We start from the raw sequence: 72,089 nt of genomic DNA on the forward strand, positions 1-72,089 counted from the left end.
GATGCCATGACGGACTCTCTCCTTGAAGGTGGAAACTACTAACAAGGGTTTATCCATCTGCATCTCCAATCTCAACTATGACTGGCTGGCTGGCTATCTCTCCATCAACGGTGCCAGGCTGGCTGTTCGTAAACAGCTGTGATACAGGTAAGTAATCATTCAGTTTCTATACATGTATTGACTTTCTTTTTTGTCATACAAATTCCCAGGATTCCATGACGGACTCTCTCTGTGAAGGTTGAAACGACTAACAAGGGTCATTCCATCTGCTCTCACTTCAGAACTATGGCTGTGTGGCTGGCTTTCTGTCCAACTTCAACTGTGCAAGGCTGACTGTTCGTAAACAGCTGTGATACAGGTAAGTGATCATTCAGTTTCTATACATGTATTGACGTTTTTTCTTTTTTGTCATACACTTTCCCAGGATCCCATGACGGACTCCGTTTCTGAAGGTGGAAATGACTAACAAGGGTTTATCCATCTACATCTCCAATCTCAACTATGACTGGATGGCTGGCTATCTGTCCATCAGCGGTGCCAGGCTGACTGTTAGTAAACAGCTGTGATAAAGGTAAGTGATCATTCAGTTTCTATACATGTATTGACTTTCTTTTTTTTGTCATACAGTTTCCCAGGATTCCATGACCGACTCCCTTTTTGAAGGTGGAAAATACTAACAAGGGTCATTCCATCTGCTTCCCTCTTCACAACTGTGGCTGTGTGGCTGGTATTCTGTCCATCTTCAACTGTGCAAGGCTGACTGTTCGTAAACAGCTGTGATACAGGTAAGTGATCATTCAGTTTCTATACATGTATTGACGTTTTTTCTTTTTTGTCATACACTTTCCCAGGATGCCATGACGGACTCTCTCCTTGAAGGTGGAAACTACTAACAAGGGTTTATCCATCTGCATCTCCAATCTCAACTATGACTGGCTGGCTGGCTATCTCTCCATCAACGGTGCCAGGCTTACTGTTCGTAAACAGCTGTGATACAGGTAAGTAATCATTCAGTTTCTATACATGTATTGACTTTCTTTTTTGTCATACAAATTCCCAGGATCCCATGACGGACTCTCTCTGTGAAGGTTGAAACGACTAACAAGGGTCATTCCATCTGCTCTCACTTCAGAACTATGGCTGTGTGGCTGGCTTTCTGTCCAACTTCAACTGTGCAAGGCTGACTGTTCGTAAACAGATGTGATACAGGTAAGTGATCATTCAGTTTCTATACATGTATTGACGTTTTTTCTTTTTTGTCATACACTTTCCCAGGATCCCATGACGGACTCCCTTTCTGAAGGTGGAAATGACTAACAAGGGTTTATCCATCTACATCTCCAATCTCAACTATGACTGGATGGCTGGCTATCTGTCCATCAACGGTGCCAGGCTGACTGTTCGTAAACAGCTGTGATACAGGTAAGTGATCATTCAGTTTCTATACATGTATTGACTTTCTTTTTTTATCATACAGTTTCCCAGGATCCCATGATGGACTCTCTCTGAAGGTGGAAACTACTAACAGGGGTCATTCCATCTGCTTCTCACTTCACAACTGTGGCTGGCTTTCTGTCCATCTTCAACTGTGCCAGGCTGACTATTCGTAAACAGCTGTGATACAGGTAAGTGATCATTCAGTTTCTATACATGTATTTACTTTCTTTTTTTTGTCATACAGTTTTTCAGGATGCCATGGTGGACTCCCTCTCTGAACGTGGAAAATACTAACAGGGGTCATTCCATTTGCTTCTCACTTCAGAACTGTGGCTGTGTGGCTGGTATTCTGTCCATCTTCAACTGTGTGAGGCTGACTGTTCGTAAACAGCTGTGATACAGGTAAGTGATCATTCGGTTTCTTTACATGTATTGACTTTTTCTTTTTTGTCATAGTTTCCCAGGATGCCATGACGGACTCCCTCCTTGAAGGTGGAAACGACTAACAAGGGTCATTCCATCTGCTTCTCTCTTCACAGCTGTGGCTGGCTTTCTGTCCATCTTCAACTGTGCCAGGCTGACTGTTCGTAAACAGCTGTGATACAGGTAAGTGATCATTCAGTTTCTATACATGTATTGACTTTTTCTTTTTTGTCATACAGTTTTTCAGGATGCCATGACTGTCTCCCTCTCTGAAGGTGGAAACGACTAACAAGGGTCATTCCATCTGCTTCTCACTTCACAACTGTGGCTGGCTTTCTTTCCATCTTCAACTGTGCCAGGCTGACTATTCGTAAACAGCTGTGATACAGGTAAGTGATCATTCAGTTTCTATACATGTATTGACTTTCTTTTTTATGTCATACAGTTTCCCAGGATGCCATGACGGACTCCCTCCTTGAAGGTGAAAACGACTAACAAGGGTTTATCCATCTGCATCTTCAATCCTAAATATGACTGGCTGGCTGGCTTTCTGTCCATCTTCAACTGTGCAAGGCTGACTATTTGTAAACAGCTGTGATACAGGTAAGTGATCATTCAGTTTCTATACATGTATTGACTTTCTTTTTTATGTCATACAGTTTCCCAGGATGCCATGACGGACTCCCTCTCCGAACGTGGAAAATACTAACAGGGGTCATTCCATTTGCTTCTCACTTCAGAACTGTGGCTGTGTGGCTGACTTTCTGTCCATCATCAACGGTGCCAGGCTGACAGTTCGTTAACAGCTGGGATACAGATAAGTGATCATTCAGTTTCCATATGTGTATTGACTTTCTTTTTTGTCATACAGTTTCCCAGGATGCCATGACGGACTCCCTCCTTGAAGGTGGAAACTACTAACAAGGGTTTATCCATCTGCATCTCCAATCTCAACTATGACTGGCTGGCTGGTATTCTGTCCAACTTCAACTGTGTGAGGCTGACTGTTCGTAAACAGCTGTGATAGAGGTAAGTGATCATTCCGTTTCTATACATGTACTGACTTTCTTTTTTTTGTCATACAATTTCCCAGGATGCCATGACGGACTCCCTTTCTGAAGGTGGAAATGACTAACAAGGGTTTATCCATCTACATCTCCAATCTCAACTATGAATTGATGGCTGGCTATCTGTCCATCAACGGTTCCAGGCTGAATATTCGTAAACAGCTGTGATACAGGGAAGTGATACTTCAGTTTCTATACATGTATTGACTTTTTCTTTTTTGTCATACAGTTTCCAAGAATCGCATGGCCGGCTTCCTCTCTGAAGGTGGAAACTACTAACAGGGGTCATTCCATCTGCTTCCCACTTTACAACTGTGGCTGTGTTGCTGGTATTCTGTCCAACTTTAACTGTGCCAGACTGACTGTTTGTAAACAGCTGTGATACAGGTAAGTGATCATTCAGTTTCCATACATGTATTGACTTTCCTTTTTTTGTCATACAATTTCCCAGGTTGCCATGACGGACTCCCTCTCTGAAGGTGGAAACTACTAACAAGGGTTTATCCATCTATATCTCCAATCTCAAATATGACTGGCTGGCTGGCTTTCTGTCCATCTTCAACTGTGTGAGGCTGACTGTTCGTAAACAGCTGTGATACAGGCAAGTGATCATTCAGTTTCTATACATGTATTGACTTTTTCTTTTTTGTCATAGTTTCCCAGGATGCCATGACGGACTCCCTCCTTGAAGGTGGAAACGACTAACAAGGGTTTATCCATCTACATCTCCAATCTCAACTATGAATTGATGGCTGGCTATCTGTCCAGCTTTAACTGTGTGAGGCTGACTGTTTGTAAACAGCTGTGATACAGGCAAGTGATCATTCAGTTTCTATACATGTACTGACTTTCTTTTTTTTTGTCATTCAGTTTCCCAGGATGCCATGACGGACTCCGTTTCTGAAGGTGGAAATGACTAACAAGGGTTTATCCATCTACATCTCCAATCTCAACTATGACTGGATGGCTGGCTATCTGTCCATCAACGGTTCCAGACTGACTGTTCGTAAACAGCTGTGATACAGGCAACTGATCCTTCAGTTTCTATACATGTATTGACTTTTTCTTTTTTGTCATACAGTTTCCCAGGATCGCATGGCCGGCTTCCTCTCTGAAGGTGGAAACTACTAACAGGGGTCATTCCATCTGCTTCCCACTTCACAACTGTGGCTGTGTGGCTGGTATTCTGTCCATCTTCAACTGTGCAAGGCTGACTGTTCGTAAACAGCTGTGATACAGGTAAGTGATCATTTAGTTTCTATACATGTATTGACTTTCTTTTTTGTCATACAAATTCCCTGGATCCCATGACGGACTCTCTCTGTGAAGGTTGAAACGACTAACAAGGGTCATTCCATCTGCTTCTCTCTTTAGACTGTGGCTGTGTGGCTGGCTTTCTGTCCAACTTTAACTGTGCCAGGCTGACTGTTCGTAAACAGCTGTGATACAGGTAAGTGATCATTCAGTTTCTATACATGTATTGACTTTTTCTTTTTTGTCATACAGTTTCCCAGGATGCCATGACGGACTCCCTCCTTGAAGGTGGAAACGACTAAGAAGGGTCATTCTATCTGCTTCTCTCTTCACAACTGTGGCTGTGTGGCTGGCTTTCTGTCCAACTTTAACTGTACCAGGCTGACTGACCGTAAACAGCTGTGATACAGGTAAGTGATCATTCAGTTTCTATACATGTATTGACTTTTTCTTTTTTGTCATACAGTTTCCCAGGATGCCATGACGGACTCCCTCCTTGAAGGTGGAAACTACTAACAAGGGTTTATCCATCTGCATCTCCAATCTCAACTATGACTGGCTGGCTGGTATTCTGTCCAACTTCAACTGTGTGAGGCTGACTGTTCGTAAACAGCTGTGATACAGGTAAGTGATCATTCAGTTTCTATATATGTATTGACTTTTTTTCTTTTTTGTCATAGTTTCCCAGGATCCCATGACGGACTCCGTTTCTGAAGGTGGAAATGACTAACAAGAGTTTATCCATCTACATCTCCAATCTCAACTATTACTGGATGGCTGGCTATCTGTCCATCAACGGTTCCAGGCTAACTGTTCGTAAACAGCTGTGATACAGGTAAGTGATCATTCAGTTTCTATATATGTATTGACTTTCTTTTTTGTCATACAAATTCCCTGGATCCCATGACGGACTCTCTGTGTAAAGGATTGAAACGACTAACAAGGGTCATTCCATCTGCTTCTCTCTTCACGACTGTGGCTGGCTTTCTGTCCATCTTCAACTGTGCCAGGCTGACTGTTCGTAAACAGCTGTGATACAGGTAAGTGATCATTCAGTTTCTATACATGTATTGACTTTCTTTTTTGTCATACAGTTTCCCAGGATGCCATGACGGACTCCCTTTCTGAAGGTGGAAATGACTAACAAGGGTTTATCCATCTACATCTCCAATCTCAACTATGACTGGATGGCTGGCTATTTGTCCATCAATGGTGCCAGGCTGACTGTTTGTAAACAGCTCTGATACAGGTAAGTGATCATTCAGTTTCTATACATGTATTGACTTTTTCTTTTTTGTCATAGAGTTTCCCAGGATGCCATGACGGACTCCCTCCTTGAAGGTGGAAACTACTAACAAGGGTTTATCCATCTGCATCTCCAATCTCAACTATGACTGGCTGGCTGGTATTCTGTTCAACTTCAACTGTGTGAGGCTGACTGTTCGTAAACAGCTGTGATACAGGTAAGTGATCATTCAGTTTCTATATATGTATTGAATTTTTTTCTTTTTTGTCATAGTTTCCCAGGATCCCATGACGGACTCCCTTTCTGAAGGTGGAAATGACTAACAAGGGTTTATCCATCTGCATCTCCAATCTCAACTATGACTGGCTGGCTGGTATTCTGTCCATCTTCAACTGTGCCAGGCTGACTGACCGTAAACAGCTGTGATGCAGGTAAGTGATCATTCAGTTTCTATACATGTATTGACTTTTTCTTTTTTGTCATACAGTTTCCCAGGATGCCAAGACGGACTCCCTCCTTTAAGGTGGAAACGACTAAGAAGGGTCATTCTATCTGCTTCTCTCTTCACAACTGTGGCTGTGTGGCCGGCTTTCTGTCCAACTTTAACTGTGCCAGGCTGACTGACCGTAAACAGCTGTGATGCAGGTAAGTGATCATTCAGTTTCTATACATGTATTGACTTTTTCTTTTTTGTCATACAAATTCCCTGGATCCCATGACGGACTCTCTCTGTGAAGGTTGAAACGACTAACAAGGGTCATTCCATCTGCTTCTCTCTTTAGACTGTGGCTGTGTGGCTGGCTTTCTGTCCAACTTTAACTGTGCCAGGCTGACTGTTCGTAAACAGCTGTGATACAGGTAAGTGATCATTCAGTTTCTATACATGTATTGACTTTTTCTTTTTTGTCATACAGTTTCCCAGGATGCCATGACGGACACCCTCCTTGAAGGTGGAAACTACTAACAAGGGTTTATCCATCTGCATCTCCAATCTCAACTATGACTGGCTGGCTGGTATTCTGTTCAACTTCAACTGTGTGAGGCTGACTGTTCGTAAACAGCTGTGATACAGGTAAGTGATCATTCAGTTTCTATATATGTATTGACTTTTTTTCTTTTTTGTCATAGTTTCCCAGGATGCCATGACGGACTCCCTCCTTGAAGGTGGAAACTACTAACAAGGGTTTATCCATCTGCATCTCCAATCTCAACTATGACTGGCTGGCTGGTATTCTGTTCAACTTCAACTGTGTGAGGCTGACTGTTCGTAAACAGCTGTGATACAGGTAAGTGATCATTCAGTTTCTATATATGTATTGACTTTTTTTCTTTTTTGTCATAGTTTCCCAGGATCCCATGACGGACTCCCTTTCTGAAGGTGGAAATGACTAACAAGGGTTTATCCATCTGTATCTCCAATCTCAAATATGACTGGCTGGCTGGTATTCTGTCCATCTTCAACTGTGCAAGGCTGACTGTTCTTAAACAGCTGTGATACAGGTAAGTGATCATTCCGTTTCTATACATGTACTGACTTTCTTTTTTGTCATACAGTTTCCCAGGATGCCATGACGGACTCCCTTTTAGAAGGTGGAAACGACTAAAAAGGGTTTATCCATCTGCATCTCCAATCTCAAATGTGACTGGCTGGCTGGCTTTCTGTCCATCCTCAACTGTGTGAGGCTGACTGTTCGTAAACAGCTGTGATACAGGTAAGTGATCATTCAGTTTCTATACATGTATTGACTTTTTCTTTTTTGTCATACAGTTTCCCAGGATGCCAAGACGGACTCCCTCCTTTAAGGTGGAAACGACTAAGAAGGGTCATTCTATCTGCTTCTCTCTTCACAACTGTGGCTGTGTGGCCGGCTTTCTGTCCAACTTTAACTGTGCCAGGCTGACTGACCGTAAACAGCTGTGATGCAGGTAAGTGATCATTCAGTTTCTATATATGTATTGCATTTTTTTCTTTTTTGTCATAGTTTCCCAGGATCCCATGACGGACTCCCTTTCTGAAGGTGGAAATGACTAACAAGGGTTTATCCATCTACATCTCCAATCTCAACTATGACTGGATGACTGGCTATTTGTCCATCAACGGTGTCAGGCTGACTGTTCGTAAACAGCTGTGATACAGGTAAGTGATCATTCAGTTTCTATACATGTATTGACTTTTTCTTTTTTGTAATACAGTTTCTCAGGATACCATGACCGACTCCCTTTTTGAAGGTGGAAAATACTAACAAGGGTCATTCCATCTGCTTCCCACTTCACAACTGTGGCTGTGTGGCTGGTATTCTGTCCATCTTCAACTGTGCAAGGCTGACTGTTCGTAAACAGCTGTGATACAGGTAAGTGATCATTCAGTTTCTATACATGTATTGACTTTCTTTTTTGTCATACAGTTTCCCAGGATGCCATGACTGACTCCCTCTCTGAAGGTGGAAACAACTAACAAGAGTTTATCCATCTGCATCTCCAATCTCAACTATGACTGGCTGGCTGGCTTTCTGTCCATCTTCAACTGTGTGAGGCTGACTGTTCGTAAACAGCTGTGATACAGGTAAGTGATCATTTTGTTTCTATACATGTATTGACTTTCTTTTTTGTCATACAGTTTCCCAGGATGCCATGACTGACTCCCTCTCTGAAGGTGGAAACGACTAACAAGGGTCATTCCATCTGCTGTCACTTCAGAACTATGGTTGTGTGGATGGCTTTCTGTCCAACTTCAACTATGTGAGGCTAACTGTCCGAAAACAGCTGTGATACAGGTAAGTGATCATTCAGTTTCTATACATGTATTGACTTTTTCTTTTTTGTCATACAGTTTCCCAGGATCGCATGGCCGGCTTCCTCTCTGAAGGTGACAATGACTAACAAGGGTCTATCCATCTGCATCTCAAATCTCAACTATGACTGGCTGGCTGATATTCTGTCCATCTTCAACTGTGCAAGGCTGACTGTTCGTAAACAGCTGTGATACAGGTAAGTGATCATTCGTTTTCTATACATGTATTGCCTTTTTTTTTTATCATACAGTTTCCCAGGATCCCATGACGGACTCTCTCTGAAGGTGGAAACTACTAACAGGGGTCATTCCATCTGCTTCTCACTTCACAACTGTGGCTGTGTGGCTGGCTTTCTGTCCATCTTCAACTGTGCAAGGCTGACTGTTCGTAAACAGCTGTGATACAGGTAAGTGATAATTCGTTTTCTATACATGTATTGACTTTCTTTTTTTATCATACAGTTTCCCAGGATCCCATGACGGACTCTCTCTGAAGGTGGAAACTACTAACAGGGGTCTTTCCATCTGCTTCTCACTTCACAACTGTGGCTGTGTGGCTGGCTTTCTGTCCATCTTCAACTGTGCAAGGCTGACTGTTCGTAAACAGCTTTGATACAGGTAAGTGATCATTCAGTTTCTATACATGTATTGACTTTTTTTTTTTTATCATACAGTTTCCCAGGATCCCATGACGGACTCCCTCTCTGAAGGTGGAAACGACTAACAAGGGTTTATCCATCTGCATCTCCATCACTGCTCCACCCTTTCCCTAGGGGCATACAAAGCCCTCCCACGACCTTCATTTGATCACTCCTCAATCCTGCTCCTGCCCACCTATAAGCAGAAGCTCAAACAGGAGCTGCCCACCATCAGGGTGGTTCATTGCTGGTCTGACCAATCAGACTCTATGCTTCAGGAGTGTTTTAATGACATGGACTGGAAGATGTTTCGTGATTCGTCAAACAACATTGACAGGTAACTGCTTTTATGTTCGTTTTGAGGCAAACCACCATTTTGAGGTGAAAGCACTATCCACTGCTGAGTCCTACCCACCCTCTGTCTCCAAAGCTGATGTGCACAGATCCTTTAAGTGTGTCAAGTAAATCTTCTGGCCCAAATGGCCTACCCAGCAGATCTCTTAAAGCATGCACCAGTAAGCTTGCTGGAGTCTTTGCTGACATTTTTAACACCTCTCTTGCTCTCTCAGATGTGCCAGCATGCTTCAAACTGAGAGAGCCTACAGAGAGGAAGTTAGCTTCCTGTCACAATGGTGCCAGCAAAACAACCTTTCTCTTAACATCAGCAAGACCAAGGAGCTGGTAGTGGACTTCAGGAAACAGGAGAGTGCACACCCTTATCTCCATTAATGGGACCACTGTCGAGAAGGGTCAGCAGCTTCAAGTTTCTTGGTGTTCACAGTACTGAGGAACTTACATGGGCAGAACACACCACACTGGTGGCAAAGAAAGCACATCAGCACCTCTTCTACCTCAGATGGCTAAGGAGGTTTGGTATGAACCCCTGCATACTCGGGACATTCCACCTGCACTGTGTATTCTGATGGGCTGTATCACCACCTGGTACGGAAACTACACGGCTCAAGAGCGGAAAGCTCTAAACCTTCTGGATTTATACACCTGGCACTGTCTGAGGTCAGCGCCTGGTGAAGGAGGATTATCAAGGACTCCACCCACCCAAGCCATTACATGTTCTCATGGTCAGTTCAGAGACAGCTTCTATCCTCAAGCAATTAGGCTGCTGAATAAACAATAGCTTCTGGACTATGGACTTCATCTGTACCATTACACCTCCTCCCCATACAAACACACTCTGCACTTACTATTGGACCCCTATGCAGTCACACAGCACCCACACTACACCGGAATTCACACCCATTTAGTGTCTTTTGTAAATAATGTAAACATTTAGATTATATCAACCTGTACGTTTAACTGTGTTTACCAGTGCAATATTGTAAATTGAGTATATGTATGTGTGTGAATGTAAATTATAAGTTAATGTGTAAATATTCAGAATTTCTATTTGTAAATTTGTATTCTTTTTTTTTTTTCTACTGTGAGGAACGAAGTTTTTCACTCACCTTTACACCTGTGTAATGTGACAATAAAAGTGATTTGATTTGATTTGTCTGCATCTCCATCTGGCTTTCTATCAATCTGAAGCTCTGTCTGTCCATCAGCAACTGTAAGACTGACTATTCGTATGCAACTGTGTAACAGGTAGGTGTATGATCATTTATTGAACATGTATTGATGATCATTTTTGTCAGACAGATTCTCATGACTCAATTACCTCCTTGCTCCCTGAAAATGGATTTGGTAAACAAGGGTCTATCCATCTGCAACTGTGTGTGGTTGCCTGCATCTCAATCTGCAACTCTGTGAGGCTATTTGTATGCATGCATGTACAAATTCTCTTCATCATTTCAAGTACCAAAGTATTGATGGTTGTTTAAGTCTGTGCCCTTGCACTCTTTTTCAGAATCTGCATCATTCCCATTGTGCTCATTGTAAGTGCATTGAACAAAGACTTCAAAGAATCATTTTTAATCTTGAATGATGAATAAGCCTTGCTTAGCCTTCATATCTACCTGTAGTTTTTATCGAAGGTAATTTCTGCACGAATACAATATAAAATATCCATTGTCTTTGTTCTTTTGACATGCTAAATTTGTGGTTCTGGCTGTCATTCTTTTGAGTGTAGCTTGTATAAATGTCCCATGATCATTATTTTTCTTATCCTCCTGAGACCCAGAGTTTTGCTTGGTGTGTGTTATTTATTTATTTATTTATTTATTTTTATTTTATTTTTATTTTATACTTTTACAAGTATAAAAACTAAGTTTGGTCTTTGTAGAGAAACTTGCAGGAAGAAACAATTGGCTAACAATGTACAAAACTGTCTATTTTAAACTTTAAGCATGAGGAGACAAAAACAAAAGTACAATGTAAACTTTATTTTAAGCCCTAAACATGGCTATATCATAGTGCAAATATAATTGCAACATTATGAGTAAGTAGCTGACAGATACATGGTTTCAGAGTGAAAAAGAATACAATATGTGCCCCTGAAATGCAGCAAAGTAAGTCAAATGAAAGCACAAGTAAATATAAAAATGTTCTGTAGTACAGTACGTCACCAGATGTACCAAAACCAACACCCTTCATTACATATGAAACTAAGAATATCTATAATTACATTGAGTGATTGTTCTGCTTTTAACATTGAAACTCTTCCTGTAATTATAAAATAAAAGCACAACCTGTGACCTAATATAGCCCCAATGTCCTCAAACAAGTACTTCATCATTACAGATGTTGTAGCATCTTATTATAGCTAAAACTTCATCAGTGCATGTCATATAAAGCTAGAGATGTTATTGTACATAAATTAACTAGTTCACACATTAAATGCAATGAGAATCATGGTGCAGATAAGCAGACATGTAATGTCCCCATATGAGGATGCAGGGTTTCAAGAGGTTAAGGAGAATTGTGATATTTCTATTGTTTCCTATTTCTTTTTTTCAATGATACAATGATGCACTTTAAAAGTCATGTGAACTCTAGTGCCTAAATGTTTGGCAGGCTAAATGTTTATTGCATTGCATGGGACAACAAAGGACTCTTATGCATAAACGTTCGCGTAAATAAAGACATGAACTGATGTTCAATACAAAGATTAGCAGTAACATGCATACATAACATACAGTTCTGTATTCTAGAGAAATTTACAGGCAGAATTGTTCAAAATGGTGACAACATAATTCATGCCTATGAAACCTTATCTTACAATCCTTAACATTCCATATATACAATAAGTCAGTAGATTTGAGTAGGTTCTGTGATATGATATATTAATACTGTGGTCACAAGTTATGTTCATCTTGTAGTAATGAGACCCCCCAAGTTCTTATTAAAACCACTATAACGAAAGCTGTAAAGTTTCAAATAGAATTTCACAACAGGCCACTCTGAATGAATTGTTTAAAAAAAAAAAAGTGGAAATGTTCAACAAAGAATTTTATCTTGAGTAATTTACAAATCCAAATGAAGCAATGAGAGCGGTCAGTGACCCTACATTACGGGTACGTTCTCTCTGCACAGCTATGGAATTAAACACCTGTCTTCAATTTGATGAGAATGTTACCCACTGTCTAACTTACTGTGGCTATAGGTTTTGATGTCAACAATGTAAGACCAGTCAGAAATGTTTGAAAACTGATTCTGCCTGGTTAAAGTGGAGTCAAGTGTGCTTTTTTTGGGAATAATAACCTTCTTTACAGATGAGACTGGATATCTCTGATCTGACCATTGCTAACAATAAGAAGACTGACAATTTTTTTTTAATTACATTGTATAATCTGTTTTAAATAAAAATTAATTGCTGGATCTACAAAACATATGATTTTCCCACCTCAAGACCAGGTGATGTACCTAGGACAGTATGTTTGCTTAAGTGGCTTTCTTTAATCTTTACAATAAAGTACATCAAATGTTTGTTATTTGTCATTGTCACAGAAAATGTTTGACTAGCCACTTTTTCTATTACATGTTTGTGATAGAAATTATAAAATGTGAAGTACCTTCAAAATGGTTCAGGTAAATGCATCAGGTAAAAGGTTCTTCACTCACATCTCTATTAAAAACATGGTTCTTCATGGAACTAAAAGTGTCTATTTCAAAATATTCTGTCAACGCCAAAAAAAAACATTTGCACAAAACACCTTTGTATGTGGACATAAAGGTAACCTAAACCCAATTGAGATGGTTAGGGATGAGGTGGAGCACAGAGTGAAGGGGAAGCAGCCAACAAGAGCGTAGTTCATGAAGCTGCCTGAGAGAATGCTCAGCTATAGGCAAAGTTGTCATCAAAGCAAAATATGGCTACTTTGAAGAATATAAAAATTAGAAAACATTCTGATTATGTTTATTCTCATATAGAAATGTAGAAAACAAGGAAACAGGAGTGTGTCCAAACTTCTGACTGGTACTGTATATGATGTCCTTGTGTAAACATTAAACATGGTTTTCCTGGAACAAAATATTTGTTAGGCTACCTAGGCAAATGGTAAGTAAGTAAAAAATCTTTTTTACTAAGATCATTGTTTTATCACTATGTAAATAATCCCTGAGTCAACAATGGTGTATGATGTCCTTAGGTTAAGACTAGATAATATTCCTAGGACTATATAATATGCTAGTTAACTAGCTTACTGTGGTCACAGCGCTAACATCACTTTACTTATTCTGTTATTATTAAAGACCCTGTTCTTGAGTCAACATTATAATGATAAAATATCTATCTAACAGTGATTTCCTGTAAAATATGCTAGCAAACTAGCTTACTGGTGTAGCTAAGAGATCAGACTTAGAACTGAACCACTGATGTAATTATACTGTTCCTGGGTTAATGTAATGGGTGTGCATAATGTCCTTGTAAAAAAAGTTGACATAATATTCCTGGAACAACATACGTTTAAATCTGCTAGGCACTATCTCAGTTTTTATTTTATTATTAGTTGTAGTAGTACTATTATTAAATGTGTTTATAATTCAACATTAATTGTGTAGCTAAAACTAGTACTGAGTTGTACATTCAGTTTTAAAATAATGCAAGCCCTGGGTCAGCAAAAGTTTAGGATGTGCCCAGACCCAGAGCAGATAATGTTCCTGGGACTATATAATATGCTTACACACAGATAACAGGTCTGTTTTAAGACTTAACTGATATTAGTTCTTTGTATAACCCATATTAAAACAATAAAATCCCAGAGTCAACAATAGTGTATGGTGTTCATAGGTTAAGATTTGTTGATGTTCCTAGGACTATATAATATGGGTAGCTAAGCTAATAGAAATGTGCTACTGCTATAACAGAGATGTGGGATGCAGTACAGTGTACAACGCTTACTCAAAGACTTAAAAATACATATAAAACAAAAATGACTTTTTTTTAACTTAAAATCTTAAAAAGATAAAACCCAAGTGGACTGTGTCCCACCAAATACTTTTAAAGAATGAAGAAAAACAATCAGCTTTACTGGCCGTGCAGGTTTCTTAATATGGTATAATCATTTGTCTATCAATAAAAAAAACTGGCTTCAGGCACTCTTATACTTTACACACTGGAAACTGCACAAACCACAATCACACATCCACATAGATTCCAAGATCAGAAAGGTTGTGATTTCAAACACAGCAAACCAAGTGCAAAGAGACTGAACAGGAGAAACCTCTCAGGAGGGTAATCAGTCAGCCCGAGGAACACCACATGGACCAAGTTGCCTGGAGAGGACAGAATAAAGACAAATGATTAATGAACAGTAATTATATGCCAACCTAAAACTTGCATGTAATCAACTAACTATGCCACAGCCAGTACCCATAATCATAAAAAGACAATTCTTAAAAAAAAATAATAATAATAATCAGAACAAACAAAAGTCAAACAAAAACAATGGTAGGTCCAATAAGGACACCTAGCAGCCTTCCTCAAAAGACAAAACAAAACACCAGACAAATCAATTTTACAGACAGTAAGAATATTCACAATAACCAAATGACAAATAACCAAACAAAGAAAACAAAAATAAAAAATAAAGACAACTTGAACACAAAATATCAGTATAGGCAAAACAGCAGTGACTTTATGGAAGGCTCTGCTTGGCAACAATCCAAAAAAGCACCTTTAAGCTTTAATCACCAGTAATGGAAAGGACCAACTTGCTCGGGTTATGACGTTCTCCTAGCCTGGCTTAGTAGGCATCAAAGTTTCATGCCCAGAGTCACTGAAAGAGTCTAATAATGTCATTGATCATCAGAACAGAGAGCAGAGATTAACATTACTTCACCTCATCCAGTTGATGGCTCAGAGAAGGCAAAGATAAAAGAAGACAAAAACAAAGAAAGGACAAAGATAAAAGTAGACAAAGATAAAATGCAAAGAAAAAGAAGAAAAGTAAACGAAGTCAAAGAAGAAAAAGAAAAACAAAGAAGACAAGAATAAAAAACAAAAGACAAAGAAGAAAAAGACAAAGAAGAAAAAGACAAAGAAGCCAAGAAAAAGAAGAAAGACAAAGATAAAATAAAAATATATAAATAAAGATGACAAAAATAAAATAAAAAAAATGACAAAAGAAAGATCAAAAAGAAAAGGAGGAAAAAGCAGAAAAAGAAAAACAGGTGATTGGGGGAAAAAGGGAAAAGGTGGGAGTGTAGTTTTTTAGTAACTGACTACTGTGAGTAAGGATGGTGAATGATTGAACTACAGACTAGTAAAGAACTCGCTAGACATCCGTTCTTCCTGTTTGTTTTTTTACTCCTTTATTTTCCTTTTGGACAGTTTTTCTTCTTTACTTTTTCTAAGGGGAATGCTTTAATAAAATCACCACTCTGTTGGAACTTACCTGGAGGTGTCGTGTCCTTCTTCATGTACATTACCTTCAGCCACACTAACCAGAAGAAAAGGACAGATCTCACAATGTGTTCATACATGTGGTCCATAAGGTCTCCAGTACTGATTTCAGGGACTGAAAAGCTTGAAGGAAAGAGCTTTATGTTGTAAATAGCAGAATGGCTGAAAAAACCCATTGAAGGAGCTAAGGCTGCTGATCTTCATCTATTAACTAGGAGAAGAGAACAGGGAGTCAGACAGCTTTGTTTGGTGGGACGTAGTTTTGAACTACATGCTGAATTTAAATGACATTGTCTGTTAATGTGTTTAAAGCATCATATGTTCATTATTTAAGTGTTTTACTGGAAGACGGATGGAAAAACACGCTAAGCTTGATGCTGTACTGAAATCAGCTTCTCTTCCAAATTGATCTGTTCCACCTTAAGTAATGCAACTATTTCATGCTGGTGCTGTACATTTGCAAAATTTGCAAGATAATCACCCCCCAATGCAGTTTAGCATTATTGAATTAGGAGAAAGCACTTATGTTGGCTAATAAAGCTAATTAGCTTTAATTGGGGTGGGGGGTGAATACTGGACTGTAACTGCTGCACCATTTAAGGTGGAACGAACAAATTAGACTGAGAAGTCAGATTAAGCCTTGTCTTTCACAAATACACCCTCAATGACATCTTTTTAGCCCCATCTGCCTCTCTGAACTGCTTCACCATTCTGACAGCTTTTTAGACTCTAATTCAGAACCGTAACCCCAATCTGGACTATGCATGCACAGTAAAGGAATGTCATTTCTGACTTTCGTAACGTGCTAATTCATGATGCCGTAAACAAACACTGCTGCACCAACGAGGCTGGAGTTATCCTCCAGCTTCTTACTGGAATCTTCTAATCCACCTTAAATGTTGCAGAACCTACAGGAGGCCGAGTGGAGCTGCAGTGCTATTTTAAGTGACACTTTAGCGAGTCCACAGGCTTGCAGCAATCTTCCTTGAATAGAACTAATGTTATCCAGCACATTGGTGTTCAACAAGAATAGGATGTCCTCATTCCATCCTTAATCCCCCTAAAGACAGTAGGTAGGAAGCACTGATTTAAGAGTTTGGTGAAAACATCTTAGAGCACCCTGAGATTTGGGGTGGTATGCACTGGACATGTGATGGTTAATCCCCAACAATTTCAGAACTTTGTTTCCAGATCTGTCTGGGTGTATTTTGGTAACCCAAAAGTAGAAGGATTTGATCAGTGGCCAGGCAGCAGCCCTACACAATCAACTATAAGACGTTCAAATGGCGTTCCTAATGCTGGGATTGGATAAAGTGGTGCGGATGGAATAACCTGATTGGGTTTTCCCATAAAAAATTGGGAGTCCATGTTTTCATTAATACACCATCTTGGCAAAATTACATAAATGCATGCTGGGGCATTAGTTAGTCTACAGTTATCAAGAGATGGATCCCTACTTTGTTCCTCCATCAAAGCCTCTTTATTAAATTTCAGTTATGATGTGGAATCATTTTCTGCATCTTCTGACTAACTTTAAACCAAATAGTGTTTACCTTAGACGCAGGCTTAAAAGAACTCAGAAACGTCTCAGATAGATCTACTTCAGCAAATAAGTCACAGAGGATACAGGGAACAGAGGAACCTCTTCCCTGGTATAAGAACATTCAGGCACATCTACCACATCAGGTAAGGGGTTTACCACCACCAAGATCATTAACCAATATAAAAATCAACACCCTTTATGGGAAATTGAGGACAAACTCCTACCCTTACAGTGGCAGTCACCAGTCACTACACTGGACCTAAGACATACAGTGCGCCATGGAACTTTACATATGCTCAAATCCATCCCCTGAACTAAACACATCTGACCCACAGGCAGCCAAGTCTGAAAAGGGTCAAACAGAATGGAGAATAAAGTTCTGTGCAGCCCCAGTGTCCCTCAGTATTTTAACTGGTTTTGAATCTTCTCCCTCACCAGTGACAGAAACAAAACCTTCTAAAATAAAAGGCTCATAAACCTGATCAGGAACACTCTCCTCAAACAACGCTTTTGGAGAGCTAATGAGTGCATTTACAGAAGAGTGTGGAGGCCTTACTTGTAATGCAGGCCGAGAGGCACTGAAATGATCAGTCTCCTGACAGAAGAAACAAGTACGAGAAACCGCTAGATGAAGATGAAACATGAGCCGAACTGGAGGTTCTGTTTAAATGCTGGTAGTTTCTAGAGCAAGTCCACCTCTGCGGACTGTTGCTTTAACCTTAGCAGAGTCTAAACTGAAGCCCAGATACCTCATCTCCTCCTCCAGTTCCTCTCCTATGCCATTTCTTTCCACTCTCTCCATCTTCATCCTTTGGAGGGTCTTTTTCCATCACATCCATTTCAGCTAAAGAACAAAATGAACAGAAATCAGCTACCAAACATCCATTCGTTTAAAAGATTGCAATTGTAAATAGAGAGTATGTATAATGTGTGTATAGTGTGTGTACATGTGTAGTATAAGTTAATGTGTGAATATTCAGTATTTCTATTTTTTTATACGTGTTCTTTTTTTGTACTACTGTGAAGGACAATGCACCTAGTTCTCACTCACCTTTACACCTGTGGAAGTGTGGAAGTGAAGGCTTTAAGGCTCGGGTTAATGGTTAATGGTTGATTATTAACACTCTGGTTCTCAGTCTTTAAGCTACTGTTATTCAATGCTTATTCTTCCAGTAGTTTGGTGCTGGCTTTTCTAAAAACCTGTTGTTTGTCCTGGAAGTGGAAGATCTTCAGATCGTAGCAGAAGGTCCACTTTGAGATCATGTTTTCCTGATTTAATGAGTTATGTATGAAGAGCAGAACCTCTGTTCTATAACATGACTCAAACACATGAAGGTGCATTGGAGCTCATCTTTTACTGAGTTGTTCACATAAACTACAACTGCACTAGTGCCACCTGCAGGAATACTGAGTAACAGCAGTTATACATTTAACCACTACATAACATTTCCAGAAAATGCTCACTCCTATAACTACATACAGTCATAGATGTTTATTCAGTTTTTATTTTTGCAGCACATGCTTGCATTACAATTCTACAGCGTCAGACGGTCCAGAGGTTTAACAACTCTAATAACAGGATAGAGTCTGGTGTTATTTTACAGAAGAGACATCTTGTGAGTTGTGACTAGTAGGTGGAGTCTCACTCTGCATTTCTCCAGGCATACATTGTATGTTTTCAGCTTCCGTTGATGAACACGTCTCAGCAGACATTTAGACAGCCGAATGCATGGTGGATATGCTAGATAATATTGCTGTCTCTGATTCTGCACACTTTCCTGGAATAGTCTCTTTCTGGTGAGGCAGAAGTTGATCAACATGACGTTGTCAGGATTCAGTCGCACCGCTGTCCACCGTGTAAGAAGCTGGTCCTCTTTGGGAGATAACGACTCATACTCTATAATCACGAGCCAACACCACATCACCAACTACACCAGCGTGTGGCCCTGCTGAAGACTTGCAACTGCATGTGCCTCACAGCTGCCAGCACCACAGCAGGCACTGGACGTCACTTTGATGTCAGAAAGACGGACAGATGTTAAATTTTAGTTGGAAATGAAAATCGGGTTGACGTCAAGATCCAACTTTGGGTAGATATTGAATTATGGTTGGTTATCAGTCAGGTACCACTCAAATTTATGTCAGGTTGATGTCAAGCTCCAACGATATATATTTTAGTTGGAAATTAAAATTGCGTCGACATCAAATCCTGACATTGCCTTGACATCAAGCTCCAACCATAGACAGACATTGAATTTAGGTTGGAAATCAAAGTCAGATATCTGTCAAGAAATATCTGATAAAAATTATTTTAAAAAAGATGAACAGGGCGAAAAGGGTACCTCACCTCAGACTGAGAAAAGTGAATACAGAGAGTGAGGATCCATGTGACATAAAGGATCATTCAGAAAATGACAACACAATGAGAACACAAGAGCTGCTGACAGCAACGTGCTATAAAATGGAGTGTGGTGAAGTGGACTCACCATGAACAGTGGAAGAGGTTGGTGAAAGCCTCATTAAAGAAGTTTGTAGACACTTCCAAATCAAAGAGGGCTGTGGCCAGACAAAATTTGGGCAGTCAATTGTAATGGGCACTTTAAGAGGTACAACAAGGAGTGTGATGAAGAGGACTCATCAAGAACTGTGTATGAGGTTGGCGAAAGCCTTATTAAGGAAATTCGTGGCCACTCATGAATCACAGAGGTCTGTGGACAGAAGAGAATCTGGGCAGGTGATTGTAATGGGGACCATTAAGTGCAATAAAATGGAGTGTGATGAAGAACAAGAACTGTGAATAAGATTGGTGAAAGCCTCATTAATAAAGTTTGTAGCCACTTCTGAATCATACTGGGCTGTAAAAAAGAGAATATTGGCAGGTGATTGTAATGGGCACTGTAAGCAGCAGAACAGGCAGTGTGAGAGAACTGTGGATGAATTGCTTTAGCAACTCCCGAATTATCTAAGGCTGTGCAAAAAAGAGAATCTGGACAGGCGATTGTAATGGGCACTGTAAGCGCTATAAAATGCAGTGTGGTGAAGTGGACTCACCATGAACAGTGGATGAGGGTGGTGAAAGCCTCATTATTAAAGTTTGTAGCCACTCCCGAATCATAAAGAGCTGTGGACAGAAGAGAATCTAGGCAGGAGATTGTAATGGGCAGTTTATAAGGTACATCAAGGAGTATAATGAAGTGGACTCACCAAGAACAAGTGGATGAGGATTGTGAAAGCCTCATTAATGAAGTTCGTAGCCACTGCCTATCATAGAGGACTGTGGACAGAAGAGAATCTGGGCAGGAGATTGTAATGGGCACTGTGAGTGGTATAACAGGGAGTGTGCTAAAGCTGACTCACCAAGCTCTTTGGATAAGGTTGCTGATCACCCCATTAAAGAGGTTTGTAGCCACTTCATAATCATCGAGGGCTGTGGACAGAAGAACATCTGGGCAGGCGATTGTAATGGGGGACTGTAAGTGCTATAAAATGGAGTGTGGTGAAGTGGACTCACCATGAACAGTGGATGAGGTTGGTGAAAACCTCATTAATGAAGTTCGTAGCCACTTCATAATCATAGAGGACTGTGGACAGAAAAGAATCTGGGCAGGAGATTGTAATGGGGACCATTAAGTGCTATAAAATGTGTGATGAAGAACAAGAACTGTGGATAAGATAAAAGGTAAAAGCCTCATTAATAAAGTTGGTAGCCACTTCTGAATCATACTGGGCTGTACAAAAACAGAGAATCTTGGCAGGTGATTGTAATGGGCACTGTGAGCAGCAGAACAGGCAGTGTGACAGAACTGTGGATGAATTGCTTTAGCAACTCCCGAATTATCTAAGGCTGTGCAAACAAGAGAATCTGGACAGGTGATTGTAATGGGCACTTTAAGTGCTATAAAATGGAGTGTGGTGAAGTGGACTCACCATGAACAGTGGATGAGGGTGGTGAAAGCCGCATTATTGAAGTTTGTAGACACTCCCGAATCATAAAGGGCTGTGGACAGACAAAATCTGGGCAGTCAATTGTAATGGGCACTTTAAGAGGTACAACAAGGAGTGTGATGAAGAGGACTCACCAAGAACTGTGTAGGAGGTTGGCGAAAGCCTTATTAAGGAAGTTTGTAGCCACTCCTGAATCACAGAGGGCTGTGGACAGAGGAGAATCTGGGCAGTCTATTGTAATGGGCACTGCAAGCAGCAGAACAGGCAGTGTGATGAAGAGAACTCACCAAGAACTGTGGATGAGGTTGGTGAAAGCATAATTTATTAAGTTTGTACCCACTTCTGAAGGGTTGTGGACAGAAGAGAATCTGGGTAGGCAATTGTAATGGGCATTGTAAGTGCTATAAAATGGAGTGTGGTGAAGTATACTCACTAAGAACAGTGGATGAGGTTGGTGAAAGCCTCATTAAAGAATTTTGTAGCCACTTACAAATCAAAAAGGGCTGTGGACAAACGAGAAACTGGGCAGTCGATTGTAATGGGCACTGTGAGGGGTATAACAGGGAGTGTGCTAAAGCTGACTCACCAAGCTCTGTGGATAAGGTTGCTGATCACCCCATTAAAGAGGGTTTTAGCCACTTCATAATCATCGAGGGCTGTGGACAGAAGAGAATCTGGGCAGTTGATTGTAATGGGCAGTGTAAGCGGTATAACAAATAATGTGGTGAAGTGGACTCACCAAGAACAAGTGGATGAGGGTGGTGAAAGCCTCATTAATGAAGTTCGTAGCCACTTCCATATCATAGAGGACTGTGGAAAGAAGAGAATCTGGGCAGGAGATTGTAATGGGGACCATTGAGTGCTATAAAATGGAGTGTGATGAAAAACAAGAATTGTGGATAAGATGGTGAAAGCCTTATTAGTGAACTTTGTAGCCACTCCTGAATCATACAGGGCTGTAAAAAAAAAAAAAAGAGAATCTTGGCAGGTGATTGTAATGGGTACTGTAAGCAGCAGAACAGGCAGTGTGACAGAACTGTGGATGAAGTGGTTTAGCAACTCCCGAATTATCTAAGACTGTGGACACAAGAGAATCTGGGCAGGTGATTGTTTTGGGCACTGTAAGCTGTATAACAGGGAGTGTTATGAAGTAGACTCACCAAGAACAGTGGATGAGGTTGGTGAAATCATAGAGGGCTGTGGGCAGAAGAGAATCTGGGCAGGTGATTGTATTGGGCACAATGAGTGGTATAACAGGGAGTGTGCTAGCATAGACTCACCAAGATCTGTAGATGAGGATGGTGATCATTACATTAGTGAAGTTTGTATCCACTTCCGAATCACTGAGGGCTGTGGACAGAGGAAAATCTGGGCAGGTGATTGTAATAGGCACTGTAAATGCTATTAAATGGAGTGTGATGAAGTGGACTCACCAAGAACTGTGGATGAAGCGGTTTAGCATTCCCGAATTATCTAAGCGTGTGGACATAAGAGAATCTTGGCACCTTAAGAGGTACAACAAAGAGTGTGATGAAGTGGACTCACCAAAGAACTGTAAATGAGGTTGGTGAAAGCTTCATTAATAAATTTTGTAGCCACTCAAAGTCAAAGTCAAAGTCGGCTTTATTGTCAAAACTGCAATATGTACAGGACATACACAGGATTGAAACTGTATTACTCTCAGACCCATGGTGCAACAATAAACATATAAATAAACAGTAAATATGAAATAACACAAAGCATAGAAATTTTAGTTCACTAATTTGTAGGAATGTAAGAGTATAGGTGTTTGTATAAATAAGTAGAGGTCCCTGACATTGACGTCAGGGGTAAAGTGGCATATGCAGCCATGCACTTAAAGTGTATGAATAAAGTATGTTTAAAGACATACAAAGTAAAGTGAAATATGCAGCAGATTAAAAACAATCTGGGTATGGTTAGTGCAAATATAAACAGCATTTATCCACAGTTTTCATCCACAGTTTATATTCTGAATCATCAAATTATAAAATGGAGTGTGGTGAAGTGGACTCACCAAGAACTGTGGATGAAGTTGGAAAAAGCCTCATTAAAGAAGTTTGTAGCCACTTTCGAATCAAAGAGGGCTGTGGACAAAAGAGAATTTGGGCAGCCAATTGTAAAGGGCACTTTATAAGGAAGATCAAGGAGTATGATGAAGTGGACTCACCAAGAACAAGTGAATGAGGATTGTGAAAGCCTCATTAATGAAGTTCGTAGCCACTGCCTATCATAGAGGACTGTGGACAGAAGAGAATCTGGGCAGGTGATTGTAATGGGCACTGTGAGTGGTATAAAATGGAGTGTGGTGAAGTGGACTCACCATGAACAGTGGAAGAGGTTGGTGAAAGCTGCATTATTGAAGTTTGTAGACACTTCCGAATCAAAGAGGGCTGTGGCCAGACAAAATCTGGGCAGTCAATTGTAATGGGCACTTTAAGAGGTACAACAAGGAGTGTGATGAAGAGAACTCACCAAGAACTGTGGATGAGGTTGGTGAAAGCATCATTTATTAAGTTTGTACCCACTTCTGAAGGGCTGTGGACAGAAGAGAATCTGGGTAGGCAATTGTAATGGGCATTGTAAGTGCTATAAAATGGAGTGTGGTGAAGTATACTCACTAAGAACAGTGGATGAGGTTGGTGAAAGCCTCATTAAAGAATTTTGTAGCCACTTACAAATCAAAAAGGGCTGTGGACAAAAGAGAATCTTGGCAATCAATTGTAATGGGCACTTTAAGAGGTACAACAAGGAGTGTGATGAAGAGGACTCACCAAGAACTGTGTAGGAGGTTGGCGAAAGCCTTATAAATGAACTTTGTAGCCACTCCTGAATCATTGAGGGCTGTGGACAGAAGAATATCTGGGCAGGCGATTGTATTGGGCACAATGAGTGGTATAACAGGGAGTGTGCTAGCATAGACTCACCAAGATCTGTAGATGAGGTTGGAGATCATCACATTAATGAAGGTGGTATCCACTTCCGAATCACTGAGGGCTGTGAACAAAAGAGAATCTGGGCAGGAGATTGTAATGGGCACTGTAAATGCTATAAAATGGAGCATGGTGAAATGGACTCACCATGAACAGTGGATGAGGGTGGTGAAAGCCGCATTCTTAAAGTTTGTAGCCACTCCCGAATCACAAAGGGCTGTGGACAGAAGAGAATCTGGGCAGTCGATTGTAATGGGCAGTTTATAAGGTACATCAAGGAGTATGATTAAGTGGACTCACCAAGAACAAGTGGATGTGGGTGGTGAAAGCCTCATTATTAAAGTTTGTAGCCACTCCTGAATCATAAAGAGCTGTGGACAGAAGAGAATCTGGGCAGGAGATTGTAATGGGCAGTTTAAGCGGTATAACAAATAATGTGATGAAGTGGACTCACCAAGAACTGTGGATGAAGTTGGAAAAAGCCTCATAAAAGAAGTTTGTAGCCACTTTCGAATCAAAGAGGGCTGTGGACAAAAGAGAATTTGGGCAGTCGATTGTAAAAGGCACTTTATAAGGTTCATCAAGGAGTATGATGAAGTGGACTCACCAAGAACAAGTGAATGAGGACTGTGAAAGCCTCATTAATGAAGATCGTAGCCACTGCCTATTATAGAGGACTGTGGACAGAAGAGAATCTGGGCAGGTGATTGTAATGGGCACTGTGAGTGGTATAACAGGGAGTGTGCTAAAGCTGACTCACCAAGCTCTGTGGATAAGGTTGCTGATCACCCCATTAAAGAGGTTTGTAGCCACTTCATAATCATAGAGGGCTGTGGACAAAAGAGAATCTGGGCAATCAATTGTAATGGGCACTTTAAGAGGTACAACAAGGAGTGTGATGAAGAGGACTCACCAAGAACTGTGTAGGAGGTTGGTGAAAGCCTTATTAATGAACTTTGTAGCCACTCCTGAAACATCGAGGGCTGTGGACAGAAGAACATCTGGGCAGGCGATTGTAATGGGGGACTGTAAGTGCTATGAAATGGAGTGTGGTGAAGTGGACTCACCATGAACAGTGGATGAGGGTGGTGAAAGCCTCATTAATGAAGTTCGTAGCCACTTCCATATCATAGAGGACAGTGGACAGAAGAAGTGCTATAAAATGGAGTGTGATGAAGAACAAGAACTGTGGATAAGATGGTAAAAGCCTCATTAATAAAGTTGGTAGCCAATTCCGAATCATACAGGGCTGTAAAAAAAGAGAGAATCTTGGCAGGTGATTGTAATGGGCACTGTAAGCAGCAGAACAGGCAGTGTGACAGAACTGTGGATGAAGTGGTTTAGCAACTCCCAAATTATCTAAGGCTGTGCAAACAAGAGAATCTGGACAGGTGATTGTTTTGGGCACTGTAAGCTGTAAAACAGGGAGTGTTATGAAGTGGACTCACCAAGAACAGTGGATGAGGTTGGTGAAATCATAGAGGACTGTGGACAGAAGAGAATCAGGGAAGGTGATTGTATTGGGCACAATGAGCAGTATAACAGGGAGTGTGCTAGCATAGACTCACCAAGATCTGTAGATGAGCTTGGAGATCATCACATTAATGAAGTTTGTATCCACTTCCGAATCACTGAGGGCTGTGGACAGAGGAGAATCTGAGCAGGCGATTGTAATGGGCACTGTCATCCGTATAAAAGGGAGTGTAATAAACTGGACTCCCCAAGAACTGTGGATAAAGTGGTTCAGCAACTCCCGAATGATTAGATGCAGTGGACAAACGAGAATCTGGGCAGCCGATTGTAATGGGCACTGTAAGTGCTATAAAATGGAGTGTGGTGAAGTGGACTCACCATGAACAGTGGATGAGGTTGGTGAAAGCCGCATTATTGAAGTTTGTAGACATTTCCGAATTAAAGAGGGCTGTGGCCAGACAAAATCTGGGCAGTCAATTGTAATGGGCACTTTAAGAAGTACAACAAGGAGTGTGATGAAGAGGACTCACCAAGAACTGTGTAGGAGGTTGGCGAAAGCCTTATTAAGGAACTTTGTAGCCACTCCTGAATCACAGAGGGCTGTGGACAGAAGAGAATCTGGGCAGGTGATTGTGTTGGGCACAATGAGCGGTATAACAGGGAGTGAGCTAGCATAGACTCACCAAGATCTGTAGATGAGGTTGGAGATCATCACATTAATGAAGGTGGTATCCACTTCCGAATCACTGAGGGCTGTGAACAAAAGAGAATCTGGGCAGGAGATTGTAATGGGCACTGTAAATGCTATAAAATGGAGCGTGGTGAAGTGGACTCACCATGAACAGTGGATGAGGGTGGAGAAAGCCGCATTATTAAAGTTTGTAGCCACTCCCGAATCATAAAGGGCTGTGGACAGCAGAGAATCTGGGCAGGTGATTGTAATGGGCACTGTAAGCGGTTTAACAGGGAGTGTGATAAACTGGACTCACCAAGAACTGTGGATGAACTGTGGCATAAAGCAACATTATGTGAAGTTTTGAACTTAAAATAACACTTTAAATGGTGTTAAAATGGGGATGAAGGTCAGTCTGGAGCAGTATGTGGACGCATATAAGATGTTTAGAGCTAATGGACAGTTCAATGACTTTAAAGGAATTAGGTTATTACTTTTTAACTTTACATAAAATAATACTAATAATACTTCTTACATGAAAGAGTTCTGGTTATTAAGGTAAGTTTTAGAAGCTGACTATTTCACTTGTCTTATTCTTTAGTCTTTATATAGGTCATATAAGCAGAGAACCTGTAGAGAGGAGAATTATCACTTCAGAATGTCTTCCAGGTTTGTCAGACACTTCAAGTCTGATTTTCACACCAAAAAATGCAGTGATTTCCTCAACACAGAACAGCAGCAGATGTTTCAGCACGGCAGACATATTTTAAACAGCTCCTTTTATAAGACGCCTCCAGCATCAGAGCGCCAACCAGTCAGCACTCACTCCCAGTAATGCTAGCCTCTACTGCCCAAAACCTGCTTTCTGTAGAAAATGTTCTCTTTGCTTTTTTAGTGAAACACATCATTCTACTTTCCAGAATTAAAGGAAGATCCTGGTGGTCAGACACCCCCGGACATTGAGGATCTGCTTGCAGGCTCACTCTGGCACTTTGCAGTCATTTTTTGGGACAACAGGGTAAACAGGAAGTGGCTAGACTCTCCATAAACCGGCTCTGATATAAGCCTCTTTTCTACAACACATCTTCACACCTGACAAAGTATTATCTGCTAAATCTGTCTTCTCTATAAAGAGCTATTCAAATATCCAGAATTACAAAGGGGGATAATACTGGACAGTGTAAAAAACATACAAATACCTGCATGTTTATTAGAGCAACACAACAGAAATGGTTCAGAAGATAAGTGGAAGAAGTCAATTCAGTCTTATGTTCCAGATCACACAGATTAATGATGAAAATCAGCTCATCAGCGCCACCTACAGGCGAAACAGCAGCACTTAAGGTGGACTGGATCATTCAAATAAGAAGCTGAGGAAAGTAAGGCTAATTTGAACAGTGCTAAGAATAAATGAGCTCATTTTTCTTCTTCTAATGGATTATTGTTGTTGTTTATTATTATTCACAGACCTGCTGTTTTACTTTCAGCTCAACAATCTGTTTTCCGGTGGGTTTAATCAGCCTGCATCCATATCCCACCTTTCCAGAGTTTCCGAAAAGGAAAACAGAGAACTTCCAGAAACATGTTAGTCTATGTTGGGATGAAGGTTTGGTGCTGTAGGAGCAGCTCACCTTAAATGTAGTGTGTAGAGAAATGGCTGAAGCAGCAGCAGTGTGTGTAGAGGTGTTGGAGGAGCTTTAGTGAGTCGTGGCTGTTTAGTAAAGCTGGTCGCGCGCTGTGCTGCTGGAAAGCAGGTGACGTCACAATCTGAGCAGAATGATGAGGAGGTTCTAGAGCGCGAGCTCTCACAGCCTCACTTTATGATCACGTGGAAGTTCATGAGGACAGTAAACCACCAGCAAACACCTTCAATAATAGACTAATAAAGTAGATTACAATTATTATCACCAATAATCTTTCATCATATTTAAACACAGATTTAAAAACATCATTTCACTTTATGAAAACACTGATTTATTCAACTGTGTTTCAGCTGCTTGTTTAACTGCTTCTGGTCTTCACTATAAATACAGAACAACATAGAAGAAGCATCTTTTCCCAGGATCAAAGCGGAGGAACAAAAGCAATGAAAAACTGTGTAATATGTTTACATCAACTTTTATTTCTTTTTAAATACATTTTTATTTTTCTGATCTTGAACAATATTTTATTGTAAATATTAGATAAATGTTCTACATACTACATTATATTTAGTAAGCACTACATAATTAAATTATGTTCCACCAAATGAACCACAACACAAAATATGATGGTACACAACTTAAAATCCTAAAAATACTAAAAAGATTAGTGTATCAAACTCCTAGTCAGGATCATTTCAGCCAATAAATGAAAAACGTAACCCTCAATTTAAACAAGCAATTCACAAAACATGAAAAAACACCAAATGTCTTTATTAAACTTATTAAACACAACAGGCTGCCATTTCAAAGGTATTAACAATTGTTTTCAGAGCTAGAAATATCTTTTATAATTAAATATTTCAGAGCACAACAGACATGAAAACATGAAAACTATTATCTGCAGAGAAACACAAAAGAGCACTTGCCTTCCCCAGAAAATCATTTATACCTACACAGCTGCCTTGAAACAAAATCAATATATAATATAACACAACCTCCTCGTTTCTACTCTCACTGTCCACTAGATCAGCTCCACTGACCATATAGGAGCACTTTGTAGTTCTAGAATTCCAGACTGTATCCAGCTACTTCTCTGCATACTCTGTAATGAGACAGCTATCCACCTGGGGGAGCCAGAGGGAAGATCCAGATAGCAACTAGGGTGGAGTCAAAAGCAGATATGGGGTTTTGCAGGGAGCTGGGTTCGAACCTATGTTGCTGGTGTGAAAGGGCAGAAAGAAATCCACTGGACCAAAAATAAAACAAATGAAAGGACTTAGAATGATAAGGGTTGTTGTGAAATGAGAGAAATAACTAAACTAAAAAACAACAGTAAGACGTCCTTAAAATAAAATAAAAGGACTGTAAAAAGACTCTTTGTTTACAAAGGGAGAGAGAAAGAGGGGGATGCCTCATGGCAACCGAGACCAGCATGAGAAATCTGAGAGCCACTAGCGGCTCTAAAAGACGTAAAGAGATAGAGCCTCTTGTGTGCAAAGAGGAACTGCAGAGTGACTTAGACAACTCTGGGAGAACACCAATACCGGCATGGTCTAGCTTTCACATGGAAAAACTCAAGGATTTGATGAAGGATTGCCACCAGCTGCCGTCAATCAGGCTGATCACTAGGAGGCACGGCGCACGATCTCCCTCTGGGGTGAAGCAAAACTTGTTCTTGCACTGTTCCCATTTTCTATGAAGTCAAACTGAAAAGTCTGCACACCCCTTTCACCTTCTCCATATTTCATTATGTTAAAGACTTATTCTACAATAGACTGAGTTCATTTTTGGCCTCATTTTTATTTTCTTGGACCCCAATGGCCCCATGGGACCTTTTGTATGGAGGTGTTGGCAACAAAATGCACATTCATCTCACTTTTGGGTGTCATATCAAAGGGTGTGCACACTTGTGTACATATAAACTGTTCACAACTGCCGTCGTCACAAAGCAGCTTCACAGGAACCAGTAATAAAACCAACTGCATTTTAAATGATTGCAAACTGTTTCTATTAGGACACTGTTATCAAGGTGTGCTAATGTGTCTAATAGAGTGAACAGTGAGTGAACACCTCTGCAGCACTTCTGTGTCTAAACCAATTGTACCAGCAGAACACACACCACCACTGTGCTGGGGACACTCTGTGCCTTGAGGTGGTGTTAGTGTGTGTTCTGTTGGTACAATTGGATCAGACACAATGGTGAAAAAATGGCTGGTCAGTGTACATGTATAGAACATTTATGCACATGTGCTTTCAAGCTGGTTGCTTGGTTCAGTATTTCAACTCATCATTTTTCTAACTCAGCAGACATAGTTTCACTCACAACAATATCCCCCTCAACTTAAAGATGCTGCTGGGGCTAAAGGAGACTCCACCAGTAGTGAGAAGAGCAGCAGGAGTGTCGGTGATGCTGGCTCCTCTTCCTGCTGCAAAATACACTGTAATTATGAGGAGAGTTACAAAAGAAAGGTTACAAGTCACAAGTTTTCATATGTTCATCACACTTATAGATTGTTCAGACTTTCCAACCAATTACAAGAAGTTGAGACATATCACCCATTAAACAATAGAAGAATAAAAAGAACCAGTGCATATTACAGTTTGAGTAGCACAGCTTATTTATTACATAATAACCCAAAGCAAAAGGCATTTCACTCCTTTTAAAGTCCTGAGATAAATGTGAAGCCACCAAAGGTCAGACTATTCTTGCATTCTTTCTTAACCTATGATAACTATTGTGATGAATATTTTCTTCATTACTTACTGTTCTTTCTGTTGGGTTTCTACATTATCTCTTCTGTGTTAAAGCATACAGAAGTTACAGAGCTGTACATCTATTTTATTTCCAGAACAAAGTTTGTGTACTGGAACAGACTTTGTACTGTACGGCGGCAGCGTCTGCATCTTTGTAAACAACAGACATTAAGACTGTAGAAAAACACTGTTCAACTGACTCAGCACTGCTGATGGTGAAGTGCAGAACCTTTTATCTGCAGAGAGAGTTCAGCGCTGCGTTTATCCTGGATTAAGGAAATGATATTGATCTGAGGAGGAGGCAGGAGCTACACACACACACCTCTACATATGTTAGACAGAGGTGGAGAGGGTAAAAACCTTCAAATTCCTCTGCGTTCACATCAGTGACAGGAAGGCTCTCCAGAGTGTGATCAAGACTGCACAGTCCATTTCCGGAGCAGCCGTCCCCTCACTGCAGGACATCTACAGGTCCAGGGTCATCATGACATGCACCTGACATGCATCCATTAATACAAGCCCACTACATATAATCACTGCTACTGTTCTACAAATACTGTTTACTTTTGTACTTGCACAATGCACTTCCCACATGCACAACTTACATATGCATCTATACTCTACACTGTACTGTACGCTTTAACTTTCTTTACTTAGTGTTTTTCTTTTACTTAGCAATACTTTTTTACTTATTTACTGTATATATTTTTATTATACTTCTTCTGTTTCTCTCTTTATTTTGATATTTATGAGATTATGTCGGTAAATGGAGAAACTGCAAAGTAAGAATTTCATGGGACAGTTTATTGCTTGTTTCTGCTGTGCACATGATGATAAACTCTTGAATCTTGAATTGTGATTGTGTTTGCACAGGTACTTGCCAAAGGAAAGCATGAGCTCCACTCAAATATTAGCTGTGGCTTTATTGTTGTGGGGGTAACTTCCTTTAGCCCGGTTCCACACTTCAGCACATCCTGTGGAGAAGGGCCTGAACCTGTTTCTAAAAAAACAAATAATATATATATATATATATATATATATATATATATATATATATATATATATATATATATATATATAATAAACAGTTTGAACCATGTGTATTTATCCACATTTTCCATTAAGAAACCCCACACATATTGAACTACATCCCTACTACATTTGTGAAAGTGTTACATCATATACAGACAGTATCTTTGAATTCACTTTTTAAGATGTGTCATGCCGACTGTGTCCTCACTGATAGTAAATGAGGCACATCTGATACGTTTCCAGCTAAGACAATAGGTGGCTATTCACTGCTTATTCAAGGAAAGAACAAAAACCTGTCAAACACAGTCCTTCAAAGACTAGAATTAAGAACCCCTGGCACAGTCTATTTCAACTATAGATCAAGGTCAGATACATGCACATTAAACAAACTGGTATAAGAATAATTTAATCAACTTTAGATGTACAAATTAAGAGATCAACTCAAATATACTCTAAATAAATGTAATACCTCTGAATGGAGAAATGGTTGCAGTAGATGAAATACCACTGAACGTTCTCCTGTAAGACTTTCTTCTAGTCATCCAGTGTCTTAATGAAGTGTAAGCATCCCGCTGTCTGGAGCATGCTGGAGTGTTTATCTGTGCATCTCTGTAGTTCACTCACAGATGTTTCATTGAATAACTAGATCATAAAGATTATGTACTAATGTAAAAGACACGTATTGCCCCATTTCTATATTTGCCTGAACAGAACTGATAAGGTAATATTGCTCCTACAATTATCCTTAATATTATCTTAAAGATTTTAATCAGACCCTGTATTCATAAAGCTTCTCCAAGTAGGAGAGGTTACCGTCACTAAGATCACTGCAAATGAGACAGAAATCTGATCTTAGATAATCACATATACTCTGAAGCTTTATGAATATGGGTCTAGATTTAATAAATCTTAAACATCAGTCAAACTGATTTTACTGGATGACAAATGTTGTCTCATCATATGAAATGTTACATTACCTCAAGGAGAGAATTCCTCACTTCTTCATCTGGTATATCTTCGATAGGAGCCTCGATGGACTTCACTTTACCTACAAGGTACTGGAAGAGATTTGAGAAAGACAGAGATGCCCTGAACCGCAGAGGATTTTACCAGCATGTCATAGGATGGGTTGTATGTAGATCTCTTAAATCCTCGTATGGCTCCATCCCACACATTTGCTCTGTTAATGTTGAATCTGCTGCAGGACTCTTTATCTATCTTCAGAGACAGATTGGACACTACATCTGAAGCGGTCAGCCCTTACTGTAAATTAACCAGACATACAGAAAATAAGGTTTATGCATGTTTTCACCATGGTCAAAAAATAAAAGTAGAGATTTGACACTTACTAAGTGGACAAACCAGGAAAACCCAACATTAAATTGTTAGTTATAGACAGCAATTCCAATTCATTTTGTATATTGGCCTGATACTCACAATAACTCTGATCTGAATAAACATGGCAACACAGTATTGTTTGTATGTAGGTATGTATGTATGTGTGTGTTTTCAGTACATGTTCACTGTCCAAAGAATGCAATTAATTGATTTAGCATTTGGAGCAAGAACTGACTTTCTGCATCATTACATTTTCACCCAGTGTAAAGACTGATTAAGCTGCATAACCTTTAGAACTGACCCACTGTGTGTGTGTGTGTGTGTGTGTGTGTGTGTGCGTGTGTGAGTCATCATTTAACAACAATTACCTGTCTCCCACTTCTGATTCCACACTGGCCTCAGACTCTGAACTACATTGGTGTATTCACTGTGAAGAGAGTGAACAATATCCTTATGTCAGACGTCTTGGGCTCTAGCAGTGCTCTGTTGCATAGAAAGCAAAGAGCATTACAACATAAACTACATCAATAATAAAGAGGAAATGATCTGTGATGTAGTATTGCTGAAATAATAATGCATTCTTCTTGGCTTGTGGATCGGGATGTTGGAGCTGATCTGAAATATAAAAATGGTTTGATTTTCATTAATAAAAATGTTCACTGTTAAGGGTCACTACTAGGTTACGGTACAATGCAGTTAGATCAGGCAAAGTGAAGCATGAACAGATTCCCATTAATATGTAAGATAACCTAACAGAGAGAAGCAGAGTTCACTGTTAGGAGTTTAACTCACCCGTCTCCACTTTGTGGTGAACTGCTTTCAGCATCTGTCCAAATCTAATGTACAACAGCAGATTGCAGACATGGGCATAAGAATCAGCTCCCATGACTGACACATTGGACAAAGTTGTTTTAGAAGACTTTAAACCCTGAAAACCTCAAAACCCCCAATCTAAACATTACCCTAACAAGACTAAATGAAGATCTAGCGTACATGGCCTTCTAGTTCAATACCTATACTCCTAGAATACTCAGCATACTGGAACAACACTATATGACTCCTCAAACACCTAAGAGGCATTTCCCTCTCACTGCTCTGAATGGATGTTCTGCCTTGTTCACGACTCCAACCAAGCAAAATCCATCATCATCTGAAACCAATCCTTCCCTGTAAATACAGACAGCTACTGTGATTGAAGCTGTGAGCTCTACAGTCTGTCTGCAAGCTTGTGCAGCCTAGAAACATTAGCTAACAGCTCCTCCTCCTAGAACTGCAGGAGCGCAGAACTAAACAATCTGGAGCTGTTCTTTTCTTCTGAAATATTGTCTCACTAAAAAGTCCAGAAAAAAGCAGCTTCTAGCTGAAACATTTGCTCTGTTGAATGAAATAAATAGATCTGGGCTGGACATGGCTGACCTGGCCTAGAACTGGCCTAGAATAACTCTAGTGATCAAATCTCCCCAAACTTACTTCTCATTAGAGACGCTGCTGCGGCTCGGCAGGGCTCTGCTTCCAGATGGCGTCTCCGTATCTGATCCCACATCCTTTAAGTGTCCTCCGGAAACGCTCCCGTTGTGTTGGGAAGGGTTTTGCAGCGCGTTTGTGAGCTTGCACTTGTTTAGTGAATCTGCGGCGCGTTTGTTAAATGTAGAGCCATGTTGTCGTTTTGATGAAGGGCTTTCTGCTTCTGCTGCGCGTTTGTGAATCTGCAGCGCGGTGGCTCTTCTCGGCCACCGTACTTTATATTAGGGCTGGACAGAACGAGGCTTTTTAACCCAGTTGAAGACAAAGTGGTTGGAGGCTTGACAGCTCTACTGCGCCACCTGCTGTTCTAATAAAACACTACACCTCCATCGCCTGATTCTGATTTCCCCTCCAAATAAAAGTCAGCTTGTAAAATCCTAAAGTCCAGCAGAAAGAGTTCACTATGGAAAATGATTGTAGGGCATTATGAGGAAAACGTCAGGTTAAACTGCTTAGAGAGGCTTTTTACTATCAGCCTTAGTGTTTTCTTACAACTACTGTTGATTCACTCATTTTACTGAAAACTCGGAGCAGGAAAAAGCTGTGAGTTTCTGATCAAATGCTGATAGTGTCTATCTTCAGACTAGTGTGTCTGATAAACACAGTTTTACTGTCACTTTTAATATCATCTTAATCAGGACACATGAATCTAGAAGAAAAGTGGCCTTATGAAGGAAAACACATCAGAATCAGTGGATTTCTGACATTTTGTCCAAAATCTCTACAGTCAAACTAGTGTTGTATGAAAATAACAGCTGGAAAAAATCAATATTTTAAGATTTTAAAACATAGACTTTTGAATCACTGTTATCAGAGTATTTTAAATATTATTGTAAAAATATACAATGCATTCAGAAAGTATTTCACTTGTTTTTAAATGTTATGTTGAGATCATGTGCTAAAATAAAATAAAATAAGAAATCCCATCATTCTGCATCAATACTCCATAATGAGAAAGTGAAAACAGAATTTTAAAATTTATTAAAATGAAAAACTTTCACATGGAAATTCAGACCCTTTGCTATGACACTTCAAATGTAGCTCTGGGGGTCTCCCATGTGTCTTGATAATTTTTGAGGTGTTTCTACACCTTGATTGGAGTCCAGCTCTGGTAAGTTTATTGGACGTGGTTAAAGACACACACCTGTCTACATAAGGTCTCACAGCTGACATGAGGAGGAAGGAGCTGCCTGTAGAGATCAGAGACAGGACTGTGTGGAGGCACAGATCTGGAGAAGGCTACAAAAAATCTGCTGTCAAAAATCTCTGTAGAGACCTGAAAATGGCTGTCCACCAACGTCCCCATCCAACATTACGGAGAGGATCTGCAGAGAAGAAAGGCAAAAAATCCCCAAATCCAGGTGAGCAAACCTTGTGGCATCAAACCCAAGAAGACTGGAGGCTGTAATCACTGCCAAAGCTGCTTCAACTAAGAACCAAGTAAAGTGTCTGAATACTTATGTCAATTTTAGTTTTTCCTTTTCAATAAATTAACAAAAAAAATCTAAAACTCTGTTTTACTTTGTCATTATGGGATAAACATGGTGCCAGTGTCAGAAAGCTAATTATTTTCCTTCATATGGCCACTTTTATTAAAGATTTATGTGTCCTGTGTCAGATTTCTCCTTTATATCTGTTATTATTTACAGTTATTAATTTAAGTTACTTTAATAAGCTTTTAAATGGTTGTAAACTCTGTTTTCTTAACTGGTTAATCATTGTCAATTCAAAAAATATTTTTATTAGGTTTAGGAGGGACTTTTATTTTGACAGAATTTCGTTTTGGACTCTGTATAGCGGCCGCGATTGTGACGTCATACCGATGACGTCACCGCCGAGGCTCCTATATAAAGGCTTGCTTCTCCCTCATTCCACCAGTTAGGATTCAGCAGCTCGCAGGAACGACGATTCAGGGACTTTCAGCCCTTCTTTTTTTCTACAGGGAAAATAATGGAAACCACTAAAGTCTTAAGAAGCTTGGGGTACGAAGTCCTGGATGACCTCGGTGCAGGGGTTTTCGGCATTGTTAAGCTGGCCACCTCAGATAGGCACCCAAACCTAGTGGCCATTAAAATAATGGACCGCAAGCAGATGACACCTGATGTTGTTTCAAAATTCCTGCCCCGGGAACTCGCCATCATCAAAAGAGTGAGGCACCCTCATATTATTCAGGTGCATGAGATGTTTGAAATGGCTAATGGACAGGTGTTTGTTGTGATGGAGGCTGCCTCAATGAATCTTTTCGAAAAGGTCGAACAACACGTCATCCCTATCGACCAGGCCAAGCAGTGGTTTGCGCAGATCGTCAATGCCATGGTGTATCTGCATGAGCAGGACATAGTCCATCGTGACCTGAAATGTGAAAATGTTCTACTGACCGCTGACAACCAGGCCAAAATAACAGACTTTGGTTTCAGCCGCATTTCAAGAGGATTCCCTGAGCTGAGTGATACGTTTTGTGGCTCTCCCTTCTACTGTGCCCCTGAGGTGATCATGTCCAAGGCCTACGATCCAAAGAAGAGTGACGTGTGGAGCCTGGGAGTCATTCTTTATGTTATGGTCGTCGGGTGCTTGCCCTTCTACGACTCCAGTTGGAAAAACCTCCCATTGATTCAGTCCGAACCACTGGTGTACCCAGAAGGGACTGGAGTGGAGGAGAAGTGTCACGACTTCATTTCCTACATGCTGGAATTCGATCCTGCCACTCGGCCTTCGATGGCAGAAGTGGCACAGCACCCTTGGCTCGAATCCACACTCAGCAGTCTCTGCTCTTCCAAAACTGACGATCATGAGCGTGAAGGTCAGGATGGGGAAAGCAGAGCAAGTTCTCAGCAAGACGTCAACCCACTTGACGAGTCCCAGGCCTCTTGCTCTGGCAGTGAGGTAGACACGCTCACATCTCAAGACGGCAGGTACGAGTATCTGATGCTGCAGGAGGACAGCAGTGGAGCTGGTGCAAGTCTGACTTGCCAAAACGTAGAGGATGTGGGGGAGGAGTCTGGTTGCCGACCACTTTGTGCCACAGTTGAAAGGGCAGCCAATGCTCGCGCTAGTATTATAGAACCAATTCTCAAAGCCTCCCGGTCTCTTCGCCAGAGGATGAAGAAGTTTTTCAAGAGGAACTTTGAGGTGCATGACTCTCCTGCTACTCCCCTGCAGGAAGCTTGTAATTCTGCTTCCTCTACTGAAGCTCCTGCTCGTCCAAGTTCTGAGCAGAGATGTGAGAATAAGCAAAGAACCAAGAGACTGAGATTCCCCAAGTTTAGGGTGTGTGAGTATTTCTGGAGGAAGTAGTAGTGTGTCTGGAAGAAGTAGTAGTGTGACTGGAGGAAGGAGGAGTGTGCCAGGAGGAAGGGAGGAGGAGGAGGAGTGTGCCTGGAAGGAAGGGAGTGTACCTAGCTGAAGGGGGAGTACGCCTGAAAGGAAGACGTACTGTACTTGGAGGAAGGGAGTGTGCCAAGCCGAAGGTGGAGTGTGCCTGGAGGAGGAGGAGTGTGCCTAGAAGAAAGAAGGAGTGTGCCTGGAGAAAGAAAGAGTGTGCCTGGAGGAAGAAAGAGTGTACTTGGAGGAAGAGGAGTGTGCCTGGAGGAAGAGGAGTGTACCTGGAGGAAGAGGAGTGTACCTGGAGGAAGGACTAGTGTGCCTGTAGGAGGAGTAGTGTGCCTGTAGGAGGAGTGTGCCTGTAGGAAGGGAGTGTACCTGGAGGACGAGGAGTGTGCCTAGAGGAAAGAGGAGTGTGCCTGTAGGAGGAGGAGTGTACCTGGTGGAAGGAGTGTACCTGGAAGGAGTAGTGTGCATAGAGGAAGGAGGAGTGTGCCTGGATGAAGAAGGAGTGTACCTTTAAGAAGGAGTGTGCATAGAGGAAAGAGGAGTGTGCCTGGAGGAAGAAGGAGTGTACTTGGAGGAAGAAGGAGTGTACTTGGAGGAAGGAGTAGTGTGCCTGGAGGAAGAGGAGTGTGCCTGTAGGAGGAGGAGTGTACCTGGTGGAAGGAGTGTACCTGGAAGGAGGAGTGTGCATAGAGGAAAGAGGAGTGTGCATGGAGGAAGAGGAGTGTGCCTGTAGGAGGAGGAGTGTACCTGGTGGAAGGAGTGTACCTGGAAGGAGGAGTGTGCATAGAGGAAAGAGGAGTGTGCCTGGAGGAAGAAGGAGTGTACTTGGAGGAAGGAGTAGTGTGCCTGGAGGAAGAGGAGTGTGCCTGTAGGAGGAGGAGTGTACCCGGTGGAAGGAGTGTACCTGGAAGAAGGAGTGTACCTGGTGGAAGGAGTGTGTATAGAGGAAGAAGGAGTGTGCCTGGAGGAAGAAGTCTGGACTAGTGAACCTGGATTTGTTTTTTTAATAAAGTTCATTGAAGTAAATGAAAAAAATATTGTGTTTGTGAGTCAGAAGCATTATCCTATGATAATGATAATTGATAATACAGATATGCACATTCAGGTGTAATAACATATGGACCCTCATATTAACACCATGGCATTTGATCTTCATTTAAACAATATTAAGAGATGGAGGTAATATAACTACACCAATCAAACTAAAGAAATCATTTGTAAAAATGTATGTTCATCAACATCAGTGCTCTATACAGTGCTGATAGAGATCAGGAGGTGTGATGTGCTATATTTACACTGAAAACACTTTACTTTTTTGTGTGGAATACTGATATAGGAAAAATGTGCTAAAGTTCTTGGAGGCTGATTGCCTTAGAATATCCTCCATGTCTGTCAGGAGGGCAATGTAGAAATGTGATTTGGGCCAAAATAAGGTCAATCAATTTCTCAGGCATCAGGTAGCACCATTACCTTTACCAGTAGTGACGCAGCTTTTAGCTACATTCAGTGCTTCAGACTGACAGCATTTGTATTATCCATGTGACCATACTGGGAGGCAGGCTGATAAAAAGCTACTTAGAATGTACAAGCGGTTCAATAAAGATGCTACCCAGCAGTTCATTCTGGACAAGCTCATGTTTTGAGCTAAAGGTCAGTTCCTGCAAAGAGTCTTTTCACATAAGGTGTAGACAGTTGGTTTTAGCTGGTTGAGTATGGCTGACACGTATCATTCTTCCCAGTAACCACAGAGTCCACATGTAGGTTTAAAAAAATGTTTACTGAAGAAAAGTTTTGTCTTACCAACAATTCATTTAAAATGCTTCCACTGAATATCCACCAAAAAAGCTAAAGGTCTAAGCTATGCTACTGTCAAAAAACCGTGCGCTCCATTTTCCCACCAAACCAAAGACTGTTCTGAATCGCCCCCTAGTGAGCAAAAAGACCCCGAACATTCCTCCAGCGTTTCGTAAAGAGACAGGATACAATTACACCATGAGTGCAAAGCAAAGACAGCAGAGAAAATGTGTTCCACTACGTGTTCTGTATGTTTTCCACATTTCTAAGAAATCAAACAAATATTACAAAACTAAATATACAAATCAAGGCAGTCCTTCTTTTGGCTCCTAAACTCGGTTCATACATTTTTACAGCCCCTGTCGGTCACAGGCCCTTAGATTCGTCCTCACTGTTTCCCCCATTACGACGCCCCTGTGCGCTGGTACGAGTGGGTCAGACAGGGCAGTGCTGCTGGACTGAGAACAGTCCACCAAACAGAAATATCCAGCCAACAGCCTGTGGGCAGCGTCCTGTGACCACTGATGAAGGACTAGAGCATGACCAGCACCAACTGTGCAGCAACAGGTGAGCTTCTATCTGCAACGATGCTAGGAGAAGCTTTTTCTGACACCATTTAGTGACAGTAAGCAGCTTTCAGCTAACATTCAGTACGAGCTGTCACACTAACATTTCAGCCACCGAGTTCACTAGCCTCTTGACTAATGCAAACCATACAGCAGAGGACTCTGAAATGACTCTCTCTGAAAATGCTTTTACAGGACTAAAGTCTGACGCCTCTCGCATCTAAAGACAGTTCGTCATTACTCACAGTCACAGACTAGCATTTTGCAGAGACTGAGAATCTCACAGTGTCCCTCTTTGCCAGAATGCAACTACATCCCTGTTGAGATCATTTCCTATCAAGGTCTCTTTGGAAATGTACAAGAAGAGAGAGGTTAAAAAGGTGTTTTTCTGAAAGGTAAGCAGTGTCCCCCTGAGACTGATCCTCTTTACCTGGAGAGCATTAGCAGATACTGGTGTTTGTAGGTTTTTTCAGACTAGGCAAAATGATGATAGCGTTGTAAACAGTGTAAAAGTGAGTAAGAGCATTAAAAGAGAGTTTAGTTTAGGTTGATTTGTCCCAAGTTTCCGAGCATGTTTGCTCCGTTTTAGAAACAGGAGGGTCAGTTATGAAAACATGGCGATGGAAAGACTGCATAGTAGTGTGGGATGTAGGTGGTCAGAGGGGGAGAGCTGGAGTTTCACCTCTGCTCTCATCATTAAGCCTCAGAGCGCTCATTGACATGTTTGGAAGAATCTGACCAATCACAAGCGAGCTTCGACGACGAGTCCTTAAATATGCTGCGATAGGACTAGTTTTCGCGAACATGGTGAGGAGAAGAAAATGGTGCGAAGACTAGCTTAATAAAACACGTTCATCCACCTCGACCCGACAGATTTCCCTTTTTTTCATGAACGGAAACAAAAAAAGAAAGTTATGAACAAACTCTGTCGTGCACTACTGCCACGTCCGCCCTCTACTGCGCATGCGTGGTGCTGTGCTGCTTGACAGACATACAGCGTGGAAAGTGCACACACCAGTTTATGCTACATTTCCAACACTGCTGTACTGGACAGCCAGCAGCAGACCATCATACATCAACATATGCTGCTCAGTTTTAATGAGAATGAGAGCACCTCCACTTCCCTCCTCACAACTTCCCAGACAACACCAGCTGGAGAACCCAGGCTACAACCCAGCACAGTTCACCATACGCACACACTCTCCCACGCTTTCCTCCAAACTCTCCATGCACATGCGCACTGTACCCCACCATAAAGTAACCGTTACACCTGACACTGGATTTTAAGGCGGGTTTGATTTTACAGTGACCAATCAAACAGCTCAGATGAAGGGTTGTTTATTGACTTCTCTGGAGGCAGTTCAGACTGGTGGTGGTGGGTGTAGGTGAGACTGGTGGTGGTGGTTGGATGTAGGTGAGACTGGTGGTGGTGGTTGGCTGTAAGTGAGATTGGTGGTGGTGGTTTTTGGCTGTTGGTAAGACTGGTGGAGGTTGGCTGTAGATGAGACCGGTGGTGGTAGTTGGCAGTAGGTGAGACTGGTGGTGGTGGCTATGCCAATAGAATAGGACTCCCTGGAGCAGATAAACATGAACCTATGTGCACCTTGCTGTCTAATGCCAGGCGTGGGCTGAAGGGGGAATAAAGCCCACCAGCATTGAGCTGTGGAGCAGTGGAAGAACTGTGTTCTCTGAAATGATGGTGGAGTGCCATCCAATACTTTTGATGGAATGAGCTGGGTGGTTGGGGATGATGAGGTGGGGTGGTGATCATCATCCACCATCCTGACCTCACTAACGCTCTCCATTAAAAGCATTTTCACAAGGAGCAATGAATGAGCTGGTGTCCCAATACTTTTGTCCCACTAGAGTACATGGTCCCAGCTTGCAGGAAAAGGGGGCTGACTGTGCTTAAAGAAGACACTGGACTGAATTAAGGAAGCTGTCTGGAAGCTGGACTGCCTGGAGGCTGTTGCCCCTCTCAGAGGGAAAGGACTTAACACTCATCTCCACTCATCTCCAGCCACCGCCAGAGGAGAGCGCCGGGTCCCCAGCTCCACCGCACCAGCCAACAGACGCCTGTGTCCCAGGCCAACATCACTTAGGAGTGATGAGGGGAGAGAGAGCGCCATCTAGAGCTGTCACCCAGGGAGAGCACGGCCAATTGTGCTCTCTCAGACTGAAGTTTCTGATGGGTAATGTGTATGTATGAAAGGCTTAGTACTTTGGGTACTAAATAAGGACGGTGTCATGATTGGATGCAGCACTCTTATGAAGTACCAATATGGTAGTTGAGCGCCCTCTTGTGGGCATATTAAAATAATACAGCAGAATTCCTGATGAACCAGTCTAATGCCTGTAGAAGTTACTTCAGGCTTCTTTTCTACTCTGACAAACGGTTCAAGTGTTCTTCCCATTGAGTTTGCAACCATAAGTACTCTCCCCTCCCATCGCACGCCATATATATACATAAATATGTAAATAAATATAATAAACGCTATAAACTACACATTTTATTCACTTCACTTATTCACATATATTTTTGACCTGCATTGGGAACAGCAGGAATTTGTGAAATTATTTGAATTATTTAAAGTAACATAATATTTTATTGCCAAGTTTGGTCTCATTAATCATTAATAATCATTTTATTTTAACTTCATTCTTCATTTTTTAAATGAAAAAAAAACCCTTTTTTTTACATTTATTTATTTATCATTTTGTTTTTTTATACAGCTCGTTCATTATTATGGACACATTAGTTGCCTAGAAACTCAAATTCTAAAGGAAAAACCTGAGTGTCCTCTTTATTAATTCCTTTATTATAAATAAATAAGATTTTTAGATTTTTCACCTGAACAGGTAGTTGGAGACCTTTCTGAATCAATGTGAATAAAAACAGTCGATTGAACAGCTGTAATGTAAAGCTTTAAACACAGCTGGTCCAGGTGTGGCTTTGAGAACACTGCTTCTGCAGTGCAGTGGTACAAGGTTTTCTGGCCTCAGCAGGTATTGCACATGGCTTAGTCTAAACAGGCCCGGCTGTGTTCAATCAACTCCGCCTTACTATCACTGCAATTGGGGTCATGTGCTGCTTAAGTAAGGGAAAGGGGCATTTCCTCTTTGTCAGCACTGTGTGCACATCCAGTCGTATACAGTCAACAAGGGAACTGAGCTCAGGGACCCGAGTCTTCCACTCCATTGTGATGTCATGCTGATGATGTCACAGAGCCTATAAAAGGGGGGGTTCTCCCTCAGTGGCTCAGTCCGGATTCAGCAGCGAGACGGAACATTCCTACGTGCGAATCTCATACGACACGCTTATCTAGAGCCACATCCCCTAGAACAGGTTCTACAGCTGCTTCTCCATGGAGACAGGAGGAGTGGAAAACATGGAGGCAGATGAGACAGGTGGAGTTCTGAGAAGCTTGGGCTACGAGGTGGTGCACAACCTCGGGGCAGGAAGCTTCGGCATGGTGAAACTGGCCACATCAGAGAGGCACCGCAAACATGTGGCCATTAAAATCATGGATCGCAGGAAGGAATCATCAGATTTCGCCTGGAAGCAATTGCCCCGGGAACTCGCCATCCTAAAGAGAGTGAGGCACCCTCACATCATTCAGGTACACGAAAGTTTTGACATGCCCAACGGACAGGTCTTCATTGTGATGGAGGTAGCCGCAACCGACCTCCTTCACGAGATCATGGCGCTCCACCACGTCCCCGTTAACCAGGCCAGGATGTGGTTCTCCCAGCTCGTCGGTGCAGTGGACTATCTTCACCAGCAGGACATCGCCCACCGAGACCTGAAATGTGAGAACGTCCTGCTGAGTGCTGATGGTCAGGTCAAACTGTCCGACTTTGGCTTGGGCTGCTTTGTAAGAGGCTACCCTTCCCTCAGCCAGACATACTGTGGCACTCTCCACTACTGCGCTCCTGAGGTGCTTCTGAATAGGCCCTACGATCCCCTGAAGAGTGACGTCTGGAGCCTGGGCGTCATCCTGTACGTGATGGTCACCGGCTTCATGCCTTTCAGAACAGACCACCAAGGTTCCCTCACACAGCTCCAGCGCAAAACTGTGGAGTATCCGTGTGGGGTCGCAGTGGAGGAGCCCTGTCGGGCCTTCATTTCTTATATGCTGCGCTTCAATCCCTTCACCCGGCCTTCGGTGAGAAACGTGGCGAACCACCCTTGGCTGCAGGCCAGGCAAGAACAGTAAGTAGAGCGCTGTGCTGGAACTCCAGTGTCGAGTCCTTGTGTTAATGGATGTATTATTTATTACTGTTTTTATTGATCCTTTATTGATTGATTAGCTATAGTAAATAAAAGCTTGAGCTTTCTGGCTGAGCTGGGAATCCTGCTTTGTGACCCCCCCCCCCTCCTCTCCAGATCTGTACACTGTTTGTTTACTACAATCTCCTGTATTTTCATCAACAGGGAAAGGAGCGATTCTACATACTTATCTTTCCCCGAGTCTGAAAGCTCTCCGGAGGTGAAAGTGTGTGGAACTCCAGGGAAACACAGTGGAGAATGCAGTGAGGACAGGCAGGTAGACAGCGGGGACGAGGACCTGGATTGGAGCAGCCTGTCCTCATCCAGCGGTCTTCTCTTCTCCATAAGGAACGCTTATGAGCAGAACGTCATCCAGCACTCAGAGGAAAATCGACGGTATGTTTGATAAGCTTGAAGATCACTCAAGGTGAAGAGCTAGTTTAGACGTAGCTACTGTACAGAATCAGCTCACTAACAATGCCTACATCTCCCCATTGCTTCTGCAGGGCCCCCAGAGTTATAGGCAGATTCGTCGTGACCGTCGTTGACGAGGGCAGCAGTTCTCATCCAGACCCAGTCGACCCAGTCCAGGAAGACGGTAGCAGCAGTAGAGCTGGTGTAGAGGTTGTCGGGGAGGAGTCTGGCTGCTTTAACTGTAGTCCGCTTTGTGCTGCAGTTAAAAGGGCAGCTAAGAAATATGTTGCAGCACCGATCCTCAGAGTCTCACGATCACTTCGAGGGAGGATGAGGAAGCTCTTCCGAGGGAACTCTGCGTGAGCCTGGAGGAGTGAGTCTAGAGTGAACCTAGGCGAGATCCATGATGAATTTGCAGCAGTGAGGGAGTGATTGGAACTGAACCGAACTGAACCGAACCGTGAATTTATCATTCATTTATCAATAGTTCTGATCAGAGGAGGATGGGTCCCTCCGTGTGAGTCTTGGTTCCTCCCAAGGTTCTTCCTCCAGCGCTGAGGGAGTTTTTCCTTGCCACTGTCGCCTTTGGCTTGCTCTCCGGGGGATTTAAGGCTTTAGTGAGGGAAAGATTGATTTGGAGGACTGAGCATGGAGCAGTGAGAGAAACCGTTATTGAAGGTTGACCCTGAAACAGTGAGAGAAACAGTGATTGGAGGATTGAGCCTGAGACAGTTAGATAATTTGGAGGTTTGACCATAAAACAGTGAGAGAAAGAGTGTTTGGAGTATTGAGCCTGAGATAGTTAAAGGGATTTGGAGTATTGAGAATTGAGCAGTGAGAGAAAGAGTGATTGGAGGTTTGAGCGTGATTGGAGGTTTGAGCATGGATGAATGAGAATAAGAGTGTTTGGAGTATTGAGACTGAGACAGTTAGTGATTGGAGGATTTGGAGGATTGACCCTGAAACAGTAAGAGAAAGAGTGATTGGAGGACTGAGCCTGAGACAGTGAGAGGCAGAGTGATTGGATAAGGGAGTGAGAAAAAGAGAGAAAAAAAGAGCTGGAGTGATGTGAATGAAGTGTGTGTGTTTATGTGTTTGTGTGTGTGTGTGTGTTTGTGTGTGTGTGTGTCTTTGAGCATTAATAAAGCACTGCTCTGCATTACTGATGTTCTGGATGTTTCTGTTTTCTACTGAAAGTAAAACCTAGATATTGATCGTCTCTCTTCATCTTTATGATGAGTCTGAGGATTAAACTCACATTAGATCACTTTGAAGAATTAGAAGATCATAATACACTAATAAAGATATTAATAATAATAATAATGACAACTAAGGCAGGACTGAGCCAATATAACAAACCAGGGATCTGGGAGGAAAACACAACGCTGCTCGGAAGGGACAAGGGGATGAGGAGAACCACAAGCCGAGCTTAGGGTTAAAAGCAGGACAGAGCAGGAAGGGAAAACAGAGCAGGAAGCAGCGCTTCAGAAAGGGCGAGAGCAAAACTAAAGAAAACCACGTAGCCGAGCTTCAGACAGGCCACATCAAACAAAACCAACAGAGGAACAAAAGAGGAGAACAAGGAGCAAGAGCGCTGCTGCCGGACCCCTGGTCAGAGTTACCCACTAATAATCAAAATAATAATCCCAATAAAACTGATAATACCACTGCTACAGGTCAGGACTACACTTCAAACCAACACACACACACACACACACACACACACACTCTACCTACTAGTTAGCCGAGGGCAATTCACTTACCTAACCTGGAGTGGGGGGCAATCGGGAGGGTTAAGGGCCTTGCTCGAGGGCCCAACAGTGGCAGCTTGTGAATCCCGGGTCTTAAACCCACAACATATTCCAGAATTGGAGAGAACAACATATCCCAGCATTCAGTGCATGAACCCAACTACGGTATAACAGGAAGGTCAACACGTCCAAAACACGTCACCTGAATGAGATCCTACTTCGGAGCATCCAGAGACAGTGGAGACAAAAATCCAGAGACTGGACAAAACCGGTTAAGCTGGTCAAGAGCTGGTCATACTGGTTGACTAGCCTGGTGAAGCTGGTCATGCTGATGCTGATTCCAGGATGGAGGATGATGTCCACGCCCCCATGGAGAACGAGGAGGTCGATGAGAAGCTGCGAGAGCTGCTGGAGGCAATGTTGGGTGTGCTCCCTCAAGTCGTCCAGATGTGCAAGCAGAGGCTGCAGAGGCTGCAGGAGCACCTCGCTGAAGAGGTTTCTGCTCAGATAAAAATATAATAAAAATATAATAAAAATGTAGCTCACATTCGTCTGAACATTTAAGCAACCCATCAGTAGTACAATTGAAGCTTGTGTGGCTTAAACACTGTATCTCAATCATCAGAAAGGGTGTCCACATACTTTTTTTAAACCTATTGTTTATGTTTCTTCACTGACTAAAAAAAATCCACATCAACTGGTAACAACTGCTTTCAGATGATCTAAGCTGGACCTTGATGGTCAAGGTGGTTGAAAAAGCTGGTCGTCCAGGGGAAACGTCCCGGTAAAGCTGGTAAACCAGCTGGTTCAGCAGTTTACTTAGCTCCTGACCAGCACGGCATCACATGGTTTTCTTTGGGAGGGATGGTTAAGCGGGTCTATCAGTGTGACCAAGGTGATTGACCAGTTTGGTCCGGCTGGTCATACTGATGGACCAGAGCAGTTTAAATATCTCAGCACCTTTTCCCTCTCCTCCTTCACCTCCTTCTCCACTCTCACCACCTTTAATAAAATAATACAATATCAGGAATCATCTAGAATGTGTTCTATTATTATCATTATTATTAATATTATTATTATTATTATTATTATTATTAATATTCAAAGATGTGCATGATAGATACAAAAATCCAATGTTTCCACAGAAATGAGTTGCTAAATACCCCGAACACTCATTAGCTCCGAGGGCTAACCTGCACTGACAGGCAGCAGAGGACATCAACAGGGCGCTCGCGCTGGAGCTTCAGGACCCCAGGAGAGGCCGCTAGCTAAGTGACTACAGGACAAGCTAACTGTAACTAGCTGTGAGCTGAAAAAACACAAACAGGGGGCTTTTAAACACAGCTTAAAGTTTCCTCCAGCAGTTTATCATCCTCTGATCTTTTATTATTTTTATTATTATTATTATTATTATTATTATTAATAATAATAATAATCATTATTTATATATATACACACACACACACACACACACAGTGGTGGAAAAGATACAGGCCTGAGTCGCAGTGAGTAGCAAGTTTTATTGAGACAAAAGGACTGGGTTATACTCTGCAACAGGTATTTTATACACATCCTCTGTGATCGAAACCAGTTACAACTCCCTTTGTTTCCTCCTTTTTAGGATTTATTCTACATATGGTTATAGAACTAGCATAGACGCACAGCCAGAACATTCTGTTCACACCAAAGAAGGAAAAGAACATTAAAAAGAACAAAAAACAACAGTAATGATGCTCTATCATTCTCACCTAGACACCTTTCTGTCTCCTGTCCTGTCTTTTGCAGACTTACACACAGCACATTAAAGTACAAATATGGTTACATTTTACCTTCTCATGGATTAAATATTGGAGGTGATTATACATTCTCACACATACCTGTGATTATACTTTCTCACATATACATTGATCAAGAATCACCAAATTGGTTTTCACAACAATTCCCCCCTTTGATTATTAATCAAACAAATAACACACACATATTGATCATTCCTAAATCATCTGATACTGAGTGAAAGATCTACTAAACAGCCGTAACGCACAGTTACAGAAGACAAGGAATCAGGCAAAAAACAAATAGGAGAAGACACAGCAAAGGAGCACATACAGTGAGAAGCCAACGACCTCAGGGTCTGAATAGTGACAGCCATTCCCACCAGCTATTAGGGTTGGTGGGAGGAGGGGTGATGGCTTGTTTCATATGGTCCACATAGCTGGTGATGTTATCACTTAAATCTGGGATATAGAAACAACAGGAAGTATTGAGCATTCTACACACTCCTCCTTCCTTCATGGTAAGGAGGTTTAGGACCATTCGATGTTGGAGTACGGCTGCTTGCATTGCCTGTTGCTCCTGACATAGGGCATTTATTGCCCCCGCGGTATCATTAACAACAGTCAGAAGTTGGTAAGCTAGGCTATTGATCTTTAGGAGGGCAACTGTATTTCCCTCACCCAGAAACAGAGACCACCCAATTGACTGACCAGGAGTGGTCCATGGATCCACCATCTTATACCCATTGTACCATTGTCCTGACATGAGGTCACGTTTGCGTCGGCTTAGAGATTGTACAGAGCTATCTGGTGCGCTTCCTTGGGTTTTGACATAGACTGATCATTTTTGAGATGTTTCCACACCTTGATTGGAGTCCAGCTCTGGTAAGTTTATTGGACGTGGTTAAAGACACACACCTGTCTACATAAGGTCTCACAGCTGACATGAGGAGGAAGGAGCTGCCTGTAGAGATCAGAGACAGGACTGTGTGGAGGCACAGATCTGGAGAAGGCTACAAAAAATCTGCTGTCAAAAATCTCTGTAGAGGCCTGAAAATGTCTGTCCACCAACGCCCCCATCCAACATTACGGAGAGGATCTGCAGAGAAGAAAGGCAGAAAATCCCCAAATCCAGGTGAGCAAACCTTGTGGCATCAAACCCAAGAAGACTGGAGGCTGTAATCACTGCCAAAGCTGCTTCAACTAAGAACCAAGTGTCTGAATACTTATGTCAATTTTAGTTTCTCCTTTTCAATAAATTAACAAAAAAAACTGTGTTTTACTTTGTCATTATGGGACAAACATGGTGCCAGTGTCTGAAAGCTGAATATTTCCCTTCATAAGGCCACTTTTATTAAAGATTTATGTGTCCTGTGTCAGATTTTTCCTTTATATCTGTTATTATTTAGTTATTAATTTAAGTTACTTTAATAAGCTGTTAAATTGTTGTAAACTCTCTGTTTTCTTAAACTAGTTGATCATTTTTAATTTAGAGAGTCAGAAAGTCTTTTTATTCAGGTTTAGGAGGGACTTTTATTTTGACAGAAGTTCGTTCGCTACTCCTCCACCACCACAGCCGGTTTTCTCCTCTGCTGACTGGTTGGAGGTCCTCGGCTCTTCAGCTGCTCCGGCAGCGAGGACAGCTCCTCAGGGCGGTGTTCTCACTGCTGGAGGTTCTTCTGTAAAACACTGAAAAGTATTGGAGCCCAAAGAGGATATGTAGTTTTACCGTCAGTCGTTGTATATGTACTCAATTTCCCAGACTCCTCTGCTTGCTCATGTAACCACTCCGGCCAATCAGGACAAAGCCAGATCAGCTGAGTTTTAGAACGTGTCCCTGAAGCTCATCAGCTCGGCTACTTCACCTTCCCCTGTTTGTCTCCTGTGTGCTTGTTTGCTCCGTTTTGCTTTGTGTTCTGAGCTTTTTATGTTTGGACTCTTTTGCTCAGTTTTGTCTGTCTTTTATTCCGGACCTCTGCCTGAGCACTTGGTGCTCACTAGTTGATTGAGGTGCTGATTCAGGTGTAGTTTCAGGCCAGCTAGAAGTGTGAATTGCAGAGGAGGAGCCAAGTGTCTCCAATCTTGATAAGTTAGGTGTGGAGCCACTCAGAAATCAGTGTGATTGCTTTTTTACTTGGGGTCATCTTTAGCTTGTAAGGTGGGCTGGTTTTTAAATATACTTCTAACTAGATTCTGCTAACACTCTTGTCTTACGGTTAACATAGAAGCTTGGTGCTCACTAGTTGATTGAGGTGCTCTTGGTAAAGTGATATCCTCCCATGGATTCTCTTACCACTGTTACGCCGATGACACTCAACTCATGCTCTTTTTTTCCCCCCGTCTGACACACAGGTTTCTGCCCGCATCTCAGCATGCCTCGCCGACGTCTCTTCTTGGATGACGGCTCACCACCTCAAACTCAACCCCAGCAAGACGGAGCTGCTGTACATCCCGGGAACTGCTGGACCTAAAAACGATCTTGCCATCACCTTTGAGAACTCACTGGTCACTCCTTCTACAGAAGCTCGAAGCCTTGGTGTAGTGATGGATGATCAGTTATCGTTCTCAAGTCATGTTGTAAACGTAACTCGGTCCTGCAGATTTCTCCTGTACAACATCCGGAGAATTCGACCCTTCCTCTCTAGAGAGGCCACCCAGGTGCTCGTTCAGTCTCTCGTCCCTTCCAGACTTGACTACTGCAACTCTCTTCTGGCTGGTCTCCCTCTGCGCACCATCAGGCCCCTGCAACTCCTCCAGAATGCAGCGGCACGGGTCGTCTTCTATGTCCTTAAATTTAGCCATGTCACTCCACTGCTGCGTTCTCTCCACTGGCTTCCTGTAGCTGCTTCCCGCATCAGATTCAAAATCCTGACGCTGGCCTACAAAACCAAGAACGGACCAGCCCCTCCATACCTGATGGCAATGGTCAAAAGCCGTTCCGCACCAAGAGCCCTTCGAGCTTCAAGTAAGGCTCGGCTCGACCCGCCATCCCTCAAAATCCGCGGAAGACAAGCGTCCAGGCTTTTTTCTGTCCTGGCACCAAAGTGGTGGAACGAGCTGCCCCTGGGTGTCCGAACGGCCGAGTCCATCGCTGTCTTCAAACGCAGACTGAAGACCCACCTCTTCAGAGAGTACTTGGACGAATAGAGTACTATGGTCGCCTTATTGTATTGTGTTTAGTAGTGTCTAAGCTTAGAGGAATCTTTTGAATTATTAGTCTATTCTAACTAGCTAAGGTTTTTCTTGGGTAAATAGCAAAGCACTTTGTAAGTCGCTCTGGATAAGAGCGTCTGCCAAATGCCATAAGTGTAAATGTTTCTCGTCTTCTGATTTTACCTCAGTCCTTCTGTTATGGTTACCACAGCTCCGGTTTTGACCCTCGCCTGTTTACTGGTTAAGAAAAACATGTTTGCCTTGTGTGGTTTAGAAAGGACCTGAGTGGGCAACAAAATGCCCAACCGCACTAAACACTCTCTCTGATGGAGCTCTGAGTGATCTGCTCGGACTCTCTAGGGTATGAAGGCAGAGGTCGTTGTCTGTCCAAGACTGTTGTTTTTGGTGGTGCACTACCAGCATCTCTGAGTGAGTAAATGCTCAACAGCTCGTGTTTTCATTAATAACCTTCCAGATTTCTCCATCTCCTTCCCATTTCACCCTAAAGATCTAGAGCATGTAACAGATGATCTGTAGATTGTGCTCCATTCTAGACTTAACAATGTTGCTCAGGATCAAACAAATTTAGTAGAAAAAGCTAGCAGCGTGGTATAATGACCAGACCTGCACTCTGAAACCCATCACTTGTAGCTGTGAACGTCAACGACAAGCAGAATTAGTCTTGTAGAATGCAAAACAATCCTAATTAAAGCCAATCATCATCCTCTCTAATATACACCACTGTTGAATATGCATGTAGACTGTACATCTGTTGAACAACTGTCAAGGTCATTTTCCATTGTTTTCAGTTAAAAACCCTGGAATACGGAGGAGGTTTGTCAGTTACTTTTTGTTCTCTTTTGTTGGTTTGAACACAACACGACCTTCAAAGCAAAAACAATGTGCCTGTTTTGTTGTCTTTTAAAATAAAACGCATCAAAATTCTCACACTTACTATATTTCTATTTAATTTAAGGCCATATTTCAGTTTCTATTTCGCTCATTGCGCTCCGGTCTACAGCGGGACCGGGGAACTGACGCGTATTGAAGCTTGATTGTGAAATGCTGTTTCCATGTGGTTCTGCTTTAAGGGGCGAGACGTGATTCGACACAGAGCGTTGAGCGACCGTCCCTACTTTCCCTGTGTTACTGTACAGTACTCTGTCTCACTGTGACCGTTGTTTGCGTTTTTGTGGCAGGAACATGGCGACCGCGAAGGGACGAGCTCTACAGACGCTTTGCAGGGAGGTCATCAAGGTTGACCCGCAGATCCAGCTGCTGTTGTAAAGGCACTCCACAGTCCATCGATGGAGACGTCATCCAGCTTCCAGCTCTTCAGTTTTCATATATTAGAAACTTCACTCAGGTACTTCCATTTTATGTAGTTATTGTTACACATTAGTTTATTAGATTGTGTTTACCCTCATTTACTTTGTTAACATTCTGAAAATAAAGTAAAATTATTAATTAAATTATTAATTAAAAACTGTTTCTTTAAAAATACACAAATCAGGGTGACTCATGAGTTGATTAAAGACAAGATGAAAATGATCAATTTTATTTAACAGCGTTTAAGGTTTACATACACACAAAGTATTAAAATAGTTATCACATTGTTTAAAATGATGGATAAACATGATTTAGAGTATTAATAAGTGGAAAATGTAGTAGAGCTAATTCCAGTGGGAATTGTTGCTCATTAGTCTGGAACACTGGCACTGTGGAGAATAATTAAAGTTATTACAGAAAAAATGTGGTTATTGTTTTGTGGGCTAGTTCTTTAGCACAGTGTGATGTACAGTTGAAACTAGAAGTTACAATTTTTATGACTTTGTCAAAAGTCAGTTTAAAAGCATTTCATTAGTATTTGGTACCATTGTCCTTAAACTGTACAACTTGGGTCAAATGTTTTGGATATCCTTCCACAAGCTTCTCACAATAGTTGGCAGGAATTTTGGCCCATTCCTCCAGACAGAACTGGTGTAACTGAGCCATGTTTGTAGGCCGACTTGCTTGCACATGTCTTTTCAGCTTTGCCCATATATTTTCAATAGGATTGAGGTCAGGGCTTTGTGATGACCACTCCAAAACATTGACTTTGTTCTCACTTTGCAACCAGTTTGCTTTGGGTCATTCAGACCCATTTGCACCTAAGCTTTTAACTTCCTGGCTGATGTCTTGATGTTGCTTTAGTATTTCCACATAAAGTTCTTTCCTCATGATGCCATCTATTTAGTAAAGTGCACCAATCCCTCCTGCAGCAAAACAACCCCACAACATGATGCTGCCACCCCCGTGTTTCACAGTTGGGATGGTGTTCTCGGGCCTGCAAGCACCCCCCTTTTCCTTCAAACGTAACAATGGTCATTATTGCCAAACAGGTACATTTTAGTTTTATCAGACCACAGATATGGATACAGACATGTATTCAAAAATGTAGGTCTTTGTCCCTGGGTGCATTTGCAAACATTAATCTGGCTTTTTTTATGTGTCTTTTGGAGTAATGGCTTCCTCCTGGCAGAGTGACGTTTCAGCCCATGTCAATACAGTACCTGTTTCACTGTGGATAATGACGTACTCTTACCAGCTTCAGTGCAGCGTCTTTACAAGGTCTTTTGCTTTTGTTCTTGGGTTGATCTGCACATTTTGGACCAACGCACGTTCATCTCTGTCTCCTGTCTCCTTCCTGAGCGGTATGATGGCTGGACATTCCCATCTTGTTTGTACTTGTGTATAATTGTTTGTACAGATGAACAAGGCACCTTCAGGCATCTGGAAATTGCACCCAAGGATGAGCCAGACTTGTGCAAGTCCACAATTCTCTTCCTGATATTCTGGCTTTCTTTCGACTTTCCCATGTTTCAGGTGTGCCTTAAAATACATCCACAGGTGTGTCTTTGATTAATTCAGATGTTGCCAATAAACCGTAGTAATCTTGGTGTATTTAAGCTTTGAAGAAAGTCATGAAAATTGCCTTAAATTCTCTCTATTCTGGCTTTTAGCAAATAGAAATAATTTAGGTAATCCTAATTGACCTAAAAAGGGACACGTTTATTCTAAATTCATGTCAGACAATGAGGGGAAAAATGCATGTGTGTCTTTTCATATATTGTATGCTATATAACTTCTGGTTTCAACTGTAGAAAAGAAAAGACCGTTTAGTGCAGCATACGGTCAAGCCTCAAGTGTGTTTTATTTAGCTCAAGAAAAACATAATAAACAGGTGTTTTCCAGTTACCAACACCTCTCTTGACTTTGGTTTGAGTTCCTCTATGGTTTGTGCCGGGACTGGTAGAACCAGGTCAAAACCTCTGGGATCATCAGGGCGACGCATCCTTAGTCTGGGCGTTCCCCTGCCAGTCGCGAAGCAGCAGCTGTAGGAACTCTAACATACTGTTTACAAAGACGAGGAACATATTCCTCATCTTGGCTGTCGTCACCTTTTCCTTTTCTCCCTGATCATCTGTTCCCCAATCAAAACTGTCACATTTGAGATTAGTAAATACTAGGAATCAAATTACAAGTACATTTACTTCTCCAGCACTGCTCAAAACAATGATTTACAACTTACACACTGTTCCTGAGGCCATTGATCTCAAGTTTATTCATGTTCAGGTTTTTGTTGGCTTGGACATTCATATTCTGAAGACTATATGATAAAGCATTAAACACTGTCAGCAGATGTGTGGATTGCATTGTTCTGTCTCATATGTAGTAATAAACTATATTTACCTCCTCTCCAGAGCTTCAGAGGCATCCATTGTGCTCTCCAGAGCTTCAATCTCTTCTTCTATATGTGCTAGATCTTCTCTGTACAGATAAAATTGTTCTATTTGTGAACTTGTAGACCACCAATAATATTATAATTCTGTACTGATGATAGGATGTGTAATTCACAATGTGGTTTAAAACATATTAGTTAGAGGTCTGAAAGTGTTCCACTTGAGGAACACCCACAACTGGACAAGGGCAGTCAAATGATGCTTCATCTACTGCCTCTAACTGGGGATGGAGGTGCTTGGACATTCAAAGCTAATAAAAAGAATAAACCATAATCTCATTTACACAGAAAAGTGTACATTTCACTAAAATATCAAATTACGATGTAGTAAAATCTGACTTGCACTAATTTGGTTTCAAAACTACTTATAAAAGTAAGTATAAAAGTAAGTCATGTAAGGAAAACAAACACTACCCTACTACCCCACCTGACAAAATCATTTTTCTAAAAGCCATAATGACTATAATGTTATATTAAAATGTTAATGTTGAAAAGGTTGGGATGCACTAAGCTACCCGTTTCAGCTGCATAGATGCCCATTGAAAATGAATGCATTTTACTAATATCAAATATATTAAAGGAGCATCTATGTGCACTACTAAGCATTACCATGTTTCATTGAGCGGAAATTTGTTGTAGTTGCCTATAAGTATTGTAATGGAGCAAAAAGTCAAACTTCAGAGGCATGTTATTAATGACCTTTATTGAAATGTAAATGTGGGGCTCAGTTGGGACATTTCACTCTAGTTTTCTTGAGTCTCTGCCACGGACATCTTCATACTAGGCTACATATGTTTGCTGTGTCCTTATTGGAATGTGATGTGACGTGCAGGTGTGATTTGGTGACATTGGGCCAAATTTGAACTTCAGTCTTCAATAAAAATACAGGTAGTATGTAAATGTGAAATAATAAAAGCACATACAAGTGTCCGAGGGAAGGCAAAGGGTACAAGAGAGAGTAAATGTAGCTATTAAAATAGATTCTGACTCAAAGTCAGAAGATTTCCAAAGCATTGCCTTAAGATAGTTTGAGTCTCACAGTTGTATGAACTGGAAATTTCTTGGGATCTGTATTTTATTTCAATCTGAAGATTCTAAGATATTGTCTTAATATTCCGATTCTCAGGGTTGTTTAAACCAGAGAATTTTGCAGGCATCCAAATTCATTAAAATTCAAAGACACTAAGACAAGATTTTAGGATATTTCATTCTCAGTACTGCTCAACCTACATAATTTATTTGTAGAATCTGGGTTTTTTTAAGAAAGAAAATTAAAGATTTTAAAGCAAGGTTTTGGAAGTGATTTATTTCTCAGGGCTGTTCCGATTAGAATTTTTTTTTTAAAGGAAGTTTTTAAAGAATTTCGAAGCTTCTAAGACAAGGGAGCCTCAAGGGAGGGTTTATATGACCAAAAGAGTTCGGACTATACACATGAAATTAATATAATAATAATTATTATTTTTGTAAAAACTGATGCCGCCTGACTGATGGAGTTAGAAGCTGAGCTGAGAACTTAGAAGCAGCACATAGTGGAATCAGGTTGTCTGACACGGGGTCAAGTAAAGGCGTTGGAAGTTTGCTGGGGGAGACTGCCGTAGAGACAGACACAGAGGGGAAGATGGACGTAAAATTTATGGGTTTATATCAGTCTCTAGCTGCATTTTCAACTCAGCAATGTGACAGCTTTCAATCTAAAACATACAATGTACAGACCGGGTTTTTCTGCTGCTATTCCTAGTATAGGGTTATGTCCACTTAAAATAGGCTCAGTAGAATATTTTGGGGATCTGACAGAGCAGAGCACCTTTGACGTCTAACCTTGAGTTAATTTTCGAGATCTCTCCTTTAATGGCTTGGAGCGGAGTGTTACTGTCCTGCAGAAAGTCCTTTTATTTATTTTAAAATCAACTTCAAATTTGCTGGTTCCACTGTTTTTTTTTTTTTTTCATCTTGGTCCGGTGTTTGCTGAGAAATCGCTACAACATGATTCTGGTTCGTTTGTTTCTTAATGTTGGGTCGTCTTTTTACCTTTTAAACCTAGTCGCCATTCCTGCCTCTTCTTCCATGTGAGAATTATTAACTATTTTTGATAATACCTCCAGGTCCAGAGGTCCAGGGATGTTTTTCGTCACTTTTTGTCAGGGGAGACTTTCTTAAGCTGCCAAATGGACAAATGGCAGCTTAAGATGATGTTACAGGAACCCACCTAAATGAATTTCAATAGGTTCAACACTGGTACTGGTACAAGTACTTCCTCCATTTAGCATCTGTGTTCAAGTCACTAAAAGGATTGTGTAGATTTCCAAAAATGTCTTCTACTGCCTTTCTCCTGGAATTTTCTGGAGTCATCATGGCATCATGCGTATTTCTTACATGAACAATTTTCAGGGGCTTTCGAAAGCCTGCAAACTTTTGATCTGCAGAGAACAACTATGCTGAGCACATCAGGCTATTTTTTTCCTGCATATGAACCATGCAACAACTTTAATATGCCGAATCAAGGTGCCAGGTGTATCATGCAGTGATCTGCAAATGTAACATTATTCAGCAATATTCAAAAACATTGCTCTCAGTTCTTTTGGACTCCCTCTTGTGTGTCAAAACATAATTTTGTGTAGGTAACATTAAATCTTTGTGGTTGGGATAAATTGTATGGATGTTAATTTCTTAACATTTTATTAGCATATTTCTGTCATTTTTTGTTTGCACAGAAACCATTCTGCCATGGAGGAGGGAAAAGGTGTGTTGATGTAAAATTACTTTAAAAAAATAATAATTAAAAATAATTATAATGTTCAGTTGTTGTAACATGCCTTGATGCCATTTCATGATCAATCTAAAGGACTTCTGAAGCACCTTCACTAACCAAGAACTCATTGACCACATTAGATGATGGGCAGTTGCTGGATGATGTCCTTTACAGATGAGGTAACTTAATAAATTTATGCACTTATTCTTATTTCATTTAATAAATAACTAGATTTTTTTTATTAGTTTTCATTTATTTTTATCTTTACAGGTCTATTTACAATGGTTTAGGACCACAAAAAGGCAGGAAATGGTTTCTGCGCAATATCCATGTAAGAATGCTCTGAACATCATTTGGACTGAAGTATTGACGGTTGTTCAAGTCGGTGTGTCCTCGAGCTCTAGACCATCTATGGGCTTCCAAAAGAATAACATCCGGTTTGACACCTAATGAGATCTATTCTTCAATTAGTTTGACCAAATCTGGACATACTGTTTGGAAATGACCCTCTTTTTCAGAATCCGCAACATTCCCATTGTGCTCATTGTAAGTGCGTTGAACAATGACTTTGTGGCTGAGCCAATCTTTTTTAATCTTGAATCTTGAATCCTGATAGATTGTAGTTTCCATCACAGATAATTCCTGCCTGGATACAGTAGAAAATATGCCTTGTTCTTGTCCTTCTGACATGCTGAATTTGTGGTTCTGAAGGCTGTCGTTCTTTTGATTGTAGCTTCTATAAATGTCCCATGATTGTCCTCTTTCTTAACCTCTTGAGACCCGGACTTTTGCTTGTTGTGCACTTTTCATTTCTCCTAGCTGTTTGGAATTAGTAGAACCTAACAAGTATTAAAACTAAACTTGCTCTTTGTACAGGAAGTTGTTTTTGCAAAAAACAATGTCCTCATCTTACTGTGTGATAAAGAAACAATTGGCAAAACTGTCTATTTTAAACTGTAAACATGAGGATACAAAAACAAGTGCAAACAAAGTAAATGGTTTATTTTAAGTCCTAAACATGGCTATACAAAAGTGCAAATATAATTGCAAAGTTATGAGTAAATAGTTGACAAACAAATGCTTTCAGAGTAAAAAATGCAGCAAAGTAGAGGTATTAAGTATGAAGTACTCATCCGAGTATGTCATCATTACGGATGTTGTAGCATCTTATTATTGCTAAAATTTGTCATGAATGTATGCCATATGAAGCTAGAGATGTTATTGTACATACATTAAACATAAAACTTACATATTATAACACATAACTAAACATGATTTCCCCCCCTCAAGCCCAGATGATGTATCTAGGACAGTATGTGTGCTAAGTGGCTTACTTTACTCTTATAAATAAAGTGCATCAAATGTTGTTTTTGTTTTGTTTTGGGGTTTTCGTTGTTGTTTTTTTAGCATTGCCACAGAAAATGTTTAGCTAGCCATTTTTAGTTCAATAAAGAACTATGTTTGTGATAGAAATGATTGAACGTGAAGAACCTTTAAAATGGTTCAGGTAAATACATCATGTAATGGTTCTTCACTCACATCTCATGATTCTTTATGGAACTAAAAGTGGCTGTTTAAGTATTCTGTTTCAAAAACATTTGCACACAACCTTCATATGTGGACATAAAGGTAACAGATTTAAATGATTAGGTCTCCACAATCACTCAACCTAGACCCAATTGTGATGGCACCTCTGGGTAATTCTTCAATACTGTTAAACTATTCCAGGTGCCTAGCTCATGAAGCTAACTAAGAAAATGCTCAGCAATAGGCAAAGTTGTCTTTAAAGGCAAATGTAGCTACTTTGAAGAATATAAAGTATAAAACATTCTGGGTTTGTTTATTCTCATTTAACATTTTTTTTCATTTACTACATAATTCCATTTGTGTTCATACATAGTTTTGGCAGTCTTAAGTAATATTTTTCTACAATGTAGAAAATAAGGAAAAAACATGGAATATGAGTTTGTCCAAACTTCTGATTGGTACTGTATATGATGTCCTTGTGTAAACATAAAACATGGTTTTCCTGAGACAACATGTGCCTAAATTTGTTAGGCTACCTAGGCAAATGGTAAGGGAGGTAAAAAAAACTGCCATATAATTAAGTAGACTAGGTAACGCCCCCTTAATTGTAGTTTTTTGTTTGATTGATTGTTTATTTTTAGAGAACTTCAATTGTGTAGCTAAAATTATTAAATCAAATTGATTTGCATAGCTCGTTTTACAACTGTTGTCACAAAGCAGCTTTACACAGTCAGTAATTAATAAAAGCCAACGGCGACAGTGGCAAAGAAAAACTCCCTCAGAGCTGGAGCAAGAAACCTTGGGAGGAACCACGACTCACAAGATAACCATCCTCCTCTGATCAGAACTATTTATAAATTATTGACAAAACCATCTATCCTGCTGTATTGCAACATATTCATAATACAATAATCATTGTGTAGTATAACTTAATATAGTCATGACAGTGATGGTAAGAGTGACTCAGTTCAATTCAAAATCAATTCAAAATTTATGTATATAGCGCCTTTCGCAACAAATTTCACTAAGCCAGGTCCACGCCTCTTATGAGCAAGCACCACAATGGAGGTGGCAGCGACAGTGGAAAGGAATAACTCCCTCATACTAAGAGGAAGAAACCTTGGGAGAAACCAAGACTCAGACCGAGTAACCCATCTGCCTTAGGTCAACCCGCACAGCACAAACAAACAAATAACATTATACAAAGAACCAGACAGAGAGATAATGAAGAGCTATAGCTAATGTAGGAACAGTTCATGAAGTATGAGTGTGAGTAGGTGCTGGACAGAAAGATAATGAAGAGCTATAGCTAATGTAGGAACAGTTTATGAAGTATGAGTGTGAGTAGGTGCTGGACAGAGAGATAATGAAGAGCTATAGCTAATGTAGGAACAGGTTATGAAGTATGAGTGTGAGTAGGTGCTGGACAGAGAGATAATGAAGAGCTATAGCTAATGTAGGAACAGTTTATGAAGTATGAGTGTGTGTAGGTGCTGGACAGAGAGATAATGAAGAGCTATAGCTAATGTAGGAGCAGATTATGAAGTAGGAGTGTGAGTAGGTTCTGGACAGAGAGATAATGAAGAGCTATAGCTAATGTAGGAACAGGTTATGAAGTAGGAGTGTGAGTAGGTGCTGGACAGAGAGATAATGAAGAGCTATAGCTAATGTAGGAACAGGTTATGAAGTATGAGTGTGAGTAGGTGCTGGACAGAGAGATAATGAAGAGCTATAGCTAATGTAGGAACAGATTATGAAGTATGAGTGTGAGTAGGTGCTGGACAGAGAGATAATGAAGAGCTATAGCTAATGTAGGAACAGTTTATGAAGTATGAGTGTGAGTAGGTGCTGGACAGAGAGATAATGAAGAGCTATAGCTAATGTAGGAACAGTTTATGAAGTAGGAGTGTGTGTAGGTGCTGGACAGAGAGATAATGAAGAGCTATAGCTAATGTAGGAACAGGTTATGAAGTATGAGTGTGAGTAGGTGCTGGACAGAGAGATAATGAGCTATAGCTAATGTAGGAACAGGTTATGAAGTATGAGTGTGAGTAGGTGCTGAACAGAGAGATAATGAAGAGCTATAGCTAATGTAGGAACAGGTTATGAAGTAGGGGTGTGAGTAGGTGCTGGACAGAGAGATAATGAAGAGCTATAGCTAATGTAGGAACAGTTTATGAAGTATGAGTGTGAGTTGGTGCTGGACAGAGAGATAATGAAGAGCTATAGCTAATGTAGGAACAGTTTATGAAGTATGAGTGTGAGTTGGTGCTGGACAGAGAGATAATGAAGAGCTATAGCTAATGTAGGAACAGGTTATGAAGTATGAGTGTGAGTAGGTGCTGGACAGAAAGATAATGAAGAGCTATAGCTAATGTAGGAACAGTTTATGAAGTATGAGAGTGAGTAGGTGCTGGACAGAGAGATAATGAAGAGCTATAGCTAATGTAGGAACAGGTTATGAAGTATGTGTGTGAGTAGGTGCTGGACATATGCTCAGTGTTAATGTTAAAGTCCATGCTGATTAAGTATGTGTATGTATAGAAATGGAGTGTGGTAGGAGTGGATCACTCCAGTGGACTCCAGAGCAGAACCGTAACTTAGCAGGGCAGTGGAGAGCCAGGCTGAGCGAACATCAGGGCACAGCAGGAGGAACAGGGCACCACAGCACATGCAAAAGAGATTAGGATGGTTGTGTGGGACAGGCCTGATACCAAGACGAACCAAAAATGGGCAACTCCAAGCAGGCAGCTCAAGACATGAGGAGAGAGAGAAAAAAGATGAAGATTAAAACAAGGTTTACGTTTAATGAATGACCTGTAGCAGAAAGAAGTTAGAGAGACGACCACAATAATAGTAATGAAAAGCCTGTAATCAGAGTGGGACGTAACAGTGGTGAAATGTAATCAGAGCAGGACAGAACACAGAACTGGAGAGTTCTCTGAAAGCTGATGTAAAGACAAAAGTTTTTCATCTAGATTTAAAGACTGAGAGTGTGTCTGATTCCCATATATTAACAGGGAGGTTGTTCCAAAGTTGGGGGGCTTTATACAAGAACGCTCTTCCTCCTGCATTGTTTTTTTCTAATATGTATGACTGTCAGACTATTATAGCCAGCATCTTGCGAGCGGAGTGTACGTGGAGGGTTATAAGGTGTAAGAAGTTCCTCCAGATAATGTGGGGCCAGACCATTGAGAGATTTACATGTTAGAAGAAGTATTTTAGAATTTATATAAAATGTAACAGGTAACCAGTGTAAGGATGAAAGAATTGGACTAATATGATCAAATGTCCTAGCTCTAGTTAGTACCCTGGCAGCGGCATTCTGAACAAGCTGGAGCTTATGAAGCATGCCCCTGGGATAGTATGCAGCGGGTTTAGCAAGGTTGCGTAAATCAAAGAAACCCATTTTAAATATACTGCATATATGTGCATCAAATGAGAGAATAAAGTCAAAAACGACCCTTAAGTTTCTCACTGTTTTACCAGGTATAACCAAGTGAACATCTGTGTTTACCACAGTATTATCATTAATATTTTTATCTATATTAGGACCAAGTAAAAGGACCTCTGTTTTGTCAGAATTAAGTAAAAAAAAAAAAGAGTCATCCAGTCTTTAATTTCTTTAATACAGTCTGTTATTTTGCAGAGACACAGGACCTTGTTAGGTTTAGCTGGTATGTACATTTGGGTATCATCAGCATAAAAGTGAAAGGTAGGACAGAGTGTACATTTTCAGTCACATGCTCCAGATCTTTAGCATGTAATAGGGAGGAGACAGTTAACTCAGGGTCGTTATTAATAAACACATTCGCTGTTGCAGTTGTTATTGTATGTTTGCTAATACAGCGGGCAGGTGAAAGATATTCTGGTTAAGAACTATTTCTAACATGACTGGACTCATTTAAAGCTGTATATTCATCAGGTTTAACCCATGTCTCACAGAGACATAGTGCATTAAGCCTATTGTCAGTAATAATGTCATTTGCAATAACTGATTTAGGTTCTAATTTAATGCGGTAGTTGCTGTTGCTCTGAGGGATGGACAGGTTTGTTTTAATTCTAATGAGGTCATTAAAACAGTTTTTTTCTGTTTATAAGTTACACAGAGGACAAACACAGTCTCAATATTGAATTGTTTATTTGCACTATTTTGAGGAAAATACATGGAAATATTACGTGCTGAAATACAAGCAGATGTAGCAAATGCAATTTTGTAGCAAATGCATCGATTTTTAGCCTAGATTAAAAAATTGAGACTGTGTCTGAGTCCTGAACATTATCTGGAAGGTTATTCCAGAGTTGGGGGACTTTATAAAAAAAAGCTCTTCCCCCTGCTGAGGTTTTCTGAATTTTGGGAACTACTACGAAGCCAGTACCCTGGGATCTAAGTAATCTTCATAGTTCATAATATGTAATAAGGTAATTAGGAGTGAGGCCATGTAGAGTTTTGTGTGTTAGTAGAAATGTTTTTGTAGTCAATACAGCCAATGCAGTGATGATAGAACAAATATGTTCTGGACAAATATGGTCAAATATTTTAGTTTTAGTAAGGATCCTGGCTGCAGTATTTTGAACTAGGTGAAGTTTATTGAGGTCCCTGGACCTAAATAGAGAACCTTTTCAGTTAACTAAACGTTGTTACTGTTAAGAAGAAGGAAGTTATGTGACATTCAGAATTTTATATCCTTTACACAGTCCTCAATTTTCTTTAATCTAGATTTATCATCAGGTTTGGCTGATATATAGAGCTGTGTGTCATCTGCATAATAATAGAAGTTAACGTCATGTCTGCTTATAACTGAGCCCAGTGGTAACATGTATAATTTAAGTAATAGTGATCCTAAAATAGAGGCTAGAACTCCATATCTTACTTTTGTGTAATTCGAAGATAAATCTTTTACCTTCACAAACTGATAGCGTCCGGTTAGATATGATTTGAACCACAATAGGGCTGTTTCTGTAATTCCAACCATGTTCTCTAATCTTTCTAAGAGTTTCTAATAGTGTGATCTATTGTATCAAAGGCTACACTGAGGTTAAGAAGGGCTAATAAAGATATGTAGCTTTGATTAGAGGCAAGAAGGAGATCGTTTGTAATCTTTGCTAGGGCTGTCTCAGTGCTATGATGGGATCTGAATCCAGATTGGAATTTCTCATACATGTCATTTTTACTCATGTATAAGAGTTGTTGGGCCACAGCTTTTTTCTAATATCTTGGATATAAAAGTATATCCATATGATGGGTCTGTAATTAGAAATACACTAGTATCAAGATTTGGTTTCTTGATGAAAGGTTTTATGACTGCTAATTTAAGGGTTTTGTGTACATGCCCCAAGCTAAGGGATGAATTTACTATTGTTAAAATAGGTCTGATTATAATTGGGAGTATTTCTTTTAGTATTTTTGAGGGAATTGGGTCGAGTGTACAGGTTGTACAATTTGCTGAGGAAATCATTGTTTTCTAGTTCTGGCTGTGGAAGTGGGTAGAAGGCTTACGACGCAGTAAATGATCAGTGATGAACATGTAAATGAACAGATATATAAAAATAAGTGTAAGAAAGTAGAGAAGCAAGCTAAACAAAGAGCACAGAGACACTGATTCCCCAAACACCGGCTTTACAGTACTGTAAACTTAAAACTAGTAATAGTACAAAGTTCATTGTACATGTTAAAATAATGGAATCCTTGGGACATTAAAGTGTATGATGTTCCTGGGACCATATAATATACTAATAATGTGATCACACACCTTATCTGCTAATGTTATTAAACACACTGTACTACTGTACTTTGTACAAAGCTCATTGTCCAATCACTTCTTCAAATAAATCATGAGTCAAAATTGGTGTATGATGTCCCTATTTTAAGACTGAATGATGTTCCTGGGACTATATAATGTGCTAATACTGTGGTCAGTCTTTTCGAGGGAGCGAACAATGGCTGCAACAGGCTAGGTAGCGGTGAACACGCAGCCCAAGCCTTTAACCAAGCATGTAGCCCACCTGCTTTTTTCCCCGTTTCCACCTTGGGCACTCTGTCCGCTGTGTTGTCTTCTCGAGGCCGGTGCTGCTGTACCTTGCTGGCTGGTTTCGGTGGTGTCCTAGTGCAAAAGAAAATGGAAATCAGAAAGGCTTAAGGTAAGTTCATGATGAACTTTACCAAACTCCAGGAGCGCCTCTCAACTGTAACTAACTGTTCCGGAGGAGAACTGTATGTGTAAAATAAATATTAAAGTTAAAATAAATAATAAATAGTGTCAGTTGCCAGAGGAACACACAAAGACGACTGCCATTGTGGAAATCATCTTGGAGTTGAAGATGCAGTGCAATTTAAGCACACATTAAAAATAGAATAATCTATAAGCTGTGAAAAGACAAGAAAAATTACATTCACTGGCCTGATGGTGGCGCTGCAGCAAAACATTAAATGTTTTAATTCAATAACGTGTGACCTGTAAGTCCTACACTCAAAATTATTTTTTGGCTGATTCCTTGATGCCTTCCCACTTCTGCTAACTAGTCCAAGATTTTCTTTTTACCACTCCTCACATATTTGGTATTAAAATACTTGCAATGGTCTTAATAACTAATAATTATTGAATAACTATAATAATTATTCAAAAATGTAAGCCTGGAACTTTTGAACGCTTGAGCCCATTTCAACAAAATCTGTTCAGCACGTGATTTTAAGGTGGCATGATAAGTTTAGTTTCAGATCCAATACGATACATTAACTTATTGATAGATACACGATACCGATCCGATACCATTGTTAAATAAATAAACCGTATACCTCAACATGTGGGAGAAAATGAAAGCGTCAGCTAACCTCACTAACTTTGTAAAATAAAATAAAACAAATTATCAAAGATATATATTTATTGAATTACTATTTATTTTATTACTAAAATAAGAAATGATTGTGCAGGACTTTGGCACAGAATTTGCCTTACAGTGATGAAGTATTAATAGGAGACCAGATTTTGTTATTTTCAAAAGATACTAGGCTATTCTAATATGTCTTTATATGAGATATGACTATTAACAAAAGAATCAAAAATTTGATGATTAGTTATGTGTATAGATTTGTTATTCGTGTATTTAGCAGTGTTGGCTCAGGACTTTTATTCTGAAATGTGAAGTCCAGTGAGACCAAAGGGAAGCAAGCATTGCTAATATCGGGACCAATATCCAATCCTCATATCTGATGGGTGCATCACTAGTCTCATCGGGCCTGTTGTGCTGGTTCTTTAGGTCTCATTGGGCCTGTTGTGCTGGTTCTTTAGGTCTCATTGGGCCTGTTGTGGTGGTTCTTTAGGTCTCATCGGGCCTGTTGTGCTGGTTCTTTAGGTATCTTTGGGCCTGTTGTGCTGGTTCTTTAGGTCTCATTGGGCCTGTTGTGCTGGTTCTTTAGGTCTCATTGGGCCTGTTGTGGTGGTTCTTTAGGTCTCATCGGGCCTGTTGTGCTGGTTCTTTAGGTATCTTTGGGCCTGTTGTGCTGGTTCTTTAGGTCTCATTGGGCCTGTTGTGCTGGTTCTTTAGGTCTCATTGGGCCTGTTGTGCTGGTTCTTTAGGTCTCATCGGGCCTGTTGTGCTGGTTCTTTAGGTATCTTTGGGCCTGTTGTGCTGGTTCTTTAGGTCTCATTGGGCCTGTTGTGCTAGTTCTTTAGGTCTCATTGGGCCTGTTGTGGTGGTTCTTTAGGTCTCATTGGGCCTGTTGTGGTGGTTCTTTAGGTCTCATCGGGCCTGTTGTGCTGGTTCTTTAGGTATCTTTGGGCCTGTTGTGCTAGTTCTTTAGGTCTCATTGGGCCTGTTGTGCTAGTTCTTTAGGTCTCATTGGGCCTGTTGTGGTGGTTCTTTAGGTCTCATCGGGCCTGTTGTGCTGGTTCTTTAGGTCTCATCGGGCCTGTTGTGCTGGTTCTTTAGGTATCTTTGGGCCTGTTGTGCTGGTTCTTTAGGTCTCATTGGGCCTGTTGTGCTGGTTCTTTAGGTCTCATTGGGCCTGTTGTGCTGGTTCTTTAGGTCTCATCGGGCCTGTTGTGCTGGTTCTTTAGGTATCTTTGGGCCTGTTGTGCTGGTTCTTTAGGTCTCATTGGGCCTGTTGTGCTGGTTCTTTAGGTCTCATCGGGCCTGTTGTGCTGGTTCTTTAGGTCTCATTGGGCCTGTTGTGCTAGTTCTTTAGGTCTCATTGGGCCTGTTGTGCTAGTTCTTTAGGTCTCATTGGGCCTGTTGTGGTGGTTCTTTAGGTCTCATCGGGCCTGTTGTGCTGGTTCTTTAGGTCTCATCGGGCCTGTTGTGCTGGTTCTTTAGGTATCTTTGGGCCTGTTGTGCTGGTTCTTTAGGTCTCATTGGGCCTGTTGTGCTGGTTCTTTAGGTCTCATTGGGCCTGTTGTGCTGGTTCTTTAGGTCTCATCGGGCCTGTTGTGCTGGTTCTTTAGGTATCTTTGGGCCTGTTGTGCTGGTTCTTTAGGTCTCATTGGGCCTGTTGTGCTAGTTCTTTAGGTATCTTTGGGCCTGTTGTGCTGGTTCTTTAGGTCTCATTGGGCCTGTTGTGGTTGTGGCAAATCTTACAACTTAGGCCTACTTGAAGTCATAGCTGACACCCATATGACTCCAGTGTTGAGACAAATTGCATGTTCTTTTCATGGTAATTCCTACTCCATCCACTATGTGGCAGTATATTGGAAATAGGCCAGGTTACAAGCCAAAAGGAGAGAAACAAGCAGTAGCAAAGAGGTTTAGCTGAGGCTCACTTCAGGCCTCACTGTAATGAAGACTGAATGAAGGAACTTTGGTTCAAATACTCATTGTAAGTTTGCAATCCTTTAATTCTTTATATATTCTGTCAAGGTTTGTGTATGTTTAATGCATGAGGTTGGGTGCTGTTGTGCTTTTGCAGAAAACTTCTCTTTTTTTTCTTGTTTGTTTGTTTGTTTGTTTCTCTATTTGTGCTCCTTACAACTAACTTGCTCTTCATAAGGACATTGGGATAAGCCTGTTGTGCTGGTTCTTAGGAACATCAAAACAGGCCCAATGAGACCTTAAGTTCTCATTGGGCCTATTGTCATGTGCTTATGGTTTCATTGGGCCTGTTGTGCTGGTTCTTTAGGTCTCATTGGGCCTGTTGTGCTGGTTCTTTAGGTCTCATTGGGCCTGTTGTGCTGGTTCTTTAGGTCTCATTGGGCCTGTTGTGGTTGTGGCATAAAACAAATCCTACAACTTGGGCCTACTTGAAGCCATAGCTGACACCCATATGACTCCAGTGTTGAGACAAATGGCATGAGTACAGGCCCAATACTCATTGTAAGTTTGCAATCCTTTAATTCTTTAGATATTCTATCAATGTTTGTGTATGTTTAATGCATGAGGCTGGGTGCTGTTGTGCTTTTGCAGAAAGCTTCTCTTTTTTTTCTTGTTTGTTTGTTTGTTTCTCTATTTGCACTCCTTACAGCTAACTTGCTCTTCATATGGACATTGGGATAAGCTTTTCACACAGAGGACAAAGGTATCACCCCTAAATTGATTCTCAGCAACTCAAACCAACGACTTCCATGGTTCAGACTTTCCTTTCACATGGAAACACCCAGGATTATAAACTCTTTAACAAGAAGGATGTCAGAAGTACAAACAGCTTTGCGAGAGCTTTCCAACTCCTATGTTTTGGATTATTTTTATGGAGTCCACGTATATACCATTAATAAAAGGGTGAATGCAGACATAATTTTACCCCCCTTCAGGCACTAGTGAGCAGTCCACAATGCTTGTCTTTCCATCACTCTGATATAGGTTAATCTTAGTCTCACCTGTCCACAAGACCTTTCTCCAGAATTCTACAGGCTCTCTTACTCTCTTACTTTTTTGCAAATTGTAATCGGGCTATTCTAAGGATAGTTGTATATTTCAGATGTGTCTCTGTACACTACAACTGACTTTGGATTTGTATGCTATCTGGATGTTTCACTGGAAGAATATTACATTACAAATTGTGAAAATCAGCATATTTTATGTATATATTTATTATTGTTATATATTGTTTTTTTATTTAAAGTGCTAAACAAATCCATTCATGAAGTAAAGGTTAGTCATTAATTTTCATTTCATCTCTGTTCTTCAGTAGGTTTGATTGTCTAATACCAGCAGCTCCTTCTCTCTCTGCGTGTTTTAGGTTTCCACACTTTATAGACAGGCTTTTACCGTCTACAGCACCTGCTGCAGGAATTCTGGCTATTTTGATTAAATATCCTTGTCAAAATGGAAAGACTGGAAATGTTGAGGAAATATAATGATTGTAGTTTTTGTTTTCCATCGTTTAAAACAAATCTGAGATTTTAGGACATTGTGAGTGAGAGGAGGGAGGAAGTGAATATCTGCTGATCTAATATCAAACTAACTTGACTGAGCTCCCCAAACTCAAGTGAAAATGTGCTTGGATGTACAAACGAACGTTTTTTGGCTCATTAGTAAGACAGCCCGATTCACTCCGGTGAAGTTTATATTGCTAGCATTTTCTGAGGAGACCCTGAAAGCTGTTTATCATGAAATTCATGCGTCATACTGTCATGTGTGTTCTCTTGTATGAAATGCAGCTTCTCCTAGTCTTAGAAATATGTGGAAATAGTACCACCAGTGAAAGTGGTGAGATTGGGTATGGGAGGGTGAGATTAGGCGCATCCATGTTAACTCAGTTTAGTAAGTTTCTGTGGGTTACTTTCCTGTCCAACCACAATGCTCTGTCTTTCGATCTAGGCTGATGGGTCTTCTCTTGCCTATCTGCTGTTTACTAGCTCTCATGTTGCTTGTTAATCCTAGTCATTTCTTTATATTCTTTAATATTAGCTTTGGCTTGTTTCTTAGCCAGTGTCAATCCTTGTGCTATCTACTATGTGTGTTACTTTACATTACTTTGCTTTACTAACCTCTGTGTTTATTCACAAGAAACATGATGGCTGTGGAGAGACACTGTTAGAAAGACAGATGCCAGAATCGAGGGAGCAGAGACTTTTTGCGCTCCACTGCTGACTGCGGGTTTGACGTCCGGTCCTCTACCACCTAGAAAGGCTTCACCTGTGCTGCCTGGGATCTGTCTTGCTTTATGGTAACATTTAGAAGGTGCAACTCTATAGTAAAGTAATAAAGTAATAAAGTAATATTAGTATCGCTTGCACATATTTCAAACCCTGCAGTATCATAGACATAGTTTGTAATCATAGATGTCAGAAAATGAGTTAAAACAATCTGAGGAACAAAAGGAAACATATGTATCAACTCTTATGAGAACCAGTGACTTGGACATTAAATTTAAATTTGGATTGTACCATTTCTGGCAACTAAAGCAGTCATTGTCAAATAAGGTATTACTTAGTTCACCATGTCTGTGTAGCTGGCTTTCTGTCCATCTGCATCTGTGTAAGGCTGACTGTTCGTAAACAGCTGTGATACATGTAAGTGATCATTCAGTTTCTATACATGTATTGACTTTCTTTTTTTTGTCATACAGTTTCCCAGGATGCCATGACGGACTCCCTCTCTGAAGATGGAAACTACTAACAAGGGTTTATCTATCTGCATCTCCAATCTCAAATATGACTGGCTGGCTGGCTTTCTGTCCATCTTCAACTGTGTGAGGCTGATTGTTCGTAAACAGCTGTGATACAGGTAAGTGATCATTCAGTTTCAATACATGTATTGACTTTCTTTTTTTTGTCATACAGTTTCCCAGGATGCCATGACTGACTCCCTCTCTGAAGGTGGAAACTACTAACAGGGGTCATTCCATCTGCTTCTCACTTCACAACTGTGGCTGTGTGGCTGTCTTTCTGTCCATCTTAAACTGTGCCAGGCTGACTGTTTGTAAACAGCTGTAATACAGGTAAGTGGTCATTCAGTTTCTATACATGTATTGACTTTCTTTTTTGTCATACAGGTTCCCAGGATGCCATGACGGACTCCCTCTCTGAAGGTGGAAACGACTAACAAGGGTTTATCCATCTGCATCTCCAATCTCAACTATGACTGGCTGGCTGGTATTCTGTCCATCTTCAACGGTGTGAGGCTGACTGTTCGTAAACAGCTGTGATACAGGTAAGTGATCATTCAGTTTCTATAAATGTTTAGACTTTCTTTTTTGTCATACAGTTTTCCAGGATGCCATGGCGGACTCCCTCTCTGAAGGTGGAAACGACTAACAAGGGTTTATCCATCTGCATCTCATCTCCAATCTCAAATATGACTGGCTGGCTGGCTTTCTGTCCATCTTCAACGGTGTGAGGCTGACTGTTCGTAAACAGCTGTGATACAGGTAAGTGATCATTCAGTTTCTATAAATGTTTAGACTTTCTTTTTTGTCATACAGTTTTCCAGGATGCCATGGTGGACTCCCTCTCTGAAGGTGGAAACGACTAACAAGGGTTTATCCATCTGCATCTCATCTCCAATCTCAAATATGACT

General features: G+C 40.9%; 2 protein-coding genes across 2 annotated transcripts; both read left to right on the top strand.

Moving 5' to 3' along the window:
* The first annotated feature begins 36,481 nt into the window (after positions 1-36,481).
* On the top strand, positions 36,482-37,825 carry LOC140561485 (testis-specific serine/threonine-protein kinase 6-like). The gene has a single exon (XM_072686726.1). The coding sequence runs from the start codon at positions 36,482-36,484 to the stop codon at positions 37,823-37,825; it is 1,344 nt and encodes a 447-aa protein (XP_072542827.1).
* Positions 37,826-40,194: 2,369 nt separating this feature from the next.
* Positions 40,195-44,438, top strand: LOC140561486 (testis-specific serine/threonine-protein kinase 6-like). Its single transcript, XM_072686727.1, has 3 exons — positions 40,195-40,222; positions 43,548-43,575; positions 43,643-44,438. The coding sequence occupies exons 1-3, from the start codon at positions 40,195-40,197 to the stop codon at positions 44,436-44,438; spliced, it is 852 nt and encodes a 283-aa protein (XP_072542828.1).
* Positions 44,439-72,089: the final 27,651 nt, after the last annotated feature.

This window comes from Salminus brasiliensis, chromosome 8 (assembly GCF_030463535.1).
Source record: "Salminus brasiliensis chromosome 8, fSalBra1.hap2, whole genome shotgun sequence".
Lineage (NCBI taxonomy): Eukaryota > Metazoa > Chordata > Actinopteri > Characiformes > Bryconidae > Salminus > Salminus brasiliensis.

What these genes read in the sequence shown, in the direction of transcription:
- LOC140561485 (XM_072686726.1), top strand. Translation starts at nt 36,482, where the DNA reads ATGGAAACCACTAAAGTCTTAAGAAGCTTGGGGTACGAAGTCCTGGAT.
- LOC140561486 (XM_072686727.1), top strand. Translation starts at nt 40,195, where the DNA reads ATGACCAGCACCAACTGTGCAGCAACAG. An exon ending in CACCAACTGTGCAGCAACAG is followed by an intron (nt 40,223 to 43,547) that starts GTGAGCTTCTAT and finishes ACGCTTATCTAG; the next exon opens with AGCCACATCCCCTAGAACAG. An exon ending in CCCCTAGAACAGGTTCTACA is followed by an intron (nt 43,576 to 43,642) that starts GCTGCTTCTCCA and finishes TGGAGTTCTGAG; the next exon opens with AAGCTTGGGCTACGAGGTGG.